A 58,766-nucleotide genomic window follows, 5' to 3' on the forward strand; every position below is an offset into this window, starting at 1 on the left:
TTCCGGCTAACGAAAGTTTTCACAGAGAACAATTAAAATGCTCACAAAACCTATCAGTACAATCACCACTGAGTATATACAAAATATTAATATGAATGGTCAGTAAAATTGTTCAAAATGGCGTCTGAAGATTGCGCGCTATTTTAAAGGGTGGCTTATTCCATTATAAACACAGAATATTATAATTGTTATAAGCGTTTATAAATCTGTAACAGCTGTTTATCACTTTTAATTATAATATTGTTCCAGTCCGACTTACATTTTTGCACAATTCTGAACATAAGTTTAATACTGATGAAATTTTTGATTTATAAAGAATGTGATAAAAAGTTAGAGCTCTTGTTTTCATATTTGTAGCATTGCACGAGCGATATACTTTGTGAATTTGTAAGGAATACTTATCAGAAATAAGGAATTGTCCTAAATCAAAATTCGTTTTTGTTATCTGATTACATAAAATGTTATGACATAGATTTTAATATCGTAAAGACCAGTGAGTTGGTCTATTTATTTAATTTCAGTTTATTTAAGACATGTAGGAGACCTTGTTGTTATTAATGGTAGTTCTAGTTTTTATATTTATGTCAAGTTCTTCGTTTGGAAGTAAAATCTAGGTTAAATTATAATTCACATAATAATGATTATAATAATGACAAAGACGGACTCTATGAGCCGCGTCACGACAAAACCAACATAATGGGTTTGCGACCAGCATGGATCTAGACAAGCCTGCACATCCGCGCAGTCTGATCAGGATCCATGCTGTTTGCTATCAGGTTTGCTACTTGTAATAGGATTGGTAAGCGAACAGCATGGATCCTGATCAGACTGCACGGACGCGCAGGCTGGTCTGGATCCATGCTGGTCGCAAACCCATTATGTTGGTTTTGTCATGGCATGGCTCATATATGTAAAATCATTTTGGTAACATGCAGTAAAACATATACTGATGTTTGTCTAGGGCAGTTGTTGCAGTCATTTTATCTTTAAAAGAATTACAAAAAAGAAAATAACTTTTCTATGTAACTGATGAATTTTCAGAAATTTATTTAAAAAAAAAAAAACAACGAATTCACGTTTTACAAGATAAAGCTGGAGCCATTCTGACAGTCTAATGCAATTTAAAAAAAGTCAATACCTTATTCTAAAAATTGTTCTTAATTTAGTTGAATGAAAGCGCTAAATCGATAGGGTACGTTGTACTTATTTTTGCTATATGTTCACAATAAAATTTGAATGGAGTCATTGCACGTCTCATTCAAAGAAAAATGACTTATAACAACATATGTTTAATTTGTATAGTGCATGGTTTGCGGATGTTTTCTTTTGATAAATTTGATAATTTTGTCAGATACACAATTTCCGAAAATCTCTTTTTATCAGGAAATCGTATTCAAATGACTAAAGCAGACGACAATTTTCGGTTTTCTTAGATCAATATAGGCCAGTATGCCAAGTACCCATTGACAAAATTTTACAACAAGAAAGTCTATCTCTTTTGTTATCTGATACCAATCTCTCATGTAATTATTTCTTTTTGCGGTTTCATTTATTTCTTTTATATGTATACTTTTTTCTTATCGCATGACCGCCACAACTTTCCTTTGAAGATCGGCGTTCTCTAAATTTTGGAATTTGAAAACTTTGGGGGTGCTCTAAATGAGGTATCAGTACGCTTTGGGGTGCTCTAAATGAGGTATCAGTACACTTTCTCGCGCATGCCCAGTTTATTATTTTATTTCAAATCATAAAGTGAGTATACCCGAAAAAGAGCATAACAAAACATTACACAGTTGACAGAACTCTTTTTTTTTAAATATTTACATATTGTCTCGATCTTTTTTTCAAAACTTGAAAATGCAGTTATTATAAAGATGTTGACTCAAGTGGAAAGTAATTGCCATTTTCTGCATCCTGACCTCGAGGACAAACTAGTCTGAAACAATGATCAAATTATTCATTTTTCAGTAAAGCACTACACGTATTCTAGCGTAATTATTAATAAATGGAAGTAGTGTTAAGAAAAAAATCACTACATTGTCGTTAGTTTAAAAAAAAACGCGTACAAGATATACCTCTAAAATATACACCGGGACTCTTATTGACAATATTTCCTAGATTATATTTTGAAAATGAGCTGGAAAGATGATTAATAATTGGCATTCAGAAAAATGCATCAACTTACCTCGTCCAATGGTTATTTCATTCCAGTTCCTTCAACGGCCTCTAATGGGTATATTTCTGCGGGCATTTATTAAAATATTTATATGTTTAAATAAAGCAAATATTACGAGAGAGCGTAAATCTCCAAGAAAATAGTCGTGATGGTCATGCGATAAAACAGTTACAGAATAAATACTCGGACTTCACCGGCTGGTATCAGCGCATGGGGCGACAAAAGGGTCAATCATGGAAATTAATCTCGACGTTCCGTCTCGATTCATTTCCTATGATTGACCCTTGTTGTCGCCCCATGCGCTGATACCAGCCGATAAAGTCCTCGTATATATTCTATAACTATTACTGAAAACATCAATTTTCCATACAAACTCACAAAACTTAAATACAACATTTAAAAGTTACACGCTCTAACAAACTCTTAGTGGTTTCATACAAAGTTAAAAAAAACCTGCAGTCTCTTAAATTTCACAAACAATATCTCAAAATGCTATATATTATACATTCACTCAAATATCACGTAATACTGTGACGTTTTTAGACACACGAACCCTGTCGGTGAAAAGCTACACCATGTGGTGTAGCTCACCATGCCCTTATATATGGGATACTTTCTTATATGTTAAATCACCACCTTTAGTTTTTGCACATTGTAATGCTCAATGAGTATAAAGATGTTATGACGTTCAACCACCGTCGTTACATCACTTTCCCCTCCGAGATGTATCGTCACGAGACTTGGCCTGGAGAATCATTGGGTACGGCAACTCCAGTCCGGCTAGCTTTTCAGTGACAGGGTGTGTGTGCAATACTTCTCAGAATGCAGACACAATCTGTCCAAATTCCCAACTAGAAATGTGTCCATAGGATACGGGTGCCCCCACCGCGCCACTGTTCTGTCAATCTTATGACTCTAGGTCAAATATTTTTTGAAAACTAAAAATCTTTTACTAAGTAAAGGGCAAGAACTTTACAAATACTGAATAAATCCACAAGCAAACCCAAGGTGCATAAGTACACATACTGACCAACATACTTGTAAACTTTCAGGCCTACAAGTGAAATACTTTTTGAGCTATGCATGAACAAGTTGAAAATTGCAAATTTATACTACTGTAAGTCAAGGGCAATAACTCTAACAAAACTGAAAAAAATCCACATGCAAAGTCGCAGGTGCATAGCTTCACAGTGATGTCAATCATTATTCCTGTAATTTAGTGATGTTGATCATTATTCCTGTAAAGTTGGTTGATTCTAACTCAAGCACTCAAGAAACAAATAACAACATCATGAAACGGTTTTTACTAAGTCAAGGGAAATAACTCTACAAATACTGGATAAATCCACAAGCGAAACCCCAGGTGCAAAACTAAATATGCTGAGCAACCTTCCCGTAAGGTTTAATGACTCTTTGTCAAATCCTTTTTGAGTTACATGCGACACAAGTTGAAAATTGCAAAAAAAATCTAAGTCAAGGGCAATAACTCAAAAAAAATACTAAATAAATCCAGACGAAAATACCCGGTGCACAACTACACATGCTGATCAATATTCCTGTAAAGTTTCATGACTCTATGTCAAATACTTTTTGAGTTACATGCGACACAAGTTGAAAATTGCAAAAGTTTACTAAGTCAAGGACAATAACTCTAAAAATACTAAATAAATCCAGCCGAAAATACCCAGATGCACAACTACACATGCTGATCAACATTCCTGTAGAGTTTCATGACTCTAGGTCAAATACTTTTTGAGGTACATGCGACACAAGTTGAAAATTAAAAAAATTTACTAAGTCAAGGGCAATAACTCTAAAAATACTAAAAATATCCGGACGAAAATACCCAGGTGCACAACTAAACATGCTGATCAACATTCCTGTAAAGTTTCATGACTCTAGGTCAAATACTTTTTGAGTTACATGCGACACAAGTTGAAAATTGCAAAAGTTTACTAAGTCAAGGGCAATAACTCTAAAAATACTAAATAAATCCAGCCGAAAATACCCAGGTGCACAACTACACATGCTGATCAACATTCCTGTAGAGTTTCATGACTCTAGGTCGAATACTTTTTGAGTTACATGCGACACAAGTTGAAAATTAAAATTTTTTACTAAGTCAAGGGCAATAACTCTAAAAATACTAAAAATATCCGGACGAAAATACCCAGGTGCACAACTAAACATGCTGATCAACATTCCTGTAAAGTTTCATGACTCTAGGTCGAATACTTTTTGAGTTACATGCGACACAAGTTGAAAATTGCAAAATTTTACTAAGTCAAGGGCAATAACCCTGAAAATACTAAAAAATATCCAGACGAAAATACCCAGGTGCACAACTACACATGCTGATCAACATTCCTGTAAAGTTTCGTGACTCTAGGTCAAATACTTTTTGAGTTACGTGCGACACAAAAGAGAACGGGCAGACAGAAGGATGGACGGATGGACGGACAAGGGTAAATCTAAATGCCCGCCACTAAAGTGGGGGCACAATAAAACTCTTAAAATTTACGCACTACCCCTCAAAGCCAGCTTATAAACAGTCTGTCAAAATTCCACAAAACCACTCAAAATGAGTATATTATACTAAAATTGAAAACAGCAGTAGAATTATGTTTAAAATGAAGTTTCAATATTGAGCATGTTTTATCTCAGATACAAGCAGATCTTGTAAATTTTCAAAGCCAATTAACCAACTCAATATCAAAGACTAATTCTTTTACGAAATAAAATCAGACCAATATTGGTCAGTATGCCAAGTACCTATTGACAAAATCAAAATGGAGAGTTGTAAGAACCTTTAACCTTTTTTGCATTTGATTTGTAATCATGATTGCATACGAGATCATTTATAAACCGTAAATGACATGAGTTATTTGACAATATTAAAATCACGTTTTGATTACAAAATCGATGAATAACTCTATCGGACGTATATTCTGAGTTAATAATGAGTTAGTTCCTTTACACCAGTAAATTACAGTACATTACCTATCAATCGTAAGTGCAAGAGCAATAAAGAAAAAGAATATTCGGGTATGCGACACATCTTGGTCAAATGAAGATTTTAAAGTATACATGTAAATAATTATGTCATTTGATGTAAGATTATCTATGAAAAACGCGTAAAATAGCCGGCGGAAATGATAATGTTGAGCTCGAGAAAATTACTATTTCCTCCATTCACATATATTTTACCGCATAAAAAAGAATACATGTACATAAAATGGATTTTATAAAATTGCATGTAGGCCTGTATAAGTATTTTTTTCCTGGATCTATGTGAAGAAAATAATTAAAAAGCAAATAGAAAGAATTAAGCAATCATATTTATAATAACATGTATTTTATATTGCCTACATGTATTATTGGTACAGGGCCTAGCGCCTCGTACAATATAGATTTGATAGCTGTGTCGTCGTCCAACAGAATTCAGTATTGTACATGTACTCAACAATGTATAATAACCTAATACATTTTTGTATTATCAGCGCAGCTGTAACCGAATATGACAGGCAGTTTCTTAGAATAAAAACGACACAATCGTCAATAATAATTCATATATCCTTTTTCCTATCTTGATCGGTTCTATAATAATGTCTGCTTCCCAGAATTAAACATAAATAATCTCTTTCTTAGAATACAATAATCACGTGACTCGCAAGATAAATTGCACTGAAATAATTCGTAGAATTGTATAAGAATGATAATTTAACGGATCTTTAAAGCAACGAAGAAATATATATTTGAATGATTTCATAAAAGTTGTATTTTTCTTGTGATTTAAGAAGTTTGGAGAAAATCTAAGATATTATAAATTATATGAAGGAGAAAATATAAGACGTTTAATATGTATGAACTGCATTTTTAAATATTATTTTTCAATTTTCTTATACTAGTACATAATGTAGAATATTTATTTCATGAAAGATATTTAATGTCATATCTTCGTCTTTCAAACCCATACAAATCATGATCACAGTTATAAATATGCTATAATATATACACGCCCTTTCAAATAAAGCTCACTGGAGAGCAATATTTACAGTTTTAGGGTGGGATTATGTTCGGGAGAAAAGAAACAAACCATAAACAGATCGGATTGTAATGATATAACAGATGTCAAACGAACACTAACTCTTGTCTGCTGATTTGTTAACCCAGGAAGGTATATGTATTTTCCACGTTAAGCTAAACTGTTCCATGTCTTGAGGAAAATACGTTTGGCGTTGCTAGAGACAAGACGACAGTGCGACAACGGACCGTTTGTCGTGTTGTCGCCAGCGTCAACTAGACGAACAAAAGCGTACCAAATAAGTCACCATAGCTGTCTACCATTTTATGTCGTTTACCATGGTAATCAAGTAATATTATAAAAAAAAAATGATTTTAAAGATAAAAACAGGCTTATTACGCAACTTTGAATTCTTATTTGACAACCAACAAAGTATTCATATTTGGTGGCACGCTGTTCAAAAGGACGCCATGAAGGTATCCTAGTTTAGATAATACTCATTTTGATCAGAGCAGCTAGCATATGGTATTACATTTTAATATACTAGTACCTGTCGAATCAAAGTTAGAAAGAAGATTTGAGGTCACCCAGAATGGTATTCAAATCTGCAAGGTCACTCGAATGAGAAGGTCCGTTTGCGCGTTTTAAATTGTTTGTCAGCATACTAATTGGATGGTCAATATAATGGCTAAGGGCATACGCATTTCACAATGTATACAAATCTAGTAAATTTTACTGTGATATAGTTTAGAATGAATTTATTCGTCTTGTAGGTAACAACTATGATAGGGAGGTTCGAAATTATATTTATATTTTCTCAAGTTAATTCCAGGATGAAGTTTCCTTCAATAAACAGTTGAATGCAAGCAGACAGTCATAGATACTGTACTAAATATCTACTGCATCGAGATGTATACTAAAGAGAAAGATTAATTGCTACCCGGGGAGCTGTACTAGGGAGTACACTTGCGACTGTAGTTGCCGTTGTTTTATTCCAGGAAAACATCGTTTGCAAATATAGGTACTCCCGGAGTTATATCCGAAAGGAGACGCAAATTATGATTATTTATATCCAGGAACCTAAATTCAAAAGAAGACTTAAATTGCGACTGTAGCTACCGAAAGTACTTATTTCGAAAATGACATAACTTGATAAAGAAATATATATTAGGTAATAATTTGGTAAATTTAGCAACCAGTAATCCGATATATATATTTTAAATCTTATGTTCGTATCATTTCCGTTGTTGATTTATTCGTTTTTGAAGGGTTTTTTCTTGTCTGATCTCACACACGAGCTTTATATCACCTGTCTCACGTGCAAAATATTTTGAAATTTAATATACATCCGGAACATTTTCAATGAATAGAAATTAAAACTATACTGGTAATCTGACAGAATGATTGGCTGACGTAATGAATTGTAATATGCGGTTATTATTTCGAAAAAGACTTAAAACTCGTAAATAGTCTGTATGAAATTAATCAACACAATAATTAGTGTACATAATTCTAAATTGAAATTTAAGACGTTTTTTAGCACAAGCGACCATTGAAAAAATAGATATTGCGTAAGTTTATTCATACTAACTCTTGGAAGACGAGTCTAGTAATTTGACTATTTTGCGGGCCTCCCGGAAAAATTTATTTTGAAAGAAACCCGATTATAATCAGGGGCTTTCTTATTTTACACCAATGGGATTGGAGAGTAATTTATAACTGCAACTTCCCGAATCGGAATGTATTTGTATTTTTGTATAAATAAAATAAAATGAGCAAATCTTAACATAGGGAACGAAATACAATCTTCCTTTTTCAGAAACATTTAACTTCATTTAATTGCTAATTAAAAGAAAGGAAGAGTTTTATATTTTAAGTTTCGCCAAAACAGTTTGGTGACAGCACATTCAAATTTTTAAATGTAGCTGAGAAAATAAAGATAAAACTGCAACCATTGCGTTATCTATTATTATTTTTAAGGTAATAACAACGAATGTCTAAAGGTGAATAATTTAAATCTGACATTGCAGTCAATTTTCATAAATGTGCTAAGGAGTAAATAACTTAACCATTACTTTTCTGGAAAAAAGAAACTAGGTTTTGCCACCAGTAAAGATCCAAGCCAGCCTGTACGCCCGTGCTGTCCGACCAGGCTCTATGCTATTGGCTTACCAGCATATTTCATTTTAAAATCCCAAAAATTGATAAAGATGAAAGCTGGACAAATCCATTTCACAAATAATGCAGGTAAATAGTTAATATGTCAATAAACTTCCCGGCATTGTCTAATGCATTTATTAAAACATATTTACATTATTAATTTTTGTTTGCAAGCATGCAACGATCATTTCTGATTGAAATTTAAAACTATTTTTTTTTTAAAGAAATAAGATAATTATTAATGTATGCGATGTGTCTCTTGCATAAAATATATTCATAAAACTTTTGGTACTAATAAGGGTTTTGCTTTTTGCTCGTAAACGATCAACATGGGTCACATGGGTTAAAATATATTTCAAATTGTAGCAATTTTTGGAGAAAAGATTGATGGGTTTTTTTGGGGAAAAAGTGTGTTGGTAATGGCGTATTTTCAGCAATAAATAATTAACATGTATATTACAATTGGTCATATTGAGAACTTAGACAAATTCATTTTTGTTTTCTGGTTATATAAAATGTTATCGAATAGATTTTAAATATCATTTAGACCAGCGAGTTGGCTTTTTTTTATTTAAATACAGTTTATTTGAGACATTGTTGTTAATGGTTGTTTTATAATTATGTGAAGTACTTCGTTCAGATAAAATTTAGGTTTAATTATACAAATGAGCCGCGCCACGACAAAAACCAACATAATGGGTTTGCGACCAGCATGGATCCAGACCAGCCTGCGCATCTGCGCATTCTGATCAGGATCCATGCTGTTCGCTTCCCAACTCTATTACAAGTAGAGAAACTGATAGCGAACATCATGGATCCTGATCAGACTGCGCGGATGCGCAGGCTGGTCTGGATCCATGCTGGTCGCAAACGCCCTACATTCATTGAACGCCGCCTTTCCTTGTTGATCTTGTTTATCATATTGTCGTGGCGCGGCTCAAATTATAAAAAGATTTACAATTAACGAAGGTGATATTCGAGTTATTACAGACTACTGAATCCCAGCACTCGGTAAGATATAATATCAATTGATCATACTAACATAGCAGTTCTATTAGCACTTCACTGTTTCAGACTTAAACAAAAGTAATATCATTTTGTTAGCTTGCAGTAAAATCATATACTGATGTTTGTCTAGTGCAGTTAAATTAAAAAGAACAAACGTTTCTATGTAATTGATAGATTTTCAGAAATTTATTTAAAAAAAGAACGAATTCTTGTTTTTCTAGATAAAGGTGAGACCATTCCATTCTGACAGTCTAATGCGATTTCAAAAAATTCTGAAAATTGTTCTAAATTTAGTTGAATATTAATATAACGCAATGAAAGCGATAAATCGATAGGGTACAATGTTCTTATTTTTGCTATATATAAGTAAAATGGAGTCCTTACACGTCTCATTCAAAGAAAAACGACTTATTGCAAAATAAGTTTAATTTGTAAAGTTATAATGATTTACGGAGGTTTTCTTTAGATAAATCTTGTCAGATACACAATTTCCGAAAATATTCACTTTATATCACTTACGTTAATTTCAAAGACTAAAGCAGACGACAATTTTCGGTTTTCTCTTACGGATAAAATTAGATCAATATAGGCCAGTATGCCAAGTACCCATTGACAAAATTTTACAAGGAAGTATATCTCTTTGGTAACCTGATATGGCAATACATAACCAACCTCTTATTTATTTCTTTTTTGCGGTTTCATTTATTTCTTTTAAATTTTTCTGAAAAAATAAATTTTCCATACAACCTCTAAAAACTTAAATACGCCATTTAAGAGTCACACGCTCTCACAAACTCTTCGTGGTTTCATACATTTAAAAAAAAAATAAAGTCGCTGTCTCTAAAATTTCACAAACAATATCTCAAAATGCACATACATTCACTCAAATATCACATAATACTGTATCCTTGTAAGGCACAAAAACTCTGTCGGTGAAAAAATTCAGGGAAGATCACTGCGTAAATATGGTCACATGACAGACGCATTAATTTTTAAGCAAAATAATTCCCGAATGGTCGAATATTTCTAATATTGTTTTATTCTTTATAGATATACATGCTTATAGTAAGCGCCATGATTATTTACACAAGTGTTAAACAACAGTAAGTGTCGTTACAAACCCTAATTTAGAATAATACGGTTTTCTTCAGGCTGATAGCATATAAATTCCCCGTGTTTGCGCGCTCGCTTAAGTCAAATAAACATTGGATTGAATATCAGTGTTGCAATTAGTCTTATAGCCAATCTACTACAATTAAAACGCTGGAAAGCATTGGTGGCACTATACAAAAACAAATTGTTTTATAATCTCACAACCTTCACCTTTCTGACATTCTGAGACCCAAACAAATTCAGCGCCTTCTGTGCTTTAATTGCATATTGTAATGATCAATGAGTACCATCGTCGTTACATTACTTTCCCCTCCGAGATGTATCGTCACGAGACTTGGCCTGGACAATCATTGGGTACGGCAACTCCAGTTCGGACATGGTTTGGGTGCCGTACATGTTACAATACTTCTCAGAATGCAGACACAATCTGTCCAAATTCTCATTAAAACTTAAAATTCACGCACTACCCCTCAAAGCTCATTTATTATGTTTTATTTCGTTTATAAGCGAATTTTGAAAATTTTCAAAGCCAACTAAACAACTCAAATGTACAAGAAAAAACTACAGAAAAGAAATGAAAAGACACAGGTTAATGTCACTCCTGAATTTGCTGCCTACTTTCTTTAATTCACAGAAGATATTATTCGGTCACAGATACCAAACATTCAAATATAAAATCAATTTAAATGCAGTTTCCGGAATTATACCGTCACCAACATTACAATAAAAAATTTCACCATTTCCGGTCGCCATATTGTTTGTAACTATTTTCAGACTGCAAGGATATCATTTATCAGACAACACAATTTAATGACAGCATCGATTAAACCAAACATTGACAAAAAACAAAAATGATGGCTCTACATGTTTGTCTTTCTCTAAATGTTGAGAGCTGTACACTTTTTCGAGACTGTCCAAATGTTCTGCTTCCAAGAACCGTTTGGTAACTGATTTCATTTTGTATCGGTCATACCTATATGCTTCTCTATCTATTTGAATGGAATGCAGACGATCAACCTCCGACTGGATGTAATTTACTAGACAATCTCCGAGTGTACCTTTATACACTGCAAAAGCTGGAAATTCGCCCTTTTTCTGGTGTTTACACATTTCTTCAAGGACTTGTATGACACACGGTCCGATGCTTGTTGTTTCGGCGTTCCTACATTCATCATGGTGATATATCATCATTGATTTTATCATATATGATGAATATGGTTTATAGTCTATCAATAAAGATTTGTCTATTAAGCATTTTCGCATCAGTTCATCATCATTATCAAGACCATTGATGAGACATTTTAATATCCGGTATACTTTGGAGTGATTTTCGGATAAAATATTTCGGATAAAATGCACTTCTGTTTCGGTAAAAGATATGGTATCACCAATAACAAAACAACGGTCGGATGCCAAAATCATAGTTCGAAACGTCTTTGGCTTGACAAACTGGTTCATATGTTGAACATACCAATCTGGTTTGTTTTCAACAGTAATGCTGTACCCAGGAACAAGATCAACATGAATATATGTCTTGTGCCCTGAATCGTCCTTGTAGATAAACTCTAGCATGGCTGCCGGTCCGTGCGACTTGAAGAATTTTTCTTTTGTGTTGTAATAAATTTCTTTCGTTCCGTGTTTTGAGTCACGTGAGGCAATAAACAATGTAATTGTCTTTAAAACTTTAGTGATGCACGAAGCAACTGCATCTGTCAGTTCGACCCATGCAAAAAAGTTTAGTTTCTCTCTTGCGCAGAAAACAAGAAATATAAAATCAAACTCGACTGGAAAGTTATTTTTGGTCCCTTCATAGAAGCTTCCAACTTTTATTATAGAACTCTTTGCTGATTTGATACCTTTATAGTGCAGGAAACGACTCCCCCTCTTTACAGGAAAGTAAAATTCAACTATTGATTCTTTAAAGTATCTATCTGTCTCCGTAATAAGTTTTTGACCTTTGACAGAGCTTCCACAAAAAATATTTTTATCTGTTGAGAATATATCTAGTGTTCTTTCAACTGTTTTCTCTACTAGAGTTTCTATTCCAATTTGAACAAACTTGACTTCTTCAGGCTCTCCTTTAAATGCACATTCTTTGTCATAAACATCGTTGAGATACAACTCTAGGTTATTGTCAACACTCCCCCTCTGTAACTTAAATTGTTTGTTGTTTTCCTCGTTATTGAAAAGCATACTTGCAAAATTGAGTGATCTTTTGTCTAGTTTCGTTGTGTAAATAAAAAGAGCGAAACGGGTTCTTCAATGGAATAAAGCAACAATACATATTAATTATTTTATAAAAATAACTGTATTGAGCTAAATATTTTTTTATCTGTGATAAGTTAAAAAGCTCTGTGATGGCATGGCGCCGAGTGGTTAACACGTCTGTCTAGGTAGTAAAGTATCATAAGCCGCGTGTGTCCAAAAACGAGCAAAAAAAATTCAGACAGGTAAGTTCCAGAAACGTATTCGATAGTTTATGCATATACTTCTTACACAAAAGAATATAAGACAGATTCTGTAATCAAAACGATGACGTCATGTTATTTGTTTGTTTCGTTTTTAAAGATAATACCGATGTTTCTTGTACAGTAACCTATTCAAAGTTAGTACGAGCACTGTTCTGCATAACGTCTAATTTATGTTACTAGTATTCTCGATATCAAAATATACGGAAATACACGATATTTCGCATTTATCCTCAAAATATATAGAATTTATGTTTCGCAAATATCTTCAACGCATATGAACTTATCCCATATTTCAAATATATCCTAATGCACAATGTTTCACCAGTACAATGGTCGTTGTTTTTCATATGTCACATGTGTATATACGTTTCCGGACATGTGTTACACTCAAAGCACGTACTGAAATGTTTCTAATTCATTGCATCCGCTTCAATAAACAATTACAGATAAAGAACGTAATTTGATCTGCTCTGCTAAAAACTAACTTTCATTTGTTATAGCCAGATCATGCAGAAACAATAACATTATGCTAATTTTATCGCATGTTTTGTTAATTTTTGTTTGTTCTTACTAATCCATTTTATATTCATATGGCGACAGATTTCTGCCATTTCGTGCCTTCGTGTCTTCGTCCTTCAAAAGTCGAATGCAAAGACACGAAGACACGATACTCACATAATCGTGTCTTCCCCATAGGGCGTCGGAACTTTCGGCGGGTAAAAATCTTCGTATCAGCGCCATATTTGTGTCGTGTTGTCGTGTCATCGCCTTTCACATTTAAAAGCGATGACAATTTATCGGCCAATTTATGGAGTTTTCGTGTCGACATGTCTTCGCCCCGAAAGGCGAAGACACGATAAATTGGAAAATTATCGTGGTTTTGCCTTTCGCATTTTGAGACAAAGACACAACGAAACGACAAATATAACCCGCCGAGAGGACATTCTGCAGAAAAGATCTCGTGTCTTCGCTCATGAAAATATCGTTACTTCGCTTTAAATAAAAAAATTATATCGTGTCTTCGTGCCGGCGCCCTCAAAAGTCGAAGGCGAAGACACGATAAGTACGAGCAAGCATATTATCGTGTCTTCGCCTTCGACTTTTGAGTAGCGAAGACACGAAATGGCAAAAGTCAGCCACCATATATTCAGTATACTTTTAATGAGGATTTGCAAACTGTAGTACTGTTTTTTCGTTGAGTCGTGTACTGTAGGAAAAAAACTCAATGGATAAATAACAGTTTAGTTTCTGTTATATATCAGTGTAGTTTTTTTACAGAGGTTTAAATGGACGGGGTATCACACATTCCAAGTAGCAAAAACAAAGATTAATTATGCATAGATCACAAATAAAACGGCCGCCGCCCATTTTAACGATTTTTTCAGCATCGTCGTCTTAGACGTTTTCGCAAGTAAGTCTGATACTTTGCGTGATCATGAATGAAACTGTCGCCGGGCGATTTATTTTACCGAAATAATTTACAGACAGCATTCAAGACCGGACGGTTGCCTCGATAGTGCCAGGCGGTAAAGTCTTGGCATTTTTTGATATTCTTTAAAAAATCAGACAGTGGTCAATATGCCAGCAGAAGGCAATTGATAGAGATAAGATGAATACCAGGCAAGTAATGCATCAATTGTAGGTTGCCTTTTTCTTAATACTAATCCGCGTAGGCGTTCTTGCTCGTCATTAAGTTCATGTCAAACCCTTAAGAATTCACAGATACATATTAGGCAACTACAAAAATTTCAAGCCCCAAACAAACGTCGCCTGGCGCCCCCGGCGACCGGGCAATCCCCACCAAGTGACTTTTACAACTTTTAAGTAATGCTTAAAACACGACGGCGCCCGTCCGATGAGCAAAATTTTCAGCTGCTGCCGTCCGATTCTCACGGTGGCTGGACGGTCAATGGCTGATATATTTTTTTTGAGAAATAGACGCCGCCGGCGGCCGTTTGTCATTTGTGACTTAGACATTAAGCTGGTATCGGTTCTTTTTTCTAGGGTCTACATTTTAAACAAAATGGAAAGTGCACAAGAGATTGAATAGCACTGAACATAGTAACAATGGTAGGATATTACTTCATCGCGCACCTGCAAAATGCTCCCAATCTTTTGTCGACAAAGATAAAAAAATTTTTGTTCTAAGAAATCGTAAGAATATCAAAAAAAGATGTAGCGCACCAAAGATTGGCATTAGTACCCGATGTAGTTTTAAAAAACTTAAGTTTTTCTGTCTGGGTTAAGTCTGTAAATGGGGTAGTCCGAGTGGGAGCATTTAGAAAATAACAACATTATATACCGTTTTCAGGACTAGTTAGTAAAACTTCAAACGTTTTTTTTAAAAATATATCAAGTATTAAAGCCAATCTTTGGTGCGCTACATTATATTTTGATATTCTAATGATTTCTGGCCAGACATTTCTAACATGGCCAGACCTAACCAGACACATTTTTGGAAGTCAACAAAGGCTAGAAAACATGCATACTAGTAGTCTAAGCTCTACTAAAATTGACTACAACCTGCTGTTCTTCATATAGTCTTATCTGTATAATAAACTGTAAACTTTTAATTTATCAACTTAATAAAATATACCAATGTTGGTTGACAAAAATGTTTAATGTATTTAGATTATACATGTAATGCTGTGTACATTTCATTTCGAGTTCGAGCTTTTACTGGCACTCGAAGCACCAAGATACCTGTGCATAATTTTAGCATTGTGGTCACAATAATCGACCTGCAAACTAACTGGCAAGAGCTTGATGCATTAATGAAATAATTCATCGACATACCTTGGAAAACAATTGTTCTATGCTATGCACTTACTAAGTAGATAACACACATGTCAGTATATAAATAAAGGCCGTGTGCGTGCATGCATGCGTGCGTTTACATGTACATTGTGAAATTATGAAAACATATTACAAAACAGCCAAATTTTCTATCATTGACATCCAATAAAACAATTAAGACAGTGAATATCAATTGGATGGCTTATTCGTACACATAAGTATCAGTATAGGATGGGGATTTATTTGTTACACAAACTTCCTGAATTGGAATCAGTTTGTACTAAAGAAAAACAAATCGTATCATAGAGAAAAAAATCAATCTTCCCTGATCAGAAACATAAAACTCCGGGAAAGCAAGTGTACATATTTCTAGTTTCTACAAAAAAAGGATATTCAAACATTTTTAATGTGAATGAAAAAAAAAACTGCGACCTTTCTATTATTATATATTCCTGAGCTAATGTTGAATATTAAATGGGGAAGAAATTACAATGTTTTGAGTATAAAATAATGTATCTTCAAAGCTTCGTGCATTCGGGACAATTAACAATAATTATTCGTATAACACCGACCCCATCATAAGCCTTGACGAAAAGGGCCATATATCTGCGATTTCCTTGAACGAATTGTGTACTTTCACAAAAATATTTTTTTTATTTGATTTTTTTATTTATAAATGCAAATGCAAGGATATTTGTTTGTTTGTGTGTAAGATGAAATTTTATTTCATCGAGTGGGCTTTAAAAACAGTATTCTCACGAGTGGCGTAGCCACGAGTGAGAATACTGTTTTTAAAGTTCACGAGATGAAATAAAATTACATCTTACAAACAAACAAACAAATTTTCTTTTTATTTTATGCTTAAAAACAAGTAAAAACGAAATTTCCATAATTTTAACGTTAATATTAAAATCTGTTTTCCCCATTGAGAGCCCCATTTAGTCGGAATTTCTCATTAAAAACAAGAAGTTTTGAGCTGAAAAATAAGTCCGCCAATCAACGTTAAATGACGGTGATATTTATTCATTTTATTAAAAAAATATGAATGATTGCTTGTTTTAATAATAAAAACAAACAATTCTTGTAGGAGAAAAAGTCCAACCATCCATCCATATTTCTGTTACTTACTGCGAATTTATATTAGACCTGGCTTTGTAAAATGTAAGCGGCAGCCATTTTTTAAAGTTGTGTATTTCATGGGAGGAAAATAATTGTGTAAGATTCAGAGGGATATAATTTGGATTTGTTAGTCATACACCTTTTTAAAAGAAAGAAAACTTATTTGAGGATTGTAACAGACAAAAAATGAGTGTTGACAGATGTGAAAACATTCAAAAAAGGAGCTGGGAATATGGAAAACTTGGAAGCTTGCTCAGGAACGCTGGGTTGTTTTACTTATTTTTCGAGTGATGGCTGTCATTGCTTTTCAATTTTTCATAAAGCATACGGCAGTTATTGCTCGTAGGATGCTTTAATATGCCCAAATGTCATCAAGAGCAGTTTTGCATGGGGAAGGAATGTATTTTTCAGACTGTAAAAATGAAACAAAAAAAAATAGAGACGAAATTTGGTGATTGGAATTTGAATGAATAGAAGTAAGTTTTCTTCTTTTTATTACTTTTGACATTTAGGTTATTTATCAATTTCAGCTTTGCTTTTTCTTTACACAGCCAGACATTGTCAGCAAAAATAAAACTGAGGTACCACATGGGGAAAATCTTAAAAAAGTAGTTTCGTCATTGAAAAGTGTGAAATTATATTTTGATAATTTTCACTGTGAAATTATCAAATATAATTTTCACGGATAAATCAGTAAACCACTGAAAAGCATAAAATATATATATATATATATTCCAAAATGGCATTTTAAGGCGTATGCTAGAGTAATATATAGATGTGCAGAACAAGTCAAATTCAAGGACTGATAACTCAAAACGAGGTCGGTGTCCCCTGTTTTTTTATTATTATCGCGCAATACTTTAATGTATGTTTACATTTATGTAATTTTAGCATGTGCTTTTACGAAATTGCCTGTATCGTCATTTATTTTTATATAAAGATACTTAATGTTTTTATTATAATGCATTTATATGATAAATACATGATTTAATAGACACATATATTATGATATGATGTATGCTATACATTATAATTTATATTCCCCTATAAAATCAACGAAGTCAAATTAAAAAAAAGAACTTTTTAAGCTTCCTTCTCCATCCATAAGATTTAACGTTATGTAAATTATTATGAAAAGATTATATCTAAACTAAAATTTGATGGCGCCAAACATTGCACTAAAACAACACGGATGTTAAATTACGTGTTTCTTTAAATAGAAAGGAATTAAGTTTGCTCTTGATATGCATGTATTATTTTCAGAAAGCTAGCTATCTTTCTTTCTTTCTTTCTTTCTTGTGTTTCTTTAAATAGAAAGGAATTAAGTTTGCTCTTGATATGCATGTATTATATTCAAAAATATATAGAGGATATTTGTTTTGTTCAGTGTAAGATCGGAATATATTTAACCGAGTGAGCACCAAAAGGAATATTTCACGAGTGGCGCAGCCACGAGTGAAATATGAACTTTTGGTGTTCACAAGGTGAAATATATTTCAATCTTACACTAAACTAAACAAATTTTCTTTTTATTACATGCAAAGAAGCGTTTTAAAAAGACATTTAATCTAATACTGAATGAAAAGCGCGCCAAATAATAATACAACGTGACGTCATTTACGACGTCACGTCATTAAGTTGGTACCCAGTACTGTGTACGCTGGTATTTCACTGAAACAACGTAAGGGGCTTAAATTCAAAACAGTGAAATTATCAAAGTGGTAATTTCACTGTTTCAAACAGTGAAATTACCAGTTTAGTTTTATATCACTGATATATTTCTATAAACCACCGAAAATCATGTAATAAATAGTTATATCTGTAACGTTTTTTGTTTGTGGACATTCCATGACTGTTCCATACCTTTCATTTTTGCAACATTCTGACCACGACCACGCAGTAACGTCCGATATTTCCACACGAAAACTAGAAAATAACATCTTTAATTAATCTCTCATCAGATGAAGGTCAACTTAAGACTTTCCACAGCCATTGTCTTTAGATTTTTGTTTTCAATTACAAGAAAGACTCTGTTGTTGTTGTTGCTAAATCAAAGTTTCTTGTTTTTCTATTTAAAATGTTATCAACTAGAACATATTGTCATTATGATCAGCTGTATTATTTCAATATTTACTTAACCTGTAAATCGCTGATTATCTGGTTTGTGGTGTTGATGTTGGTAGTTTTCACTCCGGATCACGACAGTAAGCCACATCCACAGAATAGTTCAATTACCGCATCGATCCTGAGCAGGATCAATCTCCCACGCAGTGATCTCCCCTTACAGGATTAGACTGGCCGTAGCGTAACCGGTGCGCGGAGTTTGGCGCAGGATGTGAAGCAGTTTACCAGTACTACAGTTGCTTTTACTTTCGCAAGGAACTGATAACATCTGTACATGCTAAAGAAGAGGTACAGTGAGAGTGACCGTAGACAATCACAACGTAATTATAAGTGACTTGCATAGTTCGGGAATCGAACCCGGATCGCCCAATGCACTGACCGGACGGTGCCTTATCTGAGTTGTGTGTTACGTATTGTTGTTCACAATTTCTATATCTCTTTATGTATGTTATATATATTTATGTTTACTTTATATATTTATGTTTATTTTATATATTAATGTTTGTTTTATATATCTATGTCTACTTTTGATATTTATAGCATACATTTAATTTGTGTCAAGTACTTCGTACATGGAACGGAACTAAAACTAGGTAAACTGCACTTGAATTAACTTTGATAATTACAATAAATGACTCTTGTTCTTTTATATATCTTAAAGGGAGACACGTGCAAAATTTTCATTTCTTCGTTTTGATTTTTTCATTCATTATTCTGTCAATATCCTCAAAATAAATACACTTGGCAGTCACAGGAACAAAACTTCTCCTTACAAAGGATTAAATGATGGTTTTCTAACTTGACCCACGTGGGTCAGGTTAGAGCGTTAAGATTTGACAATAGTTGCCACATAGAATTCTGAAAACGTTAAAGAATATGTCAAAACAATGACCTAGACTTGTTATAATCATACAATATCCACAATATCTATTATTGTTTTATTGTATAAATATATTTTTAAAAATATTAGAATCTATACCGGTAACAGGAAAACCCCTGAAAGTAACTGCGTTACTTAGAAGATATTAAAATAGAAAATCACCTAAACAGAGTTTCGTTCGTTATAAGACTAATAAAAAGAATGAGACCCTTCAACAATGCATTTTGCAAAGTTAATCATTTGATTTGATATTCCAGCATTTTTCTGTGTTTTCCGATATTTAAACCGAAGAATGATTAACATTATGTTTGAAATACACTACTGTGTATATATCATTCGCTTTTTTCAAATATGAAAAAAGACACAAATGAATTTAAATAAATATACTAGTATAGAAATAAACACAGTTTCGGATTTATTTTACCTATTTATTTTTTTTTTCAACCGTTATTCGATAAAATTAATAAATCTACATTTTGGGAGACAAACAACACAACAAAATTACTAGTGTCTAGTTTATGCTATTGGTCTGAAAACATAAATAAATAATAATTGTTTGGCGAATAAATTATCAGGCTAATATAGGAAAAGAAAATAAAGACAAGGAAATTCATTCGTTGAAAATATGTCCTCGAAAAACTTTGGCTCCAAAGTTGAAGCTTTACACATTTGTGTATACATAATATATAGAAGAGGTCTAACTAATTAAGATCCCTGAGAAACAGTTGAAAAAACGTACACAGTATCTTGTACAGATACATTAATTAATCATGTACAGATACATTAATTAATGTACATTAATAGTCGTCATGAGAGAGAGAGAGAAAACAACAGAACAATCACTTTTGTTATTTGATGCATAACCTGCTCTCACTGTCCTGAATTTGGCACGTTTGATTCTGCAAACATCCGCAGTTAGTAATCAGTAATTTTCTTCCGTTAATCGGCGCCGGTAACTTCCCGGGAACTGTGTCACGTGCATCTAGTCCATGTATTGCACATGCGCGGAATTTTATTCCTTTTCAAACACCCGTAATGTTGTTCAATACAAGTATGGATAATCCTTTAAGTAACTCCGTAAAGGTTTCGGAAGAGGTAGATCATCAACAAGTGAAGGTACTCCCGACGAACTCGCCGCCGGAAGAGATCGGTTTATTAGCGTCCTTGTTAAATGCTTTAAAGTCGGCACAGACGTAATCTTTGGTTTTGACATAACAATTGGTAGATCTTTTTTACCATTTTTATCAAGAAATCTGCATTGTTCTGACTTTTTGCCTTGGCTTTTTCTAATGTAATAATCAATTAGTTCTAAAAGTGAAGTAAATTTTGGCATCTGGCGTTTAGATTTTTCGTCGGCGTCTAAAGTGAATCTCCCACGTTCGTAAAATATTCGAATACTGGTAGGTCCTCGACTGGTTTTAACACTAATTGTGTATAGATGTTTGGAATCCGAACTATCACGTACTAAAAATGTTCCGACTGGACATGATTTTAAAATAAGTTTTGCCTCCGCACTGCCAATATTTTGATGGTAAAAACATCCAAAATATAATGTGTACCTTGTTCCTATATGTACATAAAGATCTTTTTCGCAGTAATACGTGTCGGAATGTTTGTGTAACGCCGACGTTCTTCCTGAGGATCGTACATGACCGGTTTTGGTGTCGTCGGCATTCTCGTTACCGTCCGTACCGTCGGATTGTTGTACTTTGTGCCGACAGGCCATATGAATCTCTACACACACGGGTCCGCCCATATGGTTATCTGGGTTTGAAGTTGAAATAATAACGTTTTATAAACCTAACAATTTATCTCTCCAATCCTCAGAAATGTCAACAAAATTCCTATTAACTTATCCAGTAATTAGATAAAATATTATCATTAATATTTCAGTTAAACGATCACTTCAGCTCTGCGTAGCAATTTAATAAATTCCAAGCACAAATCTCTTATTTATACAACGTTACTGATTTACCAAGAACAGAATTCATATACATGTAATTGAAGTTTCATAAAGTTTATTCTAAAACACGTATGCACGTTATACAACATAAAGCTGGCAACTTTTAAATTTAGTTACTTTGATAAAAAAAATCAGCGCAATGAAAACGTCAAATCGAAACGGTAGTTAATATTTCTTATGTGTTCACAGAAAAAAAAGTAGAATAGTGCCCGCGTCCGTATTATTCAAGGACAAACACAAAACTTCTATTTTCGGTTTCGAAACCCTCTAATCAGATAAATATATTTAAAGTTATGATAGGCCATTATGTCAAGTATTCATTGACAAAATTTTCAAACGCGGAAGTAGATCTGATAGATCGTCAGATAGGACAGTATTTAAAATTAAGTGGAGTCTACATTTATTTCTTCTTTCAGTTTCATTTTATTCTAAATATTTTCCTTTCTTTTATTTCTGAAAATATAGAATATAATTAAGTTCTTTTAAAATTTATATGAAACCAACAAAAAATATTTATTTCTAGAAAAATTCTTATTTTTATTTTCAGGAAGTTATCATAATGTTCAATATACAAACTGTGGTATCGCATGAGAAAAAGAGTACACCTATATCCATTACATGAGTGGCCTACAGAAAAAAACTTTCTATTCTCAAATGTTACAAGAAATATTATATATTGCTGAAAATTTAAGCAACACATTTTTGTTAGAAAGATCTAAAATTATATTCTAACAAGTCTTTAAAATAAGGATTGAACCTGTTTGATATGGAATGCCGGTAGGGACATGCCAATTTGCTTATTTGCCAATTGCTGAATTGCTTATTTGCTAATTGCCGATTTGCTTATGTGCCAATGGCTGATAGGCTTAACGACAAATTTGCTTATTTGCCAATTGCTTAATTGCTAATTTGCTTATTTGTTAACCGCTGGTTTACGTATTTGCTTATTTGCCTATTGCTAATTTGCTTTTTTGCAATAGAAAAAGTTTACACTGTGCCGGAAGTATATGGAAAATCTGACTACAGACAACCAGTTGAGCCAGATCTGTTAACTTTTACCAACAGTATTCTTGTAAATTCAGTGTTTTTCCAAGAATACTGTTGGTCAATGAATTTAGTTGCAGTGATGCCTACGCAGATATATGTCTACAACTGATGGCTGACATGTCCTTGAGAACACAGACACTTGGGGGTCAGATCCCGTACCCCAACGTGATACGTGGCTGTGTAAACACTCTATTTAAGATATTTTAATATTTAAACACGAATTGGACATCGTTAAAACTGGTTTTCAAGCAATTTTTACATATACCGGTATGAAAAAATACCATATACCACCAAGTCTCAATAAAGTACTTAATGGTTTTATCGTTGTAACAAATGTCCAATTCGTATTTAAATAAATATTAAAATAGTTTTGATATAGTGTTTACAGACGCGTATCACGTTAGGGGCAGGATCTGACCCGCCAGCATCTGTGCTTGAGAATGTCTTATAATGTGCTGCAGCTATATATCTGTTTGTGCAGCTTAAGTCAGAGATTGATGGCATAATAAACACTTGATTAGTCATAATCATATAAGTGTAAAGATTGAAAATAAAAGAACTTGAAAACAAAACTATTTCTCATTTTATGGCATATAAAATGTCGTTATTCTCATTTGTCACAGAGGGCCTCATTTTAGTGGTACGAATACATAGTATCACGAATGATACATTTGGTGCATGCTTAACACGGGTGTTTGTCTTTGCACTTAAGCAATAGGCTTCGTTTTTAGCTCTGTAAGAATTTAGATCACTTATGTCTGTGTGTGCATCAACATTTTGCTTTGGTTCAATGTTTTTGAAATTTGGTCACACTTTTCCATTTCTTCGTGTTGTACATTTTACATGCTATCAGGTGACCATGACCATGATTATGACCTAGGGTATAATGGACAAAGCCTCTTTGAATATTGTGTATGCATGCTGCCTATGTAATGCTTATGTGAAGTTACAGTTAGATATAAGCAATAGTAACAGAGATATGACAGAAAAACAAAGGCTTCTCAGTACAATACATTGGTGACCTTAACATTCAGTATATAACGGGCACAGCTTCTTCATGTACTTTGTATGCATGCTTGTAACGCAAAGTTTATGCAAAGTTGCAGTAAGATGCATGAATCAGCAAAAGTAACAGAGATATGACAGAAAAACAAGTTACCAAGAAAACCAATGCATTGGTGTGTAGAATAGCATCCCTATTCTCTGAATAGTGGAGCTTAAACTAAAACTCAAGATAATTAAAAAAACAACTACTTTCTGAAACTAAATTTATTTTTTTCGAAATTGATTAAAATGTATCCATCTGTCTTTCTATCTATATTCTAGGTAATGATGGATTGATCATAATTGTCACAAGTTATAATCAACAAAACTTTATAAACATAATAGCATGATGTAGGTTCATGAGCTTGAAATAAAGTCTACAAAGACTTGTTATTTTATATCAAACAAGAACTTTGTGAGTCGGACGTGTCGCCTGACAATAGCATAAAAATTTATGTAAACAAGCAAATTGGCAAATCAGCAAATCAGCAATTACCAAATAAGCAATTAAGTAGTTGGCAAATAAGCAAAGTGGCATGTCCCTACCGGCATTCCATAGTTTGAGCGTAGTTTGAGATACTAATTTGCAATCAAATGTTTTATAAATATCATTCATTTCAGTATTTCTACATAAAATATCTCAAAATCACAGATAGTTCTTAAAAATTACATTGGTGACCTTAACATTCAGTATATAACGGGCACAGCTTCTTCATGTACTTTGTATGCATGCTTGTAACGCAAAGTTTATGCAAAGTTGCAGTAAGATGCATGAATCAGCAAAAGTAACAGAGATATGACAGAAAAACAAGTTACCAAGAAAACCAATGCATTGGTGTGTAGAATAGCATCCCTATTCTCTGAATAGTGGAGCTTAAACTAAAACTCAAGATAATTAAAAAAACAACTACTTTCTGAAACTAAATTTATTTTTTCGAAATTGATTAAAATGTATCCATCTGTCTTTCTATCTATATTCTAGGTAATGATGGATTGATCATAATTGTCACAAGTTATAATCAACAAAACTTTATAAACATAATAGCATGATGTAGGTTCATGAGCTTGAAATAAAGTCTACAAAGACTTGTTATTTTATATCAAACAAGAACTTTGTGAGTCGGACGTGTCGCCTGACAATAGCATAAAAATTTATGTAAACAAGCAAATTGGCAAATCAGCAAATCAGCAATTACCAAATAAGCAATTAAGTAGTTGGCAAATAAGCAAAGTGGCATGTCCCTACCGGCATTCCATAGTTTGAGCGTAGTTTGAGATACTAATTTGCAATCAAATGTTTTATAAATATCATTCATTTCAGTATTTCTACATAAAATATCTCAAAATCACAGATAGTTCTTAAAAATTACATTGGTGACCTTAACATTCAGTATATAACGGGCACAGCTTCTTCATGTACTTTGTATGCATGCTTGTAACGCAAAGTTTATGCAAAGTTGCAGTAAGATGCATGAATCAGCAAAAGTAACAGAGATATGACAGAAAAACAAGTTACCAAGAAAACCAATGCATTGGTGTGTAGAATAGCATCCCTATTCTCTGAATAGTGGAGCTTAAACTAAAACTCAAGATAATTAAAAAAACAACTACTTTCTGAAACTAAATTTATTTTTTTCGAAATTGATTAAAATGTATCCATCTGTCTTTCTATCTATATTCTAGGTAATGATGGATTGATCATAATTGTCACAAGTTATAATCAACAAAACTTTATAAACATAATAGCATGATGTAGGTTCATGAGCTTGAAATAAAGTGTACAAAGACTTGTTATTTTATATCAAACAAGAACTTTGTGAGTCGGACGTGTCGCCTGACAATAGCATAAAAATTTATGTAAACAAGCAAATTGGCAAATCAGCAAATCAGCAATTACCAAATAAGCAATTAAGTAGTTGGCAAATAAGCAAAGTGGCATGTCCCTACCGGCATTCCATAGTTTGAGCGTAGTTTGAGATACTAATTTGCAATCAAATGTTTTATAAATATCATTTATTTCAGTAATCCTACATAAAATATCTCAAAATCACAGATAGTTCTTGAAAATTAATATACAACTTTTCAAAATGTATATTCTCATATTACCTCTCAGTAATCATAAACAACCTCTCAGTATTCATATACAACCTCTCAGTATTTATATGCATCTCAGTATTCATATACAACATTTCAGTATTCATAAACAACCTCTCAATATTCACAACTTTTCAGTACTGATATACAACCATTTAGTATTCGCATACAATCTGTCAGTATGAAATTCATTTACAACCTGTCAGTATTAACATTTCACCTCAGTATACATATATAACATCTCACTATTCATATACATCTCAGTATTCATATACAACATTTCAGTATTCGCATACAATCTGTCAGTATTCATTTACAACCTGTCAGTATTAACATTTCACCTCAGTATACATATATAACATCTCACTATTCATATACATCTCAGTATTCATATACAACATTTCAGTATTCACATACAATCTGTCAGTATTCATTTACAACCTGTCAGTATTTACCTCAGTACTCGTATAAAACATCTCAGTATTCATATGCAACCTCTCAGTATTCGTATATAACCTCTCGGTATTCACATAAAACATCTCAGAATTTATATGCAACCTCTCAGTAGTCATATACAACCTCTCAGTACTCGTTAACAGCCTCTCAGTATTAACTAAATTTTCACATACAACCTCTCATTATTCATATTTAACTTCTCATTATTTATATTTAACCTCTCAGTATTCATATTAAACGTCTCGGTATATTCATATATAACCACTCCATATTCAATGGAGATGTATTATATAAATCTCTTTCATGTGTTCCAAAGAAATGCATTTGATCACTTGTATTGTTTTGCCCCTTCTGGTGTTTAAGGAACTTGTGTCGATTCTGCGACATTTTTATTTTTTTTGGGTCGTCAGACCAAACAAATAATGGTAGCGAAATTTCAGAGTCTAATGCTGTTAATTGCATTTGCCGAAAGTAGTCCGCTTTTTTGAAGCGGTTACTTCCCTTTATATGTAACACTAAGGCCGAAAAATTCAGGGGAAATCACTGCGTAAATATGGTCACATGACAGGCGCATTAATTTTCAAGCAAAATAATTCCCGAATGGTCGAAGATTTCTAATATTGTTTTATTCTTTATAGATATACATGCTTATAGTAAGCGCCATGATTATTTACACAAGTGTTAAACAACAGTTAGCATCGTTACAAACCCTAATTTAGAATAATATGGTTTTCTTCAAGCCATTAACATATAAATTCACCGTGGCCGAGGGGTTTTGTGCGCTCGCTTAGTAAGAGAGAGGTCTGGAGTTCAAATCCCAGTTAAGGCAACTCATTTTTTCAAATTGTTTAAGTCAAATAAACATTGGATTGAATATCAGTGTTGCAATTAGTCTTATAGCCAATCTACTACAATTAAAACGCTGGAAAGCACTATACAAAATTAAATTGTTTTATAATCTCACAACCTTCACCTTTCTGACATTCTGAGACCCAACTGGGACATCTTATGTCCCAGGACCCAAACAAATTTAGCGCATTCTTTGCTTTGATTCTTTTTGCATCCATATGCCATTCTGACTGTTGTTGCCAATATTTTGTGTCTCATGAGCTGACTATAAAATATACTCTGTAATAGTCAGCCACATTGTACTTTGCTTTGTTTTTCCTATAACTTTCGAGGAATCTTCTCTCTGCCACATTTTTATTCTGACAATAGTAGGTGTTAAGTATAAAAAGTTGCCCACTTCATTTCATTGTTTTTATTTTGTTGTCGTTTTTTGTTTTGTTTTTTGTTTTTTGGTTTTTTTAAGTATTTGTTTCTTTGTTTGTAAAACGCCTCTTGGTTATCAATGATTATTTTATTTCTATACGTTTTAAACCATACGAACTATATAAAGATATATGATATTATTAGTAACTTTTTCAGCGAAAAAACTTTATCTTCTTTATCTTACTTATAATTATAGTAACAATTGAAATTCCAAAATAAAGCTGATTTCATTTACAGTGTATATCACCTACGTATCGAATTATCAAAGTTATGAATATGAAAACTAATGCGTGCCAGCGTAAACACATGATCGGACAGCAGTGGATTTAAAAGAACTCATAAATAAGAATTCCGTCCTATTTTCTCCCTTATAATAGATATATTTGAAATGGGTAATAGCTCAATGTTTGAGATGATTATAAGCAGGGACTTTAACTGTAATAATGGAACCAATATACTTTTACTGTTATTAAATTTTATAAAAATATAACATATAGATTTGTACCCTTGAAACTTATTAAAGCATGCATTTGTCAATAATCAGTAATAACTAGTTTTTAACATCACGTGATTGCCTTTCCTATTCTGCTTCTCATAGTAATTGGGACGTCTTTCACAATGTTCATTATATGCTGCGATGACCATGTGAGGACACCGTATATTTATAACGAGAAATCAGTCGAACTTCCTTGTTATATTACCCTATCTGTACTAATGCAAACTGATTGTGATAAAATCTGGCATATCTTGGCGTATAATACACGTGGTAAACTGACTAAAGAATGTAAAGATGAACTCATCAATTTACATAGCTCAGCTGTTGTCCTACTTTTCGTCCAATATCTAATCAGGGAATGAACTTAATGTTTTATAAATGTGATAAACAAGAACATACACTTGAATGATATCATCGTACATTTATCAGATTTAGTTTCAAGTATAGTTTATACAATTATATATGTTCGAATGTTCCGATAAAATATGAAACGTGTGTTGTCTCCCGTAGTATTCCGGTCAGTATTAACTATAGCCCACCAACCTATCCCTTGGAAAGGCAGGGGTAGCAAGTAAACTAGCTATGTAACACCGCACTTTGGGGTCAAACGCACTTTGGGGTCAAACGCACTTTGGGGTCAAAATCGAGAAGTTGACCCCAAAGTGCGTTAATATGCTACATATCAACGCACTTTGGGTTCCAGAGGTCTAAAGGTGTAATCTGAGTTCTGCTTAAATACTGAAAACTGACTTATTTTCGATCTTCGACATTGAAATATTTGAGGTGGAGTTCAAGATGGCGGTCAATACTTTGAATGATGCTTAAGTGATAAAAGTTTCATTAATTTTACCACTTAAAATATCCAATAATAATAATAATCTGTTCATTTAAAACAAAATTACGGTGGCATAAAAAGTGACATTGCATTTATTTTTTATTTTAAGTTTTTGCAAGCATATTTTTATTTTAAGTTTTGCATACATATTTTTTTTTTTGAGCTTTGCATTCATATTTTTATAAAAGTTTTTTCGTACATTTTTTTTTTTGGGTTTTCGTACATATTTTAGCCAATCTCAAACAGCTTTCACATCTCATAACAGCCCATAGTTGAGTATAAAACTAGCACAGTAGTTTGGTCACATTTCGGCCCATTTTTTTGGAATCGGCCCAGTCGTTTTTGGCCGCGCAAGTCTGGTTTCGGGTCGACCTTTTTTCGGCCCATTTTTTTAAATCATATGTATTTTATATAATTAGTGTATTTTTTAAAAATTATTATCTACTATTTATATTAGTGTCTATTTGGAAAGGGCTGTTGATTGGTGAATGAATATGCACCTCTCAACCCCACCCCCTGAGTATAGCGGGGGGAGGGGCATTGACTTTAAACCAAGCCGACCACTGGTAAAATCTTCGCCCTGCGGGGGGATATTCAGATAATAACATTCCTGCCTTATGCCCTGGAACAGCGCAGACATCACACGATTTTTTTAACCCGCACTCCCCCGGGGGCAAGGGAGGTGGTTACAAATGACTGGTGTATTACAATATCGCACAATAAAAGATCTAAATAGGTCCTTATATTCCACTGATTTAGAAAAATAAATATATTATACATGTATATACATGTACATGTATATATCAGAGACATAGATAATATCTATGTCTCTGTAAATATATATTACTAAACAGTGTTATTATCTTTTTGATACCCTCCAAAAATGAAAAAATGTTGGTATTTGCAAATGACGTTTGCAAATGGGGTACTGTAATTTACAGATGGCGAAGAGTTTGAAAATGGTATTTTACAAATGGCGTGATTATCCAAACCTCTACTTTGCAAATGGCGTCATGTAAAATTATGTGCGAAAAAAAAGTAAAAACCAAAACAAAAAAAAATATGTACCAAAAACTCAAATAAAATATGTATGCAAAACTAAAATAAAATATGTATGCAAAAACTTAAAAAGAATATGTATGCAAAACTTAAAAATAATATGTATGCAAAACTAAAAAAAAGTATGTATTCAAAACTAAAAAAAATGTATGACAAAAAAAAAAAAATATGTACGAAAAAACAAAACAAAAAAAAGTATCAAAAACAAAAAAAATGTTGCAAATGTCACTTTTTGCCACCGTTCAGAATATTTAGTACAGAAATCGTGTATTCCTAAAGTTTAAAAGATGCTGCGAAAAAAATATCACCGTTCTGTCAGTCATTTACTTGATAACTTTGGTGCCATGTTGAGCTCCATTTTAGATATGTAAGGATTCATAAAATGCAGTTAATATTTTTTCCCCTCCGTAACAACCCTTCGCCAGATGCTTTTTAATGGGAAATCTTACATACTTCTTTAGAAAGATGAATTTTATAATGTTAAAATAATGGTATCAGAGAAATGTAAGATGCCTTGTTACCTGAATAAAGTAGCGATAAATGTGAAATTATTTGTTCATAAAAGAAGTCAAAAAACAATGTAGTATTTTGACTTCCATATAAAACATGTAAAACTACTTATCACTATAACAGTACTGTACTCATCATTGTCAAAGAGCAACAGATGAAAAAGATGGTTCAGGTAATTGGCCAATGTGTATTTTTTTGATAAATATAAAAGAACATCAAAATAAAAAAGCTGAAGAAAAACAAATAAAAGCATAATGGGCCTTTAAAAATGTTATTTTTTTAAACCTCGGGGAGATCGATACCCCACAATCCCCTCTATACCCCCAGTGAGATTTTACATTATTCTGAAGCTCGCTCTTAATGTGCGACTACTTAAATAGTTGATATTTTTTGACTGCCTGTACGGACTACTACTTAAAGCCGCATCTTCACCTAGTCAAGTTTCTAATGTGTCACATTTAGCTAAATGAATGGCTATTTTAACATATTATCAGGCAAATTTTTTACTGAAATGTCTTACTAAGATTACCCAGAATTTATACCCTTGTCTATGCAAAGACTATCATATTTCTGTAAAATGTGTAAATAACAAACGGGGAAAATGATGCATTTTAGCTAAAAACAATGGAGTTAATGAAGGTGTACATTCTTTTAAAATAAATGGAAAATTTTAGAAAAACATATTTTAAGCTTAAAAAATCAAGATGAGTCAAAATATTTCAATAAAATCAAACTTGAGAAATATGTACTACGATTATAGGAAATGTAAAATGATTCAAGATTCAAGTAAATATTTACATGTTATGTGCGGGTCAATGACTGAGTATTCAATATTTACAACTATATTCCTACCTGCGTTACTAACGCATTAAGAGCTATTTATGCATATTTTGACAACTTTTTGGTAATTTACGTAAGTTATAAGTGCCATTGATTAATGTGCAAATTGCTTCCTTTTGGTTATTCCACAATATTATACATTCAAATAAATTTTTCTAAATTTTCATGAAAATTAGCGTGAATCTGGAGGCGTGCTGCATTGATACAAATTTCTTTTTTTGGGTGATTTATTTTGTGAAAGTTCTTTCACTTACTAATCAAGACCATTTAAATCCCTATTGATTCTGATTCAGGGCACATGTTTTGTGTCTATTTAATACCTTGATTTTTGTTTACCATTGGCTTTGACTACACTATATTATTTAAAACATAATGAACATAAATTTTCTCTGACCCCAAAGTGCGGTCATTTGCCTGATGTTGAAAAATGCATATGTACCTGTTTAACGCACTTTGGGGTCGAAATTGGACCCCAAAGTGCGTAACGCACTTTGGGGTTCGACCCCAAAGTGCGTTTGACCCCAAAGTGCGGTGTTACATAGCTACGTTTTTTTGCCGGTCCCCCTATACTGCCAAGACAATGATCCGGTTTTATCAAAGCATAAAAATATTAACGGTCAAAGTTTGTTTTTATAGCAGAATATAGCATTATTATATTCCAAGAAAGAACACAATAACAACAGTTTATTTAAAACAATATCAACAACATTACAATATTAATGTAGGAGTTTATATAAAATGGTTTTATGTTATAATGTTATAATGTAGCAGTGCTAATATTTTAACATTTAATCATTTTTTAAAATATTTATATTTTTGGTCATGATGTGCCTTTAATGTTTACAGGCATCATTGGTCTTTAATACTAGTGAGACACGTGCGCTTCACAATCATAATTTTCAAACCGATAAGCCTTAAAAGGGCGTTTTTTTTTATTAACAAAGGACCCTAATCCTTGACTATAAATAATAATGCCTGACGTATTTCAAGAACTTTACAAACCACAATACATGTAATAACACATTTACATGCATATAATTATATTGTACCGATTGACCTTCCGTTAGGTGTTTCATGTACAATTTACCCTAAAATCCGGCTATCAGTAAATTCAGTGAAATCAGTTTTTTTTCTATAAACCATAAAATAAGTTAATGAGTTGATACGTGTCGTGAAATGTAACATGAAGATAATCTACGTGAAATTTACCACATAAGTTTGATATCCTTCAGTCGACCTGTTACTGTGTCATAAAGTGCGAAAATATTCTGATAATAAACAAAGTTATGTTCAAGGCCTGGTTTACAAAATTAAATATCGTTTTAAATAAATGTGCGGCCAAAACATTGTCGTTCCTAATCAATATGTAATGGCTGAGAAGAAAAAACTATGCATTTGGATGGTTTTGGTCCCGTATGTATATTTCAATGAGTAACAGCGCTTCCTTCAAAAATATTTACCTTGGACCTCTACACAGTTTTTACAACCTCAGAATCCATTCCGAACTGTTCTTTGGGGTATACTGTTATACACTTGTAACTTGATCCTTTTGTAACACTAATGAAGTGATTAAACTACAGCAATGAGAACATTTGGTAAAATATTCCAGTGACACTACCCCTCTCAGGCACAGCTACACAGGCCACTTTTCCATCACTGTCAATAAATAGAGCGCGCATAACTATTTTGAAGCTCCTGCTACGCCGAGCGACAACTGGGCGATCGCTGTTTGCACCTACCCACATTTTGAAATTGAGTTTATTGTCGAGCTCAATTTTCTTTTTTTAAAAAATGAAGCCACGTTTCAATCCCTCTGACAATTTCTCTCAGGCGTCTAAGGTCTCGATCTTTGAACTAAGTCAATACGGCTGAAGGTTTTTCATCCCTTTTCTGGTCTGAAGGTAGCAAATGCGGGATCCAACGGACACACCCTTTCCTAAACTTAAACCTTTCCTTCAATATGGAAAACACATATGGCGCACTAAGGCCCGTTTGTCCCTTATCTCCTCCACGGAATATCTTGCATCTTCATCAACTATGGCTTTGACAGTGCTGATGTCTTCTTCAGAGGTAGCGGAAATTGGCCACCCAGGGCGAGGATCATCCTTAACATATGTTCTTCCTTCTACAATGACACCCGGCTGGCAGTTGCACGATATGAAAGTGCAATGTCTCCATAAACTAAATATAGATCAGTTTTTATTTCTTACCCAATAACCTATGAGCTTTTTGCACCTCTCTCAAATCACAATGCAACTCAGCCATTTTTACAAACAATATATAAAACCAAATGTATTTAAATGACCTGCTAAAATTTTATTGAACGTACAAATCGTGCGAAAATAGATTGTTGGTCTGGAAATCAATAATTGTTCCACCGGTTTATTATACATGTATTTTCACGTGAAAATCATGGTTAAATTGAGTTAACCTATAGCTCTTCAGCGCTTCTTATGTAAAATTCTTCCAAGTATAATTTCCAATAACCGTAAATTATACCATACCCAGACTATGGTATAATTTTCAGTTTTGAAGATCGAAGGAGTAAGTGTTTTTGGGCGGAGCTATAGGTTAAAACAGATACACCATTGGTGCGTTGACGATTTCTGGGTTTGCGTAAATTATACCATAATCACGTGACCTTTCTTATGCAACCTCACTCGACTTCGTCTCGTGAGGTTAAGGCATAAGAAAGGTCACGTGATTATGGTATAATTTACACAAACCCAGAAATCGTCAACGCAGCGATGGTATATCTATTACTTGATGCCACTTTTTGAGATATTTTGATATGCCCCTCGCACTATTGTTCAAACCTCGAGGGTAAAGATAGTCCATATCCTCGGTAACCTATGTGTACTCGTTATGTACTTTGCAATGAGCATGTATCGTTCGATGTGATGCAGAAACTGTCTCCACCTACTCACCTTTTATGCAACAACAGATAAATAGTAAACAATGACACACCATTGACTTGGATAAGAGCCTGTACTGAAAAGTAAAGTAAGACGGTTGACTAGACAGTGTTTAACCGCAAAAGTTTCAAACATACTTTATCTGTATGCATTCATAAAATTTCTAGAAATCGTAACAATTGCATCAGTATAATTATAATGTACAACTGTGTCCTGCTTTTTAACTTTGTAATCCGGTTTTCTTATCTTTACCTTCTATTACGATTTATATTATTACGTTTCGAGGAAAACGTGCAAGGAAAAAAGTATATCTTAATTACTGTATCCGTTATTAGCCATTTCCGGCCACGTGGTCCTTCACATCTTCATATTTCCTGTAGCTAAAATTATACATTTGCATTTTTTCTTACTTATAAAAAAGATATGTTCAACTCTGGCTATCTCAATTCATGCACAGTACAGGACAATGACCCTTACACTAAACTGGCCTTCTGTAAAATGCCATGCAATTAATTACGAATTAGATGTTGTCAAGTATTTATAAAGTATGTTAGACTCTTCATTGAGTTTATGAGATAAAATAATGCATACATAGATATATAGATTATTTTTATTGGCATTCATAAAGCGTTATTTTGTTATTGTAGCTCAGACGGCTTACATCTGAAAACAGGCGTGTATACTTCTGTACTATAATCACAAATGGTATTTATATATTACCGGTATATCAACATGAAAAACTGGTTTGATCATTTAAAAATAATATATAAGTTAGAATAAAATAATTTACAATAATAGTTTGTTTTTCTTCAGAATATAGACCAATTTTAAAGGCCCATTATGCCTCAGAAATGCTACCATTTATATTTCTCAAAACCTGTTTATATTTGTATCTTTTGCATCTTTAGTTCTGCTTGCAATTGGTATATTTACAATGAATTAGTATTTTGTATGGAAGACTATTTTCTACCATTCAACACATAACTGCATGTTCAGTGCTACCATTTTCAGTTTTTTTTCTCTCATTTTTTTCCGATGTTAAACATATAGCATGGTCCTTATCCATTATTAAAACATGGTTTTCTTTTCACCAATCTAGCAAGCTCATATTGCATATTGTATTTGAAAAAAGTGTTTTTACTTCATATAGGCGTGTTTTGACGACTTTTCGCCCCCGCCCCCTTTGAGGCCTCAAACAGTGGAAAAAATGTCCTATTTAGGCCCCCAAACACTGTTTTTCGTTTGAGAAATGTTGATAAAAAAGTGATCACTTTTTCGGCGCCGCCCCCTATCAAATAGGTACATCCAAGAAAATTTTGGACATGTGACAGGCTAAAAATCGCCTCAGGTCGATCGGAATGTAACGTGTAACCAACGCTGAAAAGCCTTTGACACCATCTCATTCCATTGAGAAGTTGCAGCACTTTGAAATCAGTTTTGATGGAAAACCACAATGAAAATAGTGATTTTGGCAATTTTTAGACGTCTCCCCGTTGCCATAGTAACAGGAAATTTAAGATTGAGCATGCTGTTACAGAGGTTATGGTCCAGTCCACATTTGTGCCAAGTTTCATCAGTATTGAAGCATTTTTCATAGTTTCATAGCAGTTTGAACTTGTATCAGGTGGCTTCTCATTGAAAACGGCCATTTTCCCCAATATGCTCATGAAGTCAAGGGTTAAAGCATTAGAATAATTGGTATTTAATGGCACATTTCTGAGAAAAATAACAATGTAAGCGAAATATCCATTTGTATCATATCCTGCAGGAAACGACCCCAGTCCAACGTTTTACCAGAGACTTATAACACAAAATATAACTTTGTGGTTTTACTGAGACGTTCTTAAATTCAATGTCAATAATTTGACTTTTATTTCTCAGTCGCCGGTTATCTTTTTTCAGGGAAAATGTTATACGTGGAAACGTGAGCATCTCTTGACATTTAAATGAAAGTGTCAGGTCACTTGTTCATCGGATACAAATGTTGATTCAAATATAGATATAGAGGTTGATTTGATACTGGCTTGCTGTGTGTCCCCGGTGCAGCTGTGTGACATTAATGCTGATTTGCTGACTCTACTTATTTGTTGAAATTATGTTTTCTAATATTTGCACAGAGCGTGGATGTTACGCCGCAACAACTTGCCATTTAAAACATCTCACAATAAGTACATACATTATTCGTCGATATAAAGCACAAACTTCGTAAATTAAGTAAGCCCATTGACGCGCTTTATGGATTGCAACATATAATTGACAATATTTGATTCCATCCAACCACCCCCCCCCCCCGTCACGATGGAAAATTTAAATACTACATGATAACAAAACAGACGACAAGTATATCCAAAAGGGGACATTTACGGGGGACGTCATCTCCCATGTTCTTTGTCTCGTTACGTATTAACCAAGAAAGAACTATAAGTCTATTTTACGTAACATAATATATTTTCGAATACCCGACTGACCGGTGATTGCTAGCATATTTTTGGAAAATGCTAATACTTCTTATGTCCTGACGTTTGTATTGTCAGAACTACTTCAAGACAATTTACTACTCCAAGTGATCAAATTGTTGATAATGACTAGAAAATGTTACTTCAAAAACAATGTTAATTCAAATAAATCATTCGTGAAATAATGTTATTTTTAATAACCTTGTATCATTTGTTAATTAATGTTGAACTGTTTTGTATAGGCGGATTCATATCTTGTAGCATACTGTTTGAGTTTAGCTGAATTCATCTTCATGTAAATTAAAATTAGGAAATTAGTTAATTGTATATTGCATTTCCAAAAGATAACTTAAGTAAGGCCAAACTCCGCGCACCGGTTACGCTACGGCCATCTAATCCTGTAAGGGGAGATCACTGCGTAGGAGATTGAAGTAAGGCTTAATGCTCGGGGTTAATTGGAATTTAGTTGCGCGTTTCTGTGAAACACAGCAACCATGGCGTGTTATCCAATTTTATAATAATTAACAACTAAAATTCTACGAAACTAGTCTGACTGGTAACTAGTACATTCTAAAGGTCAATGTTATTATATCAAACTAATATTTTTCAATCACCTCTAATCTTTTCAGAGAATTTATACTTCCTAGAAAGGAGAGAATTCCTAGACAATCCAAGGTCATTTTGCAGCGCATTATTTTTATTTTTACTTCGTGCAAAAGATGTGTGATAGTCTGTCAATTCATTATGTAAAATGAACCGCCATTTTTAGTCTACTTATAAGTACAAAGAACTCCCATGTGCTGCATGATTCAATAAATAAACATTCAGATAATAATATGCTGGTAAAAATCTGATTGTTGCAAAACTACATAACGGTTGCTTTCCGCGTGACTTTTTGCGATCTATATATATATTTTAGGCGGGAAATCAATTTAAAGACCGATCCAGTTCACAAGTTCTCACAATCATATTTCACTATCTTTTATTGGAACGAAGTGTAGAGCCGGTTTACTCTTGTGAGTAACAACCCATACATGTTTTGGGAGAGGGGAATCAGAAGTTTTATGTAAGAGGAAAGAGAGTATTTGAACATTCAGAAATTCAAACGCGGATCAACCCTATGAAAATATTACACGAACCGCCGCAGATCACAAAAAGTCACGTGGTATATGTACCGTGTGTACATATTGAAACATTGAAACATTCTTCACTAATGCTAGTGACCTGAACAATGTATTATCAAATTGAAACTGTTCAGTATTTTCCACCAAACATAATCACAGGTGGCAGTATCAGTGTTTGGACACCCCACCCCTATCTGCCCCTGGACCCCAACTACAACCCTGAAAAAAAATTCAACACTCTAAAGCTTACTATAAGGTACCAAATATAAAACCACCGATGAAATTATATAAAAAAAAATTTTTCCACTATCAAACTTATAGAAAGGTGAAAAGCCTACTATACGTTCATTTGCCAAACAATGTGGAACACGGGAAATCGTCGTTTCGGCTACTGAGACGCATTCCGGCGGGATTTCGCTGCATCATTCATTAACATCAATAAAAAGAACTAGAATTCCACAGCTTATCTAATTCAAGTCCAACGAATATCACTATCATTCCGATTTTTTCTATTTCACGGTATTTTTTGAATTGTCGTAGCCATTTTGCAGTCTGATACCTTGGTTGAAATACGCGATCTGATTGGACGAGCCAAATTGATCGTCCAATCAGATCGCGTATAACACACAGGTATCAGAATCCAAAATGGCAACGACAAGTAAAAAACGACGATTTCCCGTGTTCCGGCGAGGTTTTCCAAATGATGAAAAACATGTAAGTTGGTGCATGCCGCAGATTCGTGTTACATTCATAGTAAAACTGGACGCTTATAGTTGAAAATTAGGCTTCCAGGAACACATAGCTTTCTTTGTCCCCGAGCATTTCATGTAACATATCTTGCATTCTAAATAGACCCGAATAAACGGAGGGTAGGCCTATCTTTTCTAAGAAAGTTTTAGAACAATATGAGAAGTTGGTGCATTCCGCAGATCCGGGTTACATACAAATTGCACGATGCATAGTAAAACTATTAACTACTAGATCTATTAAGACTCTTATGATTGGAAATTAGGCTTCCAGGAACAGATAGATTTCTATGTCCACGAGCGTTTCGTGTAACATGTCTTGCATTCTAAATAGACTCGGATTAACGGAAGGTAGGCCTATCTATTCTAAGAAAGTTTTAGGACAATATTAAAAGTTGAAATATTTGTTATTGAAATAAAAAAACGCCTTCTGTCTTTTAAAAACTATGTCATTCTATAGCGGAGTTCATTTGGCCCTTAAAAAATATAGAAATTCGAAGTGGACGCAATAAGATTGCAAGCTATTGCTAAAGCATTACATAAACATCGTCAGTAGACGCATTGAATCGCATAGAATATAGACCGACGGTGCACAATATGCGAATGCTCAAGTACTGATATGAACGCAGTAAGTTCGCCATTAAGAAGCCTTTGTCGGACAATAACATTTCCTACACCGCCGAAATAGCTGCGCAAATTTTCACAGAGGTCGCAGTGTGAACGCCGGCGTTCAATCTGATGTAACTGCGACTGTAAAACACTATATATGCCGTGAAGCGCACTGTGAACGCCGCTATCACACAGGTAGATCGCCGTGAAAAGCGGCGAGCATGCCGCATTAGAATGTCATAGAAGCCCCTTGATTTCCGTCATTATACCGTGATAACTTTCTTGAAAATAATACTTGAATAATCTTGTTTTAAAATCTTTTTTTTAAATTACGTTTGACACTTCCGGAGCTTGATATTTAAATGTCATTTTCTGGGAAACATAACACCGATAGCGGAAAAATTAAAATTCTGCGAAACGACCGCAGTCCAAGTGTTTGCTCAAATATTCTTAAGGACGATATCAGTTACATGTATTCAATCTATTCACCTGTTATCTATTCAAAGATTTTTTCCCAGAAACGTGACAATGGGTCCCTTGGAAATTCATGAAAAGTTAAATGTCATTTTGCAGAGCATTCTTTCACCGAGAGAAAATGTTTAAGTGTGACAATGCGGTTTCAATAATAATTTTCGTTACTCTACACAATTGTAATAATGTACATAATATTATCTGTAATTGGTATACTTGAAAACTTAAACATAAGCAAGACAGCATTCTTTTCACTAGTTGTGATACTTCAAGATAATCATTTCAGTTACTTCCGTTATTGTACTGACTCGTTAATCGCTGTCCATTGAATGTTGGCTGTTACTCGTTTTGGAAGTAAAAAACGCGAATGTAATGACGAGACCGACATTTTTCAAACGTTTTTTAAAAATAAAATGAATTGCATTCATTCATTCATTCTATTCTAAGACCTGCTTATGTTCACTGCGCACATCCGTGTATAATGTACGACTCTTTTTTTTAAACTATTACATAATTCTGATTATATTGCAAGCTTTAAACTGGAAAGTTGTACAGAAATTCACGTGCCAGGCCGTCACCTTTAGTATAAAAACACATCTTGAATTACTTAACGTTAGCAACAACAACAGGTATCTTTTCTTAGAACATAAAGGACTCGAACAATTTTTCTTAGAACGTAAAGGACTCGAACAGTTAAAATATTTGATAACAGCTGTCCAGCAGTCCATACTGAAAACAAATTTTGTTTTATATAATATGGATCATGTGACATCTAAGTAATCAAAGTGTTTTCGGTAAATTACATCATGTATTATTTCCTGTATTATTTCGTAGAAGCAATGGATATTAGATAACATATTAATAGTTGTGTAGCCTATTATTAGTCATTTTCGTGAACCATTTGATATAAATAAACAACTCCATTAATCTTAAAAATGGTTAAAATTGTTAAAAATTAATTGTATAAAAAGTATAAGGTATAGAAAATGAGTGCATTAAAATCTTTAACTAATAAGCTCTAATTGTGTTTACAAGATTTGACGATACATGTTATAGAATAGAACAGCATATCATTCTTATAACTAATTATTTATGTATATCTAAGTATGATCATTCAATGGTCCGTTTGAAAGCGTTCTTTAAAATTATGTTTCTGTCATTCAGTGTTATTCGATGGTGGTGGTGTTCCGGATCACGGCTGTAAGTCGCAAGAATTTTCCAGACCACAGTTCAGTCACCTCAACGTTACTGGGCATGCTGTAAAGTAGTTTACCCATACTAGATGCCTTCACATTCCTAAGGAACTGATAACTGCTGTACATGCCAGAGCAGAGGTGCAGTGCGAATGACCGTACAAAGGATTTCATGCACCGTCCGGGAATCGAACCCGGGTCGCCAAATTAATTCAACGCTCAACGGCTTATTAAATGCTTAATTCTACATGTAATTAATGTGATGCAACATTTTCATGACGTTAATTGGATACTAGCTATTGCTATTGCAGAAATACATGTTGATCAGTTACGATGACAATGCATGCAACTAAATGCTGCGATAGTTGGAGGAGAATTAACAAAATATGATCATATTTGTAAAGATATCTATATTTTCTTCGTTAATCAATTAAGAAAAACATAGTTTCTCGTGTAGTAGAACAACTAAGCTTGTCCGCTGGCAAAACGTAGTTAACGTTTTACTAGTATTTGTTCTAACACAATAATCTGTAGGTTCTAATATACCATTGGTAAATGTTTCTCGGAAAATAAATAATTCCCAGGATTCCAGGAAAACTACATATACATGTACATGAATGTTAAGAACAATGTCTTTTCTACACAAAAAAGGCAATTTCGAAAGTTTTAAAATTTGAGCATTATTTTTATTAAAAATTCTCACCGTCCTCGGTGCTTGGTCCTAAAACATACAGCATATTTAACTTTGAACGTATGACTCATTTCACGAAAATATAAACACGTACTATATACGTGTATCAATAAAAAAAACATATAACAAACTCAGTTCTACCACAGAAAAAAACTGTAGTGAAACTGAAAATAATCTGGTCGTGAGAATCAAAATAAACTGAAACTGCCGAATACTTTCAGTTTCCGGACCGATAACCATTTGCCTTACATAGTTTTAAGTTTGATTTTAAATGTTATAAGATAGGCCATCTAATATTTTGGTGCGAAGTAGTTGATGATTCAATAAATAATTTGTCAAAAATCTCCCCCAATCATTCAACAAGTACATACAAGTTCTCAATAATCATTTACTCCCCCAAAGTGTCAAAACTTGAATTTATAGAAGCGAAATACATGTAAATAAATTCTGGGTACATGAGCATTGAACGCGCTATCCATCATAAACTAATGAATTACTTCTGTTCTGGTAATTCTGATATCATACTAAACCATTTCCCAGTATTTTTATGAAGTCACATTTATCTGAAGTCGATTTTAACAGATTAGATAAAAACATATTTTAAATGAGTTTCATCAAGACATGTATTGCGACAACAATTTTAACGCATTAATAAATAAGACGCTAGATGATATTAAGAAACTAGAAAAAAAACGACAGTGAAGGATGAATGGAAACAAAATAGATTAATGATTAAAAAAACGTTGCCCCTTTCTTCACTTCAGTGTTGTTTTATTTTTCTGGTCCTTCGGGATCGTTGATTCCAGCAGAATGACTATTGTTCAAGCCGGTGCTAGGGGACATGAGAGATGTTCGATTTTTCATTACTTCTCACGATCAGATTTAATCAAACCGAGTCTGCTGTTTCAAAATTATTTCAAACATAGTTTATTTTAAACAAGTATACACATTTACAATTTACAAATAGAACTTTACAACACATGAAATGAATAAAAAAGGATCAGAACCGAAAGCTGATGCAGATATAGGTCTAATCCTACTTTTTATTTGCTAAATATTGGCAGTGTGTAAATGTATTTCAAAATCATAGTATTGTTTTTCAATGCTTCCAAGGGATCACCCCTTTTCAAGATTTGAATAAACGCTAATGAAGACAGATTATGGGAAATAGTAATTTTAAAATTCAGGCCTTCTCATTGGTCAAACAATAGGGCAAATAATAATAATGGAACAATTTTATTGAAATATAAGAAATATATGAAACAACGCGAACAATATTCTGTTAACTATCAAAATTGAATGAGCAGTAGTAATTGACTTTAAACACATTGTTTATTTACAATTTATTTCCAGTTCCCGTCCCTACTCATCGCAGTTGTGACTTTTTTCATTGTTTACATATTTCTTTGTTTTAATCATAGTCCATTTGTATCGTGTGGTCCATATGTGGAAACAGTAGTTTTAATAAAAATAAACAGAAAATCCGTGTTTAAAGCTATTCTTTCGAGAACAATTATAACTTCCTTGTAACTATCATATCTGTACCGATAAAAACTGCTGACGTGGCTATTTTTTATTATAATAAAGATAAAACAAAATTTATAGACATTATGTCATTGATAATGACAGTGGTTAAACAATTCAAATCATTGAATCTTTATTGTTTCTTGGTAATCTTGTTAAAGGCACATAATGCCTCGGAAATCAATAAAAGTGTAATGCTTTATAAAGGTCAGATATGTGTTTGATAATATTTTGATAATGAATTTAGGGCCTCTTGGATGTTAAACAACTGTAGAAGTAACGTTTTCAAATGCGTAGGAATGTGTTGTAAAGGTAGCAAAATGTAAACAAAGTAGTAGTTTGATTTCCATACAAATAACTAACTCATTAAAATGAACCTATTGCCAAATAGCAATAAATGGCAAATATACGTAGTTCATGTATATGGCTAATGTGTATATTGTTATTGTAATAAGATACCAAAAATGGTTTTAATTGGCCTTTAAATATTGCATTCTATTGCACAGTAATTATAGATCGCGAATTTGTTTACTTTGTAGACAGTGGACTCAAAGCAACAAGTTTTTCAAATCTTTGCTAATTTTAAATCATTGGTGAAATATTCGTCTTTTTTCACTTTTAATGCGAAGAAATTATCATATTTATTAAAATCTAGTTTGACTGATTGGTTTATACAGAATTTATTTTTGTTCGATTGTGACTGTGATAAGGAGTTTTAAGCTTAAAGACACAATTTCGAAACCGTTCCTGGAACCAACCAGTATTGACCTATGAGCTTAAAGCTTTTTTACTCAAGGAAACAACGACTTGGTTCTTATGGGGTTTGAACCTTTGCGGCTGGCGATCTTTAGATTACTAGTCGGACGAGTTAACCACTCGGCGATACCAATGATTGGTGTGGAATTTGAAAGATTTGTCTAAGAAAAAAGTCTATATTTTGAATATGGATTTATAACTCATCAAAAATTATAGCCTAGCCGAATGTTTGTAATCGGAGTAACTTCATAATGCTATGTTTGAAATATGGTAATTGAAAGACATTCTGTCAACGGGTCATCACAAAGCTTGAAACATTGCTTCAATATGAGGACCACATTAAAGAAGCATACCGCCAGAATCACGCTAATTTTCATGAAAATAAGTAAGATATTGCCAAGTGAACAAAGAAAGTAATTAACAAATTGCAAATATCACTTAAAATCTACGAACTCTTGGAAACATAGGTCAGAATATGCATAAATAGCTCTTCTAACATTTATATTATGTCTTGAATTGTGAATATCTTTACTTTTCTCAAAATATTCGTACTTTTTTCTAAAGGCTGATTTTCTTGAAATATCCTGGCTTGTCTGGAAGCATGCAACTTTAACGAATGAACTCACATTCTGATAATATACAAAAGCATTTGTGCATTTTATGTTGCTTAAACGAAATATATCATTCTACTATGTGGGGTCATGCGGCTTTTAAATTAAAGTCTGTTAATCAGTTAAAATAAAAGCTCACTTTCTTTACTTTATTCGCATGCCACATTCATTGTACAATTAAAAACTCCGCCAAAATCCATAACATACTTCGTTAATACCTGTTAAAATAAGTCAACTTATTTTCCACATACACCAGTCCCGGTATAGTGTATGCAATATATTTCAAATAAATTAGAGAATTTGATTGGATAAGAAAGTGGGACAAACGGTTAGTATAATAAGTATGACGTATGAATTGTTCCGCAAATGATATTGCAGATTCAGATCTGCTGTTATTATTATCATAAACAAGAATAACAAATGTCATGGCCAAAGATAACAAATACTTAAGTGAATTTGATTAAATCTACACCAGTGAGATATCCTTCAATTCTGTCAATGACATTACTTGTTGCTTTGCGAAATAATCTGATGATAAACAAAGTTTTGCCCATGCACGGAGTGGCGGTATTTTACTGGTTTACAATAAACACGTCTCTATCTTTATCAATATGTAGATAGATTAAGTACTGGAAATGTGAATTGTACAATGGTTTTGTCCTTTCCGATATACTATAGACTATGAACAACACCAGTAATACACCGGTGATTAACGGTTGATATCCTTAGGTGTACCATCTTCCTCTTACAATAATAATTCCGGATGATGATTTCGGCATTCAAAGCACAACACTTAAATGATTAATCTCCTGCGCGTCGGCGTCACGATTGTTCACTTGCCTGAAGTAACGTTAGTGTTTTCGCTGAGCTGCGAAAGGAACACATAAGATAAAATGGGTTGAGTCATATTTAACGAATACATGTATATCAATGAAAGGAGTTAATTGAACATCAATCATCTCCAGACTCAGAACGTTTGTAATACGGTGTGCCTCATGGATCTTGTGTGGACCCAGTAATCTCCACAATGTACATGGCAGCTTTCATTTAAGTTGTTAAAACATACAACAATGATCTGTATGGGTACGATAATGATCATAAAGTTGCATTCCGAATTCAAGCTGGTAATATATAAAACAATGAGACTGACAACTGCTGTAATTAAATGGATATCACAAGTTTCAAACTAAAATGAACCATTCCAAAATCGGAAGAAGTAATCAAGTATTGGACACAACAGCTGTTACTGGAGGTAAACATCACGAGCCTGCAACATTTTACAATTTTGCCGTGTTGGGCTTTCTTTAGAGATTCTGTTTTCACTATTTCTATTGTATTTTTGAAGACTACCCATTTGATAGGCGGGTATGTCCATTACAAAAGTCAAGTTGAGAAAGGATAAGATACTGCCAATTTTGCTTTCAATTTTATAGACCCCCTACCTCCAAGTGTGGTATTTCAGTCTGAATGAGCACATAATGGTCCTAAGGTCTTTTAACCTCATTAAGATGTGTTTTAGCGGTGAGTGTAAAAATTCCAGGAAACTATCTCAAGCATAGGGCGTCATGGCAACGAATGCACCGTCAACTATAAAAAAGTATTTAATGTGATTCATACCGCCATCCGCCAGCTTAACTTTTTTTAAAAAATAAGTGGTCTGAAGCAAGCCCTGTCCTGTTTTTGTTTGGGGTCCGCCTGGGCTCCTTGCCACTGGTTCTTGTTGCTGGGTCATATGGGGGTTGCGTTCATTGAACGCCACCTTTCCTTGTTGATCTTGTTTATCATATTTGATCTTGACATTTGTTTTTTGATGTTTATCCTGTGTGCCAATAATCATTATAAGTAAATGCCCTGTTAAAAGAGTATAGTCATCTCTAAACAAAAAGAGAAAGAAATGTTTTTAAACATCTATATTTAGTAACAGTGACATTGACCGTGGGCGGTCCAACAACAATCCAAAGGTAGGTCTTTTATAAGCTTGCTAAATGGCAAGTTTTATTACAATATTTCACTCCTAACTCAAGTTATCGTACATAAACCATTCTTCTATTTTTTAGTAACAGTGGCATCGACCTTGACCCAATGAGATCCAAAAGCAATCCAAAGCAAGATTTCCGCATCAGCGTGCTATATATCTCGTTGCTTACTCTAGTTATCGTCTGGAAATCGTTTTTATTGTATTTTAAGTACCAGTGACCTTGACTCAGTGGAGTCCAAAAGCAATCCAACCGGGGTCTTCATATAAATTTGCTATATACCAAGTTGAAGTTTGACTACAATATCTCATTGCTAACTCTTGTAATCATCCGGACACCATTTTTCTGTTTTTAGTATCGGTGAAATTGACCTTGACCCTAGGGGGTCCAAAAGCAATCCCAACCGGGATTTTTAAATTCGCTTGCTATATATCAAGTTTGAATACAATAACTCGATCCAAACTGCAGTTATCGTCTGGAAACCATGAAGTGAACCGGCCGACGGACGAGCGAACGAACTGACGGGCCGACCGTCGAGCACGTGATTCCAAGAAACTTCAGTTGCGGGAGTATAAAACAAAAACATAGTAAGAACGAAACAACATGCATTGTATATAATTTTGCTTTGACTTTGTTTATACCGTTAAGATCAGGATAAAAAACTTTATAGAAAATTGAATTTCATTTAAAGCTATTTTTAACATTTTATATTTTATTTTAGAGCCAGTTACTTTTAAACAATATGAAGTGTTAAAAAAGCAAAAAAATGGAGAAAACAGAATGCTTAAAGAAAGCCCAACACGGAAAATTTGAATGTGTTGCAGGCTTGGTTTGAATAAGTTTGTTCAAGGACGGCGGTAGCAATTGCAAGCTATAGTTCTAAAGCAAAAGTAAAATAGCAAAACCGTTGTTAAAAGAATTTTACTTGTATTTCATAAATTCAACTGAATTAAAAATGAATCGCGGTAGAAATTCTGACAATTTTTACAACAGCAAAATATTTAGAGTGCGTTCAGCGTAATAAAAAGAGGTTATAAAGTGCTGCATGCAAGGAAACTGACCAAAAAAACCCAGAGAAAGCAGCTCAACAGCATGATTGCTCAACAGCATGGTTAGCTGTAATGGATAACTCATAAATTCGCAGGATGTCAGAGAAACTCAGTGGAACATGTCAAAAACAGCAATGCAACGGAATATCCCATCAAAACCATAGCTGAAAACACAACTCCTGAATGCAACACATCACAAAGACAACTACCAAACATTACATAGAAATGGTAAACAGATCTGGACAGAAACAAAAGGAAAAGTCAGAAGGAAGTCACACAGGCAATCAACAAACTCAAGAATGGAAAGGCTTCAAAAACTATGAAGGAATCAACAGTCATCATATCAGACATCATGTCCGACAGAGCCGATTCCTGTGAGAGTGACAATGGGTATATAGTAAAGGTCCATATAAAGGCATTCTGAGCGACACATATAATTGGAGAGGAATCCATATGATATCCTCACTCTCATGATAGTACAATGCTAGCGACTTCCGGGCATCAAGATTGCTTGTCTTGAAGAGGTTTGTCAGAAAAGAGCAAGCACGTGGATCTTCAGCAGACCAGATTGCAAAAGTCAGAACTATTATCGAACAAACTATCGGATGGAAATGTCTACAGCAATTCAACTTCATTCAAAGCGTTCGAATCATTGTAGAGAGATACGACCCGACAGATAATAAGGTACCGTGGTGCCACAGGCTAGATTGTTGATATAATCATAGCCTGTACAACAACAACTGTCACGACATTTTCCTCTCTGGACCATTCACACAAAGCTGCTTGCTGTCTTTTCGATTGTATTATACTGGGTTATGAAGAAACATTTGATATGTGAAAGAAATACAGTGGACCCAAACGAGACAGCTAGAAGATCATGCAGATCATATTGGCATACCTCATGCCTGCACCCATATACACCGTAAGAAGAAGTGAGATCAATAAGGCTTGAAATCAACGTCTAATGATCAATACCAACGTATCAACCAAGGTGACACTCAGGGGACAAGCCATTAAGAACGTACTCTCCTGCGCATCGGTCGATACTCTTTTGCGCATCGGTCACACGTTCCACTGTCGCTCTCTTTCTTACTTACCGTGAGTGTATTCAGTGAGCTGCGAATGGAGCGTAATCGGTCAAATGCTCCACTACCGTTCACTTGTTTGAAGTAACGGCATTGTATTCATTTAGCTGCTATGTGAGCTGCTAAGGTATTATGAACGTTGACTCTTGAATCTATCTTGACAGCATTATCAGCAAGACCTGGCGCACAGAAGGAGATAGTAAGTCGATGATAGGGAAAGTCTGTCATGTTTTAGCAAACCTGAGGCCAATATATGGCATGACCCTAACATCAACTTGAGAACAAAGATAACAGCATCGTTAAGACATTTGTATGGCGCTAAAACATGGCGAAGAAATAACGTCTGCAAGTTTTTGTAAAACACTTACTCGAGGTAGATCCTGTAGGTTGCCATTCAATATCTCCAACCACTCTCAGAGCACAGCGCAATATTTCAAGACAGGTTCTAGACTAGTGTCCTCAAAATATGAGAACAAATCAACAAGGAAAAAAAAGGCTGAAAGATATCAGGCGAAGAGGAAGGCAATGACATTCTTGGCAAAGAACTAGGACCAATGTATTATGGTGCTAAGCCAACGTTCGGGACAAGGCATCTGGCGGAGATGTAGGCAAACAAGCTCTTGGCATAGAACCCAAAGAGTTGTCCAAGACCAAGATGTCATGGAGCTAAGCCAAAGTTCGGGACATGTCATCAAGCGGAGATGAAGGCAAACAATTCTTGTCGTAGAACCTAAAGAGCTAGGCAATACAAATAGGTTCTGGATCAGATGGTGCGTTGTTGCGAACGCCCTATCCAGTCAGAGTGAAGAGTGTTAAGAAAATAAGTAAGTACCATATTTATATGAAGTCTGTGTGTGTTTCGATGTTTGTCATTTAACCGTTTTATAAGTTTAAAAGCGCGTCCTTGTGGCTAGTGGTTAGGGTCGTTGTCTTCAAACCACTTGTCTCTAACCTCTGTAGATTCGCGCTGCGCTAGCGTCTACTTAGCGGATTCTTCATGTGAGAAAGCTATCCAGCTAGCTTACGGAACGTCGGTTGTACAGCTCTACTCAGGTTATCTGAAATTATAAATGTGCCTGAAATAATGTACAGATTGGCACCAGCATGAGGTCGTCTTCAATCAGTAAACATGGGATGTCGACCTATGACTTATACTGTGTTGGTGCTACGTTAACCCAACCAAATATTATCACTTATAATTAAAACTAAACTAAATTACCTTGCCCTAAACCATTGTACAAGAATGAAGTGAAATAATCTGTATGCTCAACCTGAAATTGATATACAAGTTTGTAGACTTGAGCAAAACTTCATAATTTCATTGAAAAGTCTGTTGTAAGAGTGCATATATTGCTTTTTAGCGTTTTCGTTTAAGGAATGGGTTACAAAATTTGAATAAAGGAAAAATAACTGTCAATAAACTAGTAATGAAATGCGCGTTTAAAATAGGCGCTCTTTAATGCGATGTTCTCAGTGTCAAATGCATAAACAATAAAACATTGTTCGGCCAATTACTAACACATATTGTGGTTATTGTGAACATTAGTAAAGGAACAGATAGACTTCCACGCGTTAAAGCGTTTTTCCGTATAACAGTCTGTCTATATCCGTTTATTTATTCTGATAACATTAATAATTGTGAAAGATTTTATTTCTTAGAAGTTTAAAGATATTACATTTGACGAATTTAATTATGTGATATGGCCGTCGAAGTTTAAGTGTAGAGGAGCATTTGTATGGATTAGTCATAATTGAATGGCTAAATTTCACCTTTTTCAAAATATATTGAAGGAAAGGCGACAGGCGCGGATTCAGGACTTTTCACAAGAGGAGTTCGAAAAGTTACGACAAATATGTTCGTGATGTCGGCAGCTTAGCTGCCTAACATCCTGAAGTTTGCAGCCTAGCAGCGTAAAGAAGGAGACCTTTATTAGACATAAGGAAACGGTCACATTATAATTACTTCCTAAGGCCATTAAACTACGAAGCTTATATTATATTGTTTGCGCCACACAAATATTTTCATCAAATATACTGATAATGGCCTTAGGAAGTGATTATAGTGCATTTTCGGATGTTTCCATATGTCTAGTATATGTCGCTTGCTTTAGGTTGCTAGGCTACCAACTTCAGGCTGTTAGGCTTCTAACTTCACGAACTTCCGACAAATGCATATACAAGGGGGCAGTTGGCATTTTACTAGTTTTCCAGGAGCGGGTTCATGAGTAAAGTTTAAGCTGAATTTCAGTGTTTTTTTGTGATTTAAACAAACATAAGTTGATATCTATCCAAAAGTTACTAGGGTTTCTTATACTACTTAAATCCCCTCTCGATCCTCGAATGAGCGACATTCACAAAACGCAGCCCCAAACAGTCCTCAGTCACTTAGAACCATCGGTTACGCATCCTATTAAGCCACAGAGTGACTTAAATGTAAATAAATAATCCTTTTTTATTGTTGTGGAATCATGTTTAAATTGTCTTTTATGGGAGGTTCGAGTATTTTATTGCATAGCTGCATTTCGTGTCATGAGAAATTGGAAAACTTGCACATTGTACATTTTAATTGAAAAAGATTATTTAACGCTTGAGAATATTGTAATTGGATTTAAATTTTCCGTTTCTTGGAAACACAACAACGACAGCGTAGAATCCGAATTTAACATGATTAACAACTGAAGATCTTGAAATGACTAGTCGAAATGCACTTGATTACAGACATGTTCTTTAGGTCAATGTCAGTCATTGCAGTTGAATTTCTATTTTTGAATCGCCGCTATTTTTTTCAAAGAAATTGTTATTCCTAGAAACATGAAAATGAATCCTTTGAAGAAATCATTAAATGTTAAGGTCAGTTTGCAGAACATTTTACGATAGACTGCACTTCTAAGAAAAATGAATCGATTAAAAAAACTAAATGGAGAAAGCGGCGCGACCGACAGCAGCTGTTTTGTTGTTGTTGTTGTTTAGTCTTTATCCATTTTTTCATCTAATGATTTCGGGAATGACTGAATTTGAAAATTGATGACAGCAGCGTTAACATGCAATTGATTCAGTTAAAGACTAAGCCAAGTAAGCGCTGTTTCTCCAAAAATGGCTTATAGTAATAATTTTGTTTACTTTAATTGGTATTTAAGATTTATACATCTATTACCCTGCGTTATAAGATATTAAGTTATATCCTGTATATTATAATAATATGTTTAATTGTATTATATTTGAGATTTACCGTTGGGAGTAAAAAATGGATCAAATTGCGCTTTTCTAAACATGATTTGACTATTTCTACCCGTGCACCGCCTGCACCAATTTAATATCACATGATAACAAAATTGACGATAAACACCTCAAAAAGCGGTGCCTACGGGGAACATCATCCACCATAGTTTTTGTCGGCGTACAAATGTGTAGTGTAGGCTCCTGTGGGGTAAACATATTTCTCTTTAAAGAAGGAATATTCGCTCTATTGTTCAGAAAGGAGTGTTTTTTCACGAAATTTTTTTTTTCCATTTCCCGGCTGAACGGCAATAATGCTGGTACATGAATAATTTTAATTTTTCAAACTCAAGGTCAGTTATAATTAGAATTCCTAGGAAAGGTGATAATGAGTCATTTTTCCGGCAAACTTTGAATAAAAACGACGGGTTATTGACTGCAGTATGGTACGACGCATTTTTTTCTTACGATAGAATTCCACGTGCCTAAGTGTATGCTTTACTGCATTCTGAATTTATGGGTGTACTTTAATTGTTCTCTGATTATATTGACAATAGGTTTATTTTGAAAATACGAAAAGTTGAATATATGAAAAACATCTTTTGTACAATGTTATTGTATAAGGCCACTGTAAATTGTACTGTTTTATCAGGATCATGTGACATTCCAAGTAATCAAACTGCTATAGGCTTACCATATCATGACATTGTATTATTTCAGAGAAGTTATCACAATATAGGTGTAGATAACCATTTATGAAACAATTTACACACGTACGTATATCGATAGATCTTTTTGATTATGGTTTAAGTTCAAAATAGAGAGAATGAGGGTGTAATATTTTTATATTATTTTTTATGTCAATGTGAAATTCGTCGTATTTATCAGTTTTATATAAGTGTGTCTTTAATAAGAACGTTCTATTGCATTAATAATAATTATTCATTTAATGCGCATGCACGTATTTATAATTGCGACTGTGCCTACGTCAATTGAAGAAAAAGAAATCTTGATTATTAATATGATCACATTTATTTATCAAGATATCTATATTTTCTTTGTCACGAAAGACACCGTTCCTCCTGTTAGTACAGCGTTTAGTGTTGAAATGTACATGTTGTGAAATTTGCGTTTGCTTGGATGCAATAATCTATAATGATTCTCGTAAAATAAAGCATTCCCAACGTAGATACATATATTTTCGTGAGCAATGAGATTTACTCCGAAAAAGGTGCAATATCGAACCTTTAGAATCTGTTTATTTTTTTTTTTGTTTATATGGCTGTAACAACTAATAAAAAAAGCCGTTTGGTTTCTTTTTTACAAGCGTTGCTAACAGTGTGTTATTAACCAGTTTGACTTAGTCCGAGAAGTTTTTTTAAAAAAAATACAGTTGACTCTCGGTTACTCGAAATCCAAGGGACTGGGCATTTAACTTCGAGAGAAACGGAATTCGAGTAACGTGGAACTACCACCATTACATGTATATACATGTGCCTGATTGAATGTGCAAAGGAGTAGGTTTGTTATTGTTGTTAGCGGCTGTTTGTACAGTAACGTCTTGTTTCTCATGCTCCATTTTAGGAGTGTGCAGGCGCTGGGGATGGTTTTGAGGAATACAGAGGTGTGGATGGTTTTGAGGAATACGGTGGTGCAGACGGTTTTTTTTAGGAATGGGCGGTGCGGACGGTTTTTTGAGGAATAGGGCGGTGCGGACGGTTTTTTGAGGAATGGGCGGTGCGGACGGTTTTTTGAGGAATGGGCAGTGCGGACGTTTTTTTAAGAATAGGCCGGTGCGGAAGTTTCTTTAGGATTGGGGCGGTGCGGAAGTTTCTTTAGGAATAGGGCGGTGCGGAAGTTTCTTTAGGAATAGGGCGGTGCGGACGGTTTTTTTAGGAAAAGGGTGGTGCGACCGGTTTTTTTAGGAATAGGGCCGTGTGGACGTTTTTTTTTAGGAATACGGGTGTGCGGAAGTTTTTTTTAGGAATAGGGCGGTGCGGAAGGTTTTTAGGAATAGGGCGGTGCGGACGGGTTTTTTTTAGGAATAGGGTGTTGCGGACCGTTTTTTGAGGAATAGGGCGGTGCGGACGGTTTTTTGAGGAATGGGCGGTGCGGGCGGTTTTTTTAGGAATAGGGTAGTGCGGACGGTTTTTTTGAGGAATAGGCGGTGCGGACGGGTTTTTTAGGAATAGGGCGGTGCGGACGGTTTTATGAGGAATAGGGCGATACGATTGGTTTGGTATGGATACTCTGTACCATGTCAATCAATGAAATATCAACATGTCCTAATATTTAGAGCTAAATTATCAATAACAATATTAAGATGTAAATAAATGGGACGTCCTTGAAAGAGGGGTTAATGTTGTTGACTTTAGACCACTCCCCCAACCAATGTGGGTTCGGATCCCAGTAGGTGAATTTGAATTCTTCCATGTGATGTAGCTATCCAGCTAGCTCACGGAACGTCGGTGGTTCTACTCGGATGCACGTTCGTGTCTGAATAAATGCACGGAAGTGCCCCTGAGGTCTTCCTCCACATGCAAAGCTTGAAAGTCGCAATATGACCTAAACTGTTGGTGCAACGTAAACCCGACCAAAATAAAATGTAAATAAAGATAAATGATATTTTATTGCAACTATATAAAAACGTAACATGTAAAATATTAAACACAAAAACAAATGTAAATAAAAAATAGGAGCTGACATATAAATACAGGACTATAAATATTTTGAAATAAATCAGTAACATTTGAAAAACAAATGTATGGTCTTTAATTGTGCATGGTCTTGTCGTCAGTATGGGTTAAGTACGAGTATAGAAGTGATAAAAAATATATTTTGAAATTGTTTTCTTTTACTGGTATAATTGTATATACTGGTATAATTTAAGTTGTTAAAGGGTTTTATCATAATGAATTTCCGAGTAGAACCTCCGAGATTTTGTTTCCGCATCCCTTTGACTTTCATATTTTATGGCCAGTTAAATTATTTTCTAGTTGTACCAATGTCGTTAGACTGATGATATCCGTGCGGTTTTAGCGTGTTCCCGAATCTGAAAAAAAAACAACATAAAATGTCCGTGCACTTTTGAAGTTTTCCAGAATCTTCAAAAAACTAAATATCACTCAAGTACCTTCATTTTTCGATATTTGCCGTTTTTTATGTCCATCTTTACTTCATCTTTTCGAAACTTTTGGTTTAACTTTACAATTTGAAACATGATAAATAATAAAATTACTGTTTTAACATAATATTATGGCAAGTTTATACTATGTTTCAGTGCCAACATCTTTGCTTGGCCCTAAAACATACACCATATATAACTTTGAATGAATGACTCATTACACGAAAATATATAACTGTAAAAATAGAACAAACTCAGTTCTACAGCATTGTGAAACTGAAAATAACCTGTTTGTTGGAATCATTGAAACTGAAAGTACGATATTTTTCCAGTTCCAGGCACATAGTGCAGTAATCAGTGTTTGGACACCTCACCCCTATCTGCCCCTGGACCCCTACTACAACGCTGAAAAAAATAACTGAGCAATCTAAGGCTTACTATAAGTTCACCGATAAAATTATATTAAAAAAAAATCATATCAAAATGATAGTTATAACTGTATAGCTATAATTTTGATAGTTATAATTTTTTATAATATTTACAGTTTTGATTGCAACTTTGCTAGGATTAAAAATAATATTTTTAAAAGACAAAATATAGACAATATTAATGTTTTTTTTAAATATTTGTTGGTTGGCATGATAACAGATGATGATTTGCATCGCCAATATGTAATCTTTAGATGTACGTTATCAATATGTTATAGCTATGAATTACTGTTAATTTTCATAACATTTTGGATATTCGTTTAAAAATGCTCATTGCAAATCGATGTATGAACTTCAATAGTTTTGTCTTTTTCTGTATAATATTATTATATTGAAACACATTTCAGGGACATGCGACTCAAAATTACAATACTATCTGTATAATACACTAAGCTTTCCACACTACAACTATCTGTCCATCCATTACCTTACATGAAATAAATCTTGGCTTTTTACGATTTGTTTTAAACTGATACAGAGAAAATAGATTTAAAAAATTAACTTACTACGAAAATACATGACTTTGAATCACTAGACGAACAATGGTCGATTATAGAAACTACTGTATCAAGCAACTAACTATTTAAGATAAAATAGTAAAAATAAATACGTCTTGTTGTTGTAATCAATTTTTTCGGAAAAAACTTGAGGATTTTCTTATACTATTTAAGAGAATACTATATATTTCTGAATGCAAAACATGATATTTGTTAAGAAATTAGATTAACGATATAATTAAGCAGTACATGAAGCACTTTAGTAAAACACATAAAATGTGAAATTCTTCTGCATTTGTCTCACACGCTTTTTTATTTTAGTAAAATTATTGTTACAACACTTTTTCCCCCTAAATGTCCATCTTTCAATTTGAAAATAGCATTACAATGTATTTTGAAGGAAAAACATAGAAACAAAACCACAAATTAATATGCGTTTCCAACATGTTTTGATAACGCAATTGGTTGTATTTTCGTGTAAGCAATTAATAGAATTTTATGCATGTATATGAATTATAGTTTTAGTTTCATATTTCAAATGGTATTTGTGGTAAAGACTGATTCTTGAGGTCATCTTTCTATACATGAGATTATCAATTCAGAACTTCCTAAATTCGAGAGTTCAAATATCCTGTATTATAATATAATGTTGTACATGTTCAAATTAAATATTTGATATTCGTAACTTTGTTTTAACAGAAATTACATGATTGCGTAAGATTACGGAATTAACAATGCAAATTGTTTGGTAATTTGTCGAAAGGTGCGCCTTATAGTACTCTAACGTGCAGAACCGCTGCACGATATTTATTTTTGTAATGTGGTCATAGATCTATATGTTTTATTTAAAAAATAATACAAACCTGCGTAATAAATATCCTTATATTAATTCTTATTTATATTCATTTACTTTATAAATGGGTGCGTTTATTTCACACGATCACATCAACTGTTTTAATTTTACGTGAAAACTTACAGGATATTATTTCTTTTACTAAACTCTCGTATACTAATGATTTACATATACATATATTAACATTCATAAATCAGTGATGATTTGAAATGATGAAATCAAAAATTATATCTTAAATAAAATTTTCGTCTGTCAGTATTGGAGAAATACAATACTAAAATAATTAATAAGGATAAGAAACTTGATGTGCCCTGACAAAAATGCATTTAGTGGCATATTTTTCGAAATATAACTGTTCTCTAATATAGTCAATACACGATAATTCTAATTAGACAGGTAAGTAACACAGTAAAACATACTAAGACAACTGTTCCACATTTTTTGTAAAAAGTAAAGCAATTACGGAAGCGTATCCGGGCCTACAGTTGGTGAGATGTTTTGCGCTAAGTCGACTTATTTTTATTCGCATTGATAAGATGTTTTTGCATTTCTCAATAAAATTTACTGACAAAGATGAGAAGCTTTTAGGCATTGCAACTGAATTTTTCTCGATATGCTTGAAGCTTTTGTCTCTTCGACAAAAATCCTGTCGAAACTTCTTGATTTCACGACTTTGCTGAAATATTTAGTAAGACGCAAAGACGTTACTCGCATTGACAAATAGCTCACGTAATTCAACAAAGTTTTTTTGCAATGATTAAAAACTTCTACGTATTACGTATTAATCATAACTTCTTCATGGAATGTTTTATGTATTACGTATTAATCATAACGTCTTCATGGAATGTTTTTGGTCAAAACGAGAAGAAACAAGTTTACATGACGTGAAACTTTTAGATAAGTGGAGGCCCTGATAAGCTTCCGTAAGCAATCACTTTATATTCATAGTTCAAGACTTTGTGAAAAAGTCTCTTGTTTGGAGATTGTTGCTTCTCTTAAGTGCAAAGTAAGTCTGTAAATAACAAGAAAAATATTACATACATTCGTATGTAATATAGGTACGATTGCATACTACTTTTTGTGAAGACTTTATGTTTGCTGAATTTAAGGTGTAATGTAAAATGAACAAACATGTCATGAGATATTTTATATCTTTAAACATTTTCATGGAATGTAATTAATGTATCACCATATTAAAGTTGCATGCCTTCAGATGAGAAAATGATTTCAAGGAAATCAAAATATGAAAAGAAAATTCACGGTCAATTGACTGCTTTGAAGCATAATCACAAAATAAAATTACAGGAAATTAAAAACTTTTTAATACACTTAAGGTGGAATTTCATTGTAAATCATTGTCAAAGATTTGAGATATGATTATTTATTCATATTAACCTCATTATTGGGTATATATTGATAAAAAAAACCCGAAAGACACAGTTTGTAAATATTTATTACAATAAAATATGAAAAAGGTATACGCGCCGAGGTTAGCTATAATTAAAATTCCCGCGCTAAGTCGCGGTGGTGCTTGGGATAATCACTTGATACTGTTAAATGGCAGCCATTTTACGATACGAATCCTCGAAAAGTTTATTCTGCCGAAAAGATATGAAAAAATACTTGCAATTCAAAGTTTGCTGGCTACATAAAGATTATCGATTTACTCTTTGCACACTTTTTCTCTGCCTGAGTATAATAATATTGACGTGTTTTCATTAGCTTAAACCATCACGTTACCAATACACATGCAGGTGTGAACTAATTTCGTGTTCATTAAAATTATTTCGTTAATACACATATTATAACAATCTTATTTACAAATGAATTGATAAAACAACAATCCCAGAAGCATTTAAGATAATAACAATCATTGGAAAAAAATAAATGCATAT

The 58,766-nt window shown here is 33.6% G+C and overlaps 1 protein-coding gene across 1 annotated transcript; it reads right to left on the reverse strand.

Annotated features, from left to right (window-relative positions):
* Positions 1-20,287: 20,287 nt before the first annotated feature.
* Positions 20,288-22,109, reverse strand: LOC132743739 (suppressor of cytokine signaling 2-like). The gene has a single exon (XM_060732302.1). The coding sequence runs from the start codon at positions 21,625-21,627 to the stop codon at positions 20,914-20,916; it is 714 nt and encodes a 237-aa protein (XP_060588285.1). The 5' UTR covers positions 21,628-22,109; the 3' UTR covers positions 20,288-20,913.
* Between the last annotated feature and the right edge of the window lie 36,657 nt (positions 22,110-58,766).

Source organism: Ruditapes philippinarum, unplaced genomic scaffold, assembly GCF_026571515.1.
Source record: "Ruditapes philippinarum isolate M1 unplaced genomic scaffold, ASM2657151v2 ctg772_1_1_1_1, whole genome shotgun sequence".
In the NCBI taxonomy this organism is placed as follows: domain Eukaryota; kingdom Metazoa; phylum Mollusca; class Bivalvia; order Venerida; family Veneridae; genus Ruditapes; species Ruditapes philippinarum.

Coding starts and splice junctions, on each gene's coding strand:
- LOC132743739 (XM_060732302.1), bottom strand. CDS start 21,627: ATGGGCGGACCCGTGTGTGTAGAGATTCATATGGCCTGTCGGCACAAA.